Source organism: Silene latifolia, chromosome Y (genome assembly GCF_048544455.1).
Source record: "Silene latifolia isolate original U9 population chromosome Y, ASM4854445v1, whole genome shotgun sequence".
NCBI lineage: Eukaryota > Viridiplantae > Streptophyta > Magnoliopsida > Caryophyllales > Caryophyllaceae > Silene > Silene latifolia.
The window spans coordinates 383,906,876-383,978,964 of NC_133538.1; the positions used below are offsets into that span (position 1 = coordinate 383,906,876).

General features: G+C 38.1%; 2 protein-coding genes across 2 annotated transcripts; both read left to right on the plus strand.

Annotated features, from left to right (window-relative positions):
- The first annotated feature begins 27,542 nt into the window (after nt 1–27,542).
- LOC141631985 (protein FAR1-RELATED SEQUENCE 5-like) lies at nt 27,543–30,123 on the plus strand. The gene is made up of 6 exons (XM_074444586.1): nt 27,543–27,549; nt 28,024–28,410; nt 28,783–28,979; nt 29,074–29,211; nt 29,272–29,540; nt 29,694–30,123. The coding sequence occupies exons 1-6, from the start codon at nt 27,543–27,545 to the stop codon at nt 30,121–30,123; spliced, it is 1,428 nt and encodes a 475-aa protein (XP_074300687.1).
- Nucleotides 30,124–67,187: 37,064 nt separating this feature from the next.
- LOC141631986 (uncharacterized) lies at nt 67,188–68,898 on the plus strand. The gene is made up of 2 exons (XM_074444587.1): nt 67,188–67,808; nt 67,900–68,898. Exons 1-2 carry the CDS (start codon nt 67,188–67,190, stop codon nt 68,896–68,898), a joined length of 1,620 nt encoding a protein of 539 aa, XP_074300688.1.
- The last annotated feature ends 3,191 nt before the right edge of the window (nt 68,899–72,089 follow it).

Here is a 72,089-nt window from a genome sequence, read left to right on the forward strand (position 1 = left end):
TTCTTCCTTGATGAACAATTATATTCCTTGCGTCATGAAGCAATTCCGTGGTATGCTGATATGGTAAATTATTTAGTAACTACTTCTTTCCCATCCACATTGTCTAGGGCACAGAGAGAAAAAATAAAAACTGAATCAAAGCATTATTATTGGGATGACCCATATTTGTGGAAAAGATGTAGTGACCAAATTATTAGGAGATGTGTTGACGAGTCTGAAGTACAATCCATTCTAACTTTCTGTCATAGTTTGGAAACAGGAGGTCACTTTGGTCCTAAAAGAACAGCGCACAAGGTTCTATTGGCCCACACTACGTCAAGATGCTTTTACCTTTTGTAAATCTTGTGAACGCTGTCAGGAGACTGGTAATTTAACTAGAAGAACTGAGATGTCTCAACATGGAATTATTGTGTGTGAAATATTTGATATCTGGGGTATAGACTTTATGGGTCCCTTTCTTGTGTCGCATGGCTATGTTTATATTTTGCTTGCTATTGACTACGTTTCTAAGTGGTTGAAGTGAAGGCTACTAAGTGTGATGATGCTACGACTGTAGTGAAGTTTATAAAGAGTTGCATTTTAAATAGGTTTGGAATTCCTAAAGCACTCATTAGTGACCGTGGTACCCATTTCTGTAATCATATGATGGCAACATTACTTCATAAATACCATGTTTTTCATAGGATTGCTACTGCATACCACCCGCAAACCAACGGGCAGGCTGACGTGTCTAATAGGGAAATTAAGTCAATTTTAGAGAAGATGGTTAACCCAACTAGAAAGGACTGGAGCTTACGAGTTGATGATGCAGCCTGGGCATATAGAACTTGTAGATACCCGTATCCGTCGATATTGGAATTTATAGAGAACCCGACAAACACCCGATGATAATAGGACATATGTATTTATTAGTTGTCATTGTCATTATTTGGGTTCGTTTTACGATGTAGAATGAGCGTTCTCGACGAAGTATTTTATTAATTTAAATGATATTTAAATTAAAGTTTTTAAGGTGAATTCATTTTACTTTATTTTGAATTTATTTTCTCAAGTTTATTTTATTGAAAATAAAACTAATATTTGATTTGAAAAATCACTTTATGAGTGTATTTGATTTGAAAAATCATTTATTTTAGTGTGTTATTTGATTTGAAAAATCATTTATTTTAGTGTGTTATTTGATTTGAAAAATCGATTTCGAAAGTTGAAAACTCGTTTTATTCACACGATTTGTGAGCTCGTTTTATGCTTGATTTAGGCTCGATTTTCGACGCACTATCGACCCAACTTCCTCTCCCATAACCCGCGTTCGATTCTTAGCCAAAGCCTACCCCAAACCCTTTGTTTAACCCACCCAAATCTCGTTCCAAACATCCCCCCAACACAGCCCAATTCCTTCCTTTACCCTTGTTTGTATAGCCCATCGAAAGCCCTTCTAAATCGACTCAAACTTGGTCCAAACCCGCAACCCATCACCACCAGCTCGTGCTCCACATTACCCACAATAACCCAGCACCTAGAACACCACAAAACCCATCCAATTCCCGTCCCAAATACTCCCCAAACAGCCCGCAACACAAGCAGCCCCCCCTGTTTTGCGTGCTCAATCCCGAGCCCAAAACCCACTCCAAACACCACCAAAACCCGTGCCCATTAACCCTACACCATACCCTAGTATCCTACCCATATTAATTTAGCTTAACCACCAAGCAAACCCCCCATACAAACCCTAAAAACCCCCACGAATAGCTGATGGACAGCAGCTATGCGAAACAGGCCCGACTGCTTGTTGCCCTACTTCTACCCTTCGAAACTCCTTATAAATACCCCCCTTTTACCATACATTCATTCCTCTAAGTTCTCCATACAGACTACCATCATTCACAAGCATTAAACTCCAGAAACACACCCTAATTGCCTCTCAAAACCCTCGACAAAACCGAGACATCCAAACTGAAACAGTTTGTGTCTCTCTCGAAATACAATTCGTTTCCCCTTCAAATCTCCATTAAAATTCGAGTTTCTTGTTCCTAATTAACTACATAACATCCATCTACATCTTAGACAAATATTCACGAGCCAAATTGACCTTGAGAGTACACGAATCCCCTCGAAAAATAGAGTGTTTTCGCGGCTTTTCCTGTCTGTCCAGTTCTGTTTGTGCTCGTTTTTCATGCCCAATAATTCAAAACGAGCAGGGATTGTTTTAAGATATATGTTCTCCTCTCTTTCTAGTTTTCAAAACATCTTTTAAATCTAATTTTCACCGTGAAATGAGTGAGAAATTACAGTTTGAAAATTGCTGTCCAGATTTGCAAAACAACGTGTTATTGCTTTGTTCCTTCGTCGACGACGGCCTCTCGAGATAAAATCTATGATCGATTATGACCCAAAACGGTGTCAACGATACATGTAGGTTGAGGGTGCATCAAATCCTCCCCTTCTCCCTTTTATTTCGTTCTTTTTATGTTTGTTTTTTATTGTTTCGTTTTATTTTGTTTATCGTTTTTTATCGTTTGATATCGTTAAATATGAAACTAGTTTAGTCCGAGTATGAGTTAAAGTACCACCACGAACACCCGCGTTGACTTGAGATGGGAAAGAAATCCGCCACATCGGTCGGTCGTACACCCCGTCTCATTTACATATCCTCGTGTTCAAGGTAGGGAATTAATAAAACGAATTCTAACTTCGTTCCTCGCTTTTGATCCCTCGTTTGTTTCGACCAATTCGACCTACCCTAGGACCCGTCGCATGTTAGTTTGACCCCTGTTTGTTAACATATGATTCACTTAGACGACTTTAGATCGACTAAATAACCTAATTAGACATGTTAGGGTGCATCGACATAGCTTTAAAAATCGATTAACAAATCTATAACCTAATTGAACGCATCTCTCTTTTCAATTGATTTCTCTCTAGCATAGGAGTGCGTGATTAGCACCTTCCTATTAACACTCGATGAGTAGCGTTAATCTTGTAGCTTCGTGACCTAATTCGACCCCTTTAGGCCGTGTAGAATGCACGCTCGCACGATATTTTCTTGATCGATCAACGTCGTTTTTAACTTGTTTTCTAACTCGTTTCCTAACTCGTTTCACAATCATTTGATCTAACTAATGAACTTGACCTAGGAACTAGGATGGCCGTGGTTTGGCCGTGAGGGTGGACGATTTCTTTGTCCTTCTTGCTTCGTTTTTTGTACCAATTGTTCTTTGTTGTTTCATTGCTTGTAATTTATAATTTGTTCATCGAGTTGTAACTTTCAAGTTTGTTTTACTTTTATCGAGTCAAAAGCTTCTTCAAAAACCTTAGTCTTATTTGGTTAGATGGTTGTGCTCCAATTCGTGTAAGAGCGTAGTAAATCGCATGTTTAAAGCGACATGGCCCGATTTATGCTAATGCATGCTTTGGTGTGTGGCCAGATGTCTAATTCGATAAGATTAAGTGAAAGCACGCATCACGAGGAGTGACCCAAGGCCGTGAGTCATGTAAGCCATGGGCCACCCCCCTTGTGCACATTTCCCTAGGCCGAATTGGCCGTGTAATGTGTCGTGTACGGTTTTGTGTATAGCGTTGTATTTTAGATCGAGTTGTATCTTTAATTTATCGTTGTGTCGGCATGAAATGCCTGGGTTGTAATAGGATAGATCCCAACGGCTCCCCCATTCCCCTTAAGCCTTGTTTGCTTTGTATGTTGTTAGATCAATCAACCCACATACTAATTTATAACTTTGACAAAGTTAGTTTAGTTGCATCTAAATCGACATAGAAACTTCACATGTTAGTGTTTTGAAAACGATGTTTGCATATCATATATCGTAGTAGCTATGACCTTGTTTGAAATCCGACACTTGACTTAGTAGAGGCCGTTATTGACGGGCGGGGTTAGGTGTCCTTACGGGCTTCCTAACACGTACCCTCACCCCTTACTCAAGATCTATGGTTTGTGGATCCGTCTAAATACCATTGGATTACGAGAGTCATTCAAATCGAGTGATATAGGGTACAAGTCTTTATCTTTAATCACTCGTAGTCGATTGGCTTTATGCTTTTCGATGAAAGGTGTAAAGTTGACTTGAACGGTTCCAAGTTCCCATAAAACTTGGTGGCGACTCTAATTTGTCTTAATTCGATTCGAAGGAACCTCGAGTCGATAATGCCTAGTGTGGATCCCGCGGACGCAGTTCCCGCGGGCCTTGTCCACAGTTTGGCGACTCCGCTGGGGAAAAGAGGACTCGTTAAACTTTGTTTCTAGGGTCTTTTCCTCCGAGGTGAAACTTGAAAAGAAAGTATTGGAAAGTAAAACATTACTCATAGTGCTACGATTCATGCATAAACCCTTAAGGACTTTCCTGGGCCGTCCCAGCGTTTCTTTGTGATGCGTGGGGGGCGATGTCCCACTATGCCAGGAACTCGCACATTGCTTGCTTCCGCTCCGCCTCGTCGTGGTTCTTGATGGTGAGGATGCTCTTCTAGGTAATCTACCAAAAGGCCCTTGCTCTATAAGACCCAAAAAGGATGGAGGGCATAGACCTTCTTGTAGAAGACTTGCCGAGACTTAGAGATGTCTAGGAGCATACATCCTTATAACATGAGAATGACAATGTACGAAATGAATTTCCCGAGTCTTTTCAAAAAATTTCCGTATCGATTTCAAAACCGAACTTTTGAACAACTTACTGTCAAAATAGCATGATTTTCAAAACGCGGAATGCTGCCCAAATAGGACTAGATTTTTCGGCCCAAAAGGAGCTTTTATAGCCGGCATGCTGCCCATTTCAAATCTCATTTTCAAATCAATCCTTCGTTTTTCAAAATCAATTCAAAATGCCTCTCGAACCTTAACCAAGCATGAAATGCGTCGAGTCGTGTCCGGGTCCTGGCCGTGTTTGGCTAGGCATGTTTCGTTCTAAGAGTCTAGAACACGACCTTGTTGGGTCACCCAAGCTCACCTCTTGGACTTCGAGTCACGTGGGTCGACCAATTGGTCTAGGATAGTCCACAGAAACGTCCAAGCTAGGCCATTTAGGGCGTTTCACTTGAACCTATGGGCTATGCTAGTCCAATCACGGGTTTAGTCACACCGAGTCCAGTTTAGAATCGAGCTATGACAGCTTGAGTCATGTCGTTTTGTCGAGTCTAAAATGAGTCAAGGTCTAAATCCAACCGTGAGTTGAACCTTTTGTTTAATCAGTCTCAAGTCGAGTCTTTGTTTGAGTCAAGTTGGTGTCGTGTCCTTAAGTGTGCAGGGGCTCTTACATTCGAATATTGACTCAGTTCGGGGTTTTCTTGTAGAAAGGCCGCCAAAAACCCGACGTCAAGCAATGGAAGATGCTGTTAACAAACTCACTGAGGCCGTGAACCTCATGATGACCCGAATGGATGCAATCGAATCTAAGTTGGGTGAAGATTCCCCTCCATCTACCCCACCGCTGACTGATCTGGAGAAACGGTTCAAGTTCATCGAAGACCGTCTGAAACTCTCCCGTGGGGAAGAACATCCACTATGAAAATGCTAGGGCCTATGCCCCGATTCAGGATAAGTTGCCCACGAACATGGTACTCACCGACATCCCAAAGTTCAAGGGCACCAAGATCCAGATCCACCATGTTAAGGCCTATAAAGGGTACCTAGCACTCAAGGGAGTACCTGCCGACATGCTCTCCAAATTTTTGCCCAATCTCTGGATGAACACCCGAAGGCGTGGTTCTATAATCTTGACCTTAAGAACTTCCCCACTTTCGAAGATATTACGGTGGAGTTCTAAGCACTATGCTTGACAATGTTGAGATTCAAACCAACATAAGGACTTTGGAGGTAATGACACGAAGGAAAAAGAAGGCTTTCTTGAATTCCTCGCAAGATGGCGCGCTGAAAAGCGTGAAATTAGCCAAGAAGCCCGACGAAGTTGAAATGGTAGATAAGTTCGTAAAGAATCTACGACCTATTTACCGCAATGCTCTAAAATACCAGAATTTTGGCTCTTTCAAAGAATTGATAAGAATCGGGATAAAGGTAGAAGATGATGTCATAAGGGCGAGTGCCGAAAGCCGAAAGGGTACCAAGGGCGTCATCGTCTAAGGGCAAGGCCCAAGCGCGCCCATATTGATGAAGCCATCAATCTCTTAGAAGGGCAATCGAAGAAGTCGCAGTGCCAAACACCTAGGGCATTCACCGATATCGGATGCACTTATACATATGCTCTCCCAAGGCTCATAGCCCAAGGAAAGCTGAAGCCTATTGGTCCAACTCCGGACCCTCCTGCTGATCAACAAGGTAAATGGTATAAACCAAATGCCTACTGTGCCTTTCATCAAGGGAAAGGCCATGATACTGAAAGGTGTTATCGACTGAAGCACGAAATCCAAGACATGATTGAGAATGGAACACTCCCGATCCCAACTGTCAAACCCAATAACATCACCAATCCATTTGGCGATCATGCCAACTTTGTTTATGTCGAAGACAATGTTGATTATTCCCATCTTATCCGCCCATGTCACTTGAAAGGGGTGTTTATCGGGAACATATTTGTGGATTGCTTTGAATTCTTGCCAAACCCGAAGAATGAAATTCGAGTCGGGAGTCTTGCTCTAGAATGTACTCCTCTCATTAACGAAGTTAATAAAAGACAATTCGATTCACCAACCTTCATCACTGGCGTAGATCCTCAGAGGAATACCTCGTGATGGAGGCAGACGATCAAAGGGATCAAGGATCAGAGCCGAGCATATAAGCTGACAGCTGAACAAGAGAAAGCTCAAGACCAGATTTGAAAATTATGAGTCGGGATCTATTTTCTTATTTTAGTCGTGTCGTGTCTAGGACTTTCTTTTCCTGAAGTTGAGTCGTTTGTTCTGCGATGACCTAGGGTGTGTCCTAGGAATCGTTCCTTCGAGTCTGTTAAGCATTTGTCTTTCCAATAAAAGGTCGCAGTTTTGTTTCCCAATATGTCTTGTTTTCAATCCTCAACCATTCCGGACACATGATAAAATGCAAAACACAATCAAAGGCATCCCTGGGGTAGAAATATGTCCCGTTTCAAAATGTAAGGTACAATAGGATTCCGTGTTTGATTCCTTTACCTATTCCATGTCTGGCGGTAAAAAACCTCCATCTGAACCAGTGCTTTTGACAAGCTTTTAGATGATTCTAGGACGAACCCGGACTAGCTCCTTGTTTTCCATATCGATGACGGAAGGCAAGCCTTTTTCCCCAACAAAATCATCCCATCTCGAAGAGAGAAGAAACCAACTCGTTCTAACAAGGAATTGTTAGTTCTAACCCAAATTAGTTGGCGAAGCCCAGATTTCAGTGTGAATTCAATGGTAACAAACAGTATGGGTAGAAGAACATTTTCAGAAACAAAAAGAAGAAAGAAAAAAAAGGAAGAAAAAAAGAAGAAGGAAAAAAAAGAAAAAAAGAAAAGAAGAAGAAAAGAAAAAAAGAAAAGAAGAAAAGAAATGTCGAAATGTTGATCGGAGTTCAAAGGCGAAGCCAAAATGGTCAGGTAGTGCCATCAGTAGTCATCCATACCCCTAAGTCCTTCCTGAGGCATTTACGAGGAAATAGTTAGGGATTATGAGAATCAGTCTGCTTGTGTTAGTACACCCAAGCCTTTAGGATCCAGACATGGAAATTTGATCCCACATCGATTTCCAACCCATTTGCACTCACGTTTCATCAAACCCGAGACACCTCTTCCAACCACGATGTAAGCCATAACCCATTGGCCTTAGCACCAGAAAATGAACCTTCAGAATGACGGTCCACTATTCAAGCCTTTTGTTGCCAAGCTCCACATCCCAAAGAACCACAAACTTTTGTACCAACCCTAGACACGGGATTTAACGGTACCTTACAGCCTAGAATGGGATACGACATGATACCTTAGGTGAAACCTTCGAGTGTGTACACACAATCAATATGCCAAGTTTATGCACCTTGATCGAACTACGTCGGATTTGATTTCGCTCCACGCGAATACGTAGGCAGTCCTTCAGAATAAGGGATTCAATCCACCCATCATCCAAGTTGCCATCTTGTCGGTTTCTTACGGGTCTTAACCAAGTCCAAATGAAGCCACCTTTGTTTGAGTTGGTCTTAGTACTCGATGTAAGCTAGGATAAGGATATAGGTTCAGATGAATAGTATCAAGTCTCAAAATGAGCTTTATCAAATGGTTTAGGCAAAGATGCTGAGTCATATAGATGTGGGTTTGTGTTGGGAACAGAAAATATGAAAAACCCGCTGAAAAGAAAGAAGGCGTGGAAGAAAAAATAATAAAAGCCCGCTGAAAAGAAAGAAGGTGGTGGCAAGAAATGATGAAAACTCGCTGAAAAGAAAGGAGGCGAGGAGAAGAGTGACAGAATGTTCCCAACAAGAGTGATGTGTGATGTTCAACTGTTCTCATAAAATCAGTCTGTGTTTAGTGTCTAGGCGAAGCTAACGTTGTTGCTCCGTGAGTTTAATCCACCTTGTCAATGCCAAGTGATCTTGATTCCCATGTGCCCTCGGGAGCACGACCATGCCATACGATATCTCCGTCCCAAGTTCGACGACCTTGTGATTCCCATTTGCCATCTTTTGGCGCCGGAATGGCCAATTTATATTTCTACCCCCCAACAAGTCAATAATTGAATTAAAACCCGTGCACACTTACGGTTTTATTTTCCTTTTTTGTTTTACGGTAGCGGGCTACGCCCACGTTGTTTACGGGTCATACGGAGTGTCTGAGTCGTATTTCATGCTCACCCATCAAGGTTCGATTTCAAAAAATTTCAAAATTTCAAAATTCCAAAAACTTTTTGCGAATTATGGGATAGATGATCCAAGTAGTGGTACATTTCAAGTCAAGGTTCAAATCTCAAAGTTCAAAATCAAATTTTTGGTCGACGACCCAACATCCAAGTGATTCATTTCAAATTCAAAATTTGGGTCGATAGCCCAATTATTCAAAATTTTCAACATGTTCAAATTTCGGGTCGATGACCCAGTCTTTCAAACTCAAGTTTCGGGTCGATGGCTCAACATTCCAAGTGATGTCAAATTCAAACGTCGGGTCGATGACCCAATTATTCAAAATTTTCAAATTCAATTTTCGGGTCGATGACCCAACCTTTCAAAAGATCCAATTTCAAGATCGATGATCTACATGTGCTTAAGTGATGATTATTGCTCGTGCATTTTCTATGTTTCAAATATAGCAGGATATGCTTCAACTAGGGGCTCTAAAGTCTTCGACTTTAGAGCCATCACAAACTGGGGACTCTGAAGCCGTTGGCTTCAGAGACCATTATCAACATATAAAGGATGATATCCACCAAGAATTCAATTCAATACAATAGTATGAAATGGAAGAATTCCATAGCTGAAAGCAAATGATGAAAGTGGCGGCAACCTCCTCGGAAAGTCCCGTCCCATTTAGGCACCTGCTAGCAGATGATAAGCTTTGGGCAAGTGTCAACAGATGATGAATTTCGGACAGATGCCAGCAGATGATAAACTTTGGGCATGTGTCGGCGATTCTTAAACTACGACGCGGGTTTGATTCCGTCAGAAACGGATACGTAGGCGCCTAAGAATAAGGCTCAATCCATCATATATGCAACTTTATGGGTCGACGACCAACAATGACAATTTGACGCAACAGAAGCAAGAGTTAATCCCCGACGAAATTTCGGTATGATCTCTTCTTATGGTCAAGAGCTTACATACGCAAGTCTAATGGACTATAAACGACCCGCAGAATCCTCAGGTCGAGAGGGACCTGGGGTATACTTTGACTTTCGCCTTGTCCAAGCCTCAGTCAAAGTGGGGGCTCTGTAGATACCCGTATCCGTCGATATTGGAATTTATAGAGAACCCGACAAACACCCGATGATGATAGGACACATGTATTTATTAGTTGTCATTGTCATTATTTGGGTTCGTTTTACGATGTAGAATGAGCGTTCTCGACGAAGTATTTTATTAATTTAAATGATATTTAAATTAAAGTTTTTAAGGTGAATTCATTTTACTTTATTTTGAATTTATTTTCTCAAATTTATTTTATTGAAAATAAAATTAATATTTGATCTGAAAAATCACTTTATGAGTGTATTTGATTTGAAAAATCATTTATTTTAGTGTGTTATTTGATTTGAAAAATCATTTATTTTAGTATGTTATTTGATTTGAAAAATCGATTTCGAAAGTTGAAAACTCGTTTTAATCACACGATTTGTGAGCTCGTTTTATGCTTGATTTGAGCTCGATTTTCGACGCACTTTCGACCCAACTTCCTCTCCCATAACCCGCATTCGATTATTAGCCAAAGCCTACCCCAAACCCTTTGTTTAACCCACCCAAATCTCGTTCCAAACATCCCCCCAACACAGCCCAATTCCTTCCTTTACCCGTGTTTGTATAGCCCATCGAAAGCCCTTCTAAACCGACTCAAACTTGGTCCAAACCCGCAACCCATCACCACCAGCCCGTGCTCCATATTACCCACAATAACCCAGAACCTAGAACACCACAAAACCCATCCAATTCCCGTCCTAAATACTCCCCAAACAGCCCGCAACACAAGCAGCCCCCCCTGTTTTGCGTGCTCAATCCCGAGCCCAAAACCCACTCCAAACACCACCAAAACCCGTGCCTATTAACCCTAAACCATACCCTAGTATCCTACCCATATTACCTTAGCTTAACCACCAAGCAAACCCCCCATACAAACCCTAAAAACCCCCACGAATAGCTGATGGACAGCAGCTATGCGAAACAGGCCCGACTTCTTGTTGCCCTACTTCTACCCTTCGAAACTCCTTATAAATACCCCCCCTTCACCATACATTCATTCCTCTAAGTTCTCCATACAGACTACCATCATTCACAAGCATTAAACTCCAGAAACACACCCTAATTGCCTCTCAAAACCCTCGACAAAACCGAGACATCCAAACTGAAACAGTTTGTGTCTCTCTCGAAATACAATTCGTTTCCCCTTCAAATCTCCATTAAAATTCGAGTTTCTTGTTCCTAATTAACCACATAACATCCATCTACATCTTAGACAAAGATTCACGAGCCAAATTGACCTTGAGAGTACACGAATCCCCTCGAAAAACAGAGTGTCATACACTCTGTTTTCGCGGCTTTTCCTGTCTGTCCAGTTCTGTTTGTGCTCGTTTTTCGTGCCCAATAATTCAAAACGAGTAGGGATTGTTTTAATATCTATGTTCTCCTCTCCTTCTAGTTTTCAAAACATCTTTTAAATCTAATTTTCACCGTGAAACGAGTGAGAAATTGCAGTTTGAAAGTTGCTGTCCAGATTTGCAAAAAAACGTGTTATTGCTTTGTTCCTTCGTCGACGACGGCCTCTCGAGATAAAATCTACGATCGATTACGACCCAAGACGGTATCAACGATACATGTAGGTTGAGGGTGCATCAAATCCTCCTCTTCTCCCTTTTATTTCGTTCTTTTTATGTTTGTTTTTTATTGTTTCGTTTTATTTTGTTTATCGTTTTTTATCGTTTGATATCGTTAACTATGAAACTAGTTTAGTCCGAGTATGAGTTAAAGTACCACCAAGAACACCCGCGTTGACTTGAGATGGGAAAGAAATCCACCACATCGGTCGGTCGTACACCCCGTCACATTTACATATCCTCGTGTTCAAGGTAGGGCATTAATAAAACGAATTCTAACTTCGTTCCTCGCTTTTGATCCCTCGTTTGTTTCGACCAATTCGACCTACCCTAGGACCCGTCGCATGTTAGTTTGACCCCTGTTTGTTAACATATGATTCACTTAGACGACTTTAGATCGACTAAATAACCTAATTAGACATGTTAGGCTGCATCGACATAGCTTTAAAAATCGATTAACAAATCTATAACCTAATTGAACGCATCTCTCTTTTCACTTGATTTCTCGCTAGCATAGGAGTGCGTGATTAGCACCTTCCTATTAACACTCGATGAGTAGCGTTAATCTTGTAGCTTCGTGACCTAATTCGACCCCTTTAGGCCGTGTAGAATGCACGCTCGCACGATATTTTCTTGATCGATCAACGTCGTTTTTAACTTGTTTTCTAACTCGTTTAATAACTCGTTTCGCAATCATTTGATCTAACTAATGAACTTGACCTAGGAACTAGGATGGCCGTGGTTTGGCCGTGAGGGTGGACGATTTCTTTGTCCTTCTTGCTTCGTTTTTTGTACCAATTGTTCTTTGTTGTTTTATTGCTTGTAATTTATAATTTGTTCATCGAGTTGTAACTTTCAAGTTTGTTTTACTTTTATCGAGTCAAAAGCTTCTTCAAAAACCTTAGTCTTATTTGGTTAGATGGTTGTGCTCCAATTCGTGTAAGAGCGTAGTAAATCGCATGTTGTTTAAAGCGACATGGCCCGATTTATGCTAATGCATGATTTGGTGTGTGGCCCTATGTCTAATTCGATAAGATTAAGTGAAAGCACGCATCACGAGGAGTGACCCAAGGCCGTGAGTCATGTAAGCCGTGGGCCACCCCCTTGTGCACGTTTCCCTAGGCCGAATTGGCCGTGTAATGTGTCGTGTACGGTTTTGTGTATAGCGTTGTATTTTAGATCGAGTTGTATCTTTAATTTATCGTTGTGTCGGCATGAAATGCCTGGGTTGTAATAGGATAGATCCCAATGGCTCCCCCATTCCCCTTAAGCCTTGTTTGCTTTGTATGTTGTTAGATCAATCAACCCACATGCTAAATTACAACTTTGACAAAGTTAGTTTAGTTGCATCTAAATCGACATAGAAACTTCACATGTTAGGGTTTTGAAAACGATGTTTGCATATCATATATCGTAGTAGCTATGACCTTGTTTGAAATCCGACACTTGACTTAGTAGAGGCCGTTATTGACGGGCGGGGTTAGGTGTCCTTACGGGCTTCCTAACACGTACCCTCACCCCTTACTCACGATCTATGGTTTGTGGATCCGTCTAAATACCATTGGATTACGAGAGTCATTCAAATCGAGTGATATAGGGTACAAGTCTTTATCTTTAATCACTCGTAGTCGATTGGCTTTATGCTTTTCGATGAAAGGTGTAAAGTTGACTTGAACGGTTCCAAGTTCCCATAAAACTTGGTGGCGACTCTAATTTGTCTTAATTCGATTCGAAGGAACCTCGAGTCGATTATGCCTAGTGTGGATCCCGCGGACGCAGTTCCCGAGGGCCTTGTCCTCAGAACTGCTTATAAATCCCCTATTGGAATGTCACCCTATAGACTAGTTTTTGGGAAAGCATGTCATTTACCAGTAGAATTGGAACATAAGTCTGAATTGGCAGTGAAACAATGTAACTTAGACTACGACCTGGCTGGCCAACAACGGAAATTGCAGTTACAAGAGTTAGAGGACTGAGATTAGAGTCGTATGAGAATGATAGGAACTATAAGGAGAGGGCCAAGGTTTTTCATGATCAGAACATTGCTCGAAGGTCTTTTAGAGTCGGACAGAAGGTGTTATTGTTTAATGGTTGTTTAAAGTTATTTTCTGGAAAGCTCAGATCACGATGGTTGGGCCCTTATGTTATTACTAATATTTTCCCCCATGGAGCTGTTGAAATACGAAGTATTGATACTAACCAGACTTTTAAAGTGAATGGTCACAGGTTGAAACCCTTTTACGAAAGGAGTGAGGTGATGGTGCTGGAAGAAGTCTTACTCAAGGAACCATAGATCAAGTGGGGAACTATGTCGAGCCACGATATAAACCAAGGCGCTTCTTGGGAGGCAACCCAAGTTTACTTATTTATTGTTTTCATGTGTGTTTATTATATATGCTTTCGTTGAGTCGGCTTAAGTGCCTCCCCGAGTTTCGCTACCTTTGTAGGGGGGATGTTAATAGTGTCGGTAGCACAAAAAAAATTTTAAAAAATATAAAAATCCAAAAAGAAATTTTACTACTATTTCTACTGATTTTCTGGGTATTTTGCTTGCTTTCTGTTTCACTTGTCTTGGTCGAGTGTTTCATTTTTCAGGAATTGGGATGCATATAGCTGATTGGATTTCAACTTGATTAAAGAAGGCATTGCTGCCTTGCTGGAAGCCATAGTCCTACATTGATCGGTACTACTTGGAGGCTAAAAATCACTAATCGTCACCTTCCTTACCGGTCTGTACTTGTTGTACTGCTGCTACTGAAAGTTTACTTGGCTGACCAGGACAGAGCATTATCATAACCAAATATGGAGCATCTTGCTGTGAATGCTTCACATGAATCAGCTACGTTCTTCTTCCCTTTTCTTTTTCTTATATGCTGAATTTATATGCTGGAACATCGAGGGCGATGCCGAATTTAAGTGTGGGGGAGAGGTAAATTGTGCATTTTTGATGTTGAAATTGGAGTTGGCGGGTGGCCATTGGTCAGAATTAAAAATAATCTCTGCTTCTTATAAGACTAACTAGGATAAGGGAGTCGAAATGGTGGTACAACGATGATAAAACTGCTTTTATGCTTTTGTGTTCTCACCTTAGCCTTGAATTATCAGCACTTATCTTTTGTATACTCATTTGCATATCTACGAATGTGTGACCGATACTACTGAACGAATAGACTTGACTAAAATGTTGGCAAACTACTAAAATTTCTGAGATTTAAAGCCTTCAAAACCGATGACATTCATGATCGGTTTCCATTTATAGGATGAGAGTAGTAGTACTCCTTATGGGGCATGTGACATCAAATTGCATAAGCATGAAATTTGTCTCTTAACCTGTATGCATTTGGGTTTGTGGCGGTGACACATGTGGAGAGGTAACCTTTCCCTTTTATTATACCTTTGAACTTCACTTAGCCAAATTGACTTGTTTTGACCCATTCAATCAACTACATTCCTAAATAGCCTACCCTAGTCAAGCTAGTCTAGTTTATGTGTTTGGCAAGCTCTTTGTGGTCATTTTTTGGTATCATGCTATTATCTTGAAAAGGGAGTTGGTCAAAAAAAAATGGAAGGAAAAAGAAGAAGAAAAATACAGAAGGAGAACGGAAAGAATGAATGAAAAAAAGAAGAGTGAAAGAAGAAAAATAAGAAAAATCGATGTGAAAAAAGGGAAAAAAATGAGAATTGTTGCCAGAAGAAAAAAAATCCCTTATAATTAATCTTCTATTCTTGACAGTATATTCTACATATGAGGAGTTATCTTCGTTGTGCGCGAGTTTATGTCATGTATGGCGTTGTTTATCACTTTGTAAGTTGGGTTTCTTAGCGGAATACGTGTAATCTTGGTTACGGTCGGTACTAGCTTGACTTTTACCTCCACATATCCAAAATATTTGCCCCTTTTTCACCCAATTACCTTATCTCGGACCTCTTGTTAGTCCTCGGCATGTGTCTTGGTCCTCGTTTGGTTGGAATGCGTATGTATGGTTGTAGAGATCGATTTCATGTTAGATTGCATGCATGTTTTTATAAGTCGAGTTAGGTGAGTGACTTATATTTTCTCTCTTTCACATTATACTCACCTATTATTATAACAAGTGATGAGTAAGCCGCGAGAGTCCAACATGTATAAGTCTGGCAAGGTCGACGGTTCAGTAGTAGTGTCATTGTCCTATTCGTTTGCATCTGAGTTCGTATTTTTCCCGCTCTGGAATTTGTTTCCTTAGCATTGGTGTTGATTTGTTGCATAAATGCTATTTAAGTGAGTCAATAGTATGGTTAGCTATGAGTTGTATACCATTCCATTTATCCCTACTCTATCTTTTGGTCTTTGAGGTTAATACTTGATTTTAGCTCATGTTTTGTCATTGTCGAGGGCGACAATAAGCTAAGTGTGGGGGAATTTGATGAGCCCATAATTATATATGTTTTTATCCCATATCCATATATTGTTAGTATCGTCTTTCGCATTATTTGAGCTAAATTATTATATATTTGCTAATTTCGAGATTTAATTACTCCTATTATTATTTTAAATGCAAATGGGCTTATTTACTATATTTTGGTATAGCAAATTACAAGACGGAAGAGAACGGGTCGAATGATGCACTTAATGGATCAAAAGTATGACGTGCGGATGTGTAAAACGGACCAAGGAGCAAAATAAGAAGCGAAACAAAGATAATAAAGAAGCACGCAAGCAGGCATGTACGTAATTCTTAAATAACCACGCAGCCCAGCCCGTGTCTTAAGAAGTTGGGAGTGTTAGGGAATTTAAATAAGAACAGAAGAATGGATATGGACGGAGCTACTGGAAACATGAAAACTCTCGATCAATTCGGATTTTCATTCTTTCCGAGTTCTACCTACTGTCAAATTCTGTATGCTCAAAATTTATCCCGAATCTACCAAAAACATCGACCTTGGTCAAGTATAAATACCCGATTCCATATTCCTAATTGAAAAAAGCAAGTTTATACGAAATACCCAAATTACTAGTGAGCGAGATTGACGGCGATCGGAGATAGGAGCAGTCCATTGATTGAAGGGCTTCAATTCGAAGGAAGAAGGAGAAAGCACTTGCAGAGGCTTGCAACCGAACCAAGGAGGCATTCTTCGGCCTTAATTATTAAGTTCTCCACTCCTTTAGCTTGTTAATTTCAGTTTACTAGTTTTTCTTTTAAACCTTGGATGATTTAATCTTTCAGTTATAATAAAGTTTGATTTCAATTCTAGCATTATTGAGTTAGTAGTATTCATATTATACTCGTTCATATTGTTTCCATTTCATTCTGTTGGCTGCAATTATTTGCTTAATTTGCTTAGTAGTTTGAACCGTTAGCTAGTTGTGTTATTTAGCGCGGCGTTAAATCGTACAACGTAGTAGCAACTAATTTAATTTGGGACTGCAATGATGTCGCTAGATTGAATTAGGAGTATAATTTGGGCTGAATAATTAATTGGTTAGGGTTAATGATGTCTTTCCAGTACTTAATGCAGTTAACTAATTTGCGGAACTTTGCAACTTGCGTAGAATTGGTTAGCTAGAACTGGTAGTCGAGCGGCTCGCTCTTTTGGTTAAAACTAAGGATTGATAGGGAGGATTTAGCGGCTAAGTTCTCTACAGTTAACCTGTTATTGATTTAAATATTCGCTAGAGGAATCGACGAGTTAACTGTGTTATTAATTGAATCTGAGAAATATGTGCTTAAACGTCATGCTTGCTTCACTAGTGAGTAGTAGGACTGGTATTAGCTTATTATTCTCCAATCGAAACATTAAAAGAACCCCCCTCTTCGTACATAATGTTAATATTGTTAATAACTAACTCTTACTTGTAAATAACACACTTGCATATTGTCCGCTGAGTAGTTGTCTTTTGACATTGAATAAATAATCTCTCCGTGGGATCGACCCTTCCTTTTACTATACTACCTATATTTAATATGAAACTTGGAACAGAGTAAGATTTATAAATTATTAATTTGTATATGCTAAACAACACGTATCAAATGGCCCACGTCATTAACTAAAGTGGTGATCCGGTTGAAGCTGCGACGGAGGGTGACAGATTTTTGAAAGAATGAGGTGTTCTGATCGCCATCAACCAGCCAGTTAACGCGGGCTCTATCTTTCCAATAGTCATGCTCAGCGTCAAGGACATGGTCAAGGTCAGAAAGGAGTGAGTCATTCAGATTTTGGAGAAAGATAGAGTGGGGGTGGGTACACAAGTCCTTTTGGATGCCCAGTAAACTAGCGTTGAGGAGGTTTTTTTTTATAACTAGATTTCCAAAGGAGTCATGAGCCCAGAGTAAAAGGACATTACTAAGGGAGTAAAGTTTAGAGGTAACACAAGCAGCAGAGTTCAACCAAAAAACAGAGACAAGGGGGAGGAATCCAGGATCGGAGAGCCAAAAGGACTCGCACTTAAAGAGCCTGGGCTGGGTTTGGAAGGGGGGAGGATCTAAGAAGAATGGTGCAGTGGTCGGAGGAGAGTCTAGTAAGGTGCTGGTGAAGGGTGTTAAGGTGATGGTCCAGCCAGGGTTGGTTTACCCAAGTACGGTCAATGCACTCAAAGATGGGGTTGATCCGTCTTTTGTTGGTCCAAGTGAATTTCGGCCCCGAAAAACCAATATCGATCAAACTACAGCTATCCATGACGGTTTTGTACAGGTTGACACGATTAAGTTTAATCCCATTTCTACCCAATTTTTCCGTCGAGCAAGTCACTTCATTGAAGTCACCCATACAAATCCAAGGGGAGGTGATATTTTGAGATAGGGCAGTTAGGTCATTCCAGAGAAGTTTCCGTAATCTAAACTTAGGGATGGCATAAATTGCAGTAAGAAGGAAAAGAAAGTTATAGGAGGTTACCTGAACCGCCACAGTCATAAGTTGCACGCCTTTGCTAACCAAGGTGACCGCAGTGTCCCTCTCGTTCCAGAGAATAATGATGCCTTATGTAAACCCAACAGGGTCAAGAACCTCAAAGGAGACAAATGGCAGCCTTTGCAAAATGGTCAGGGAGTTCGGAGAGGTAACACGGGTTTCAGAAAGAATCACCATATCGGGTTTGTGAGCACCAATAAGGTAAGAAAGGTGGGTGCGAAAAGAAGGTCTAGCGATTACCAGACAATTCCAGTATAAACTATTTATGTCGATGGGTACCAGATAAGATTCAGGAGCTCAAGCAAAGCATCCGGGTCATCCCCGTCGTCCACTATGTCTAGCTCTCGGGTTAACCGAGCACTGAATATTTTCCTGCTTGTTCCAGACAGAGTCATCAGAATTTCCCTTCAATTTATCTCCGTCTTCAAGTCCCAGCTTATCATTAAACGTAACTCCCTCATCGGAATTGCGGTTCGAAACAGGACCACTGTGTTGGAGTAGCTCGCAGTACAGAGATCCACGGAGGTTATGGTCAACGGAAAGATTCTTCGCAATCGAGGAAGGATTGGGACCGGGTCAATGATGAACTCCAGAGACTCTGGGACAACGGTCAGGCGATGAGGGGAAGAAGTTGTCTGAAGGGACCACAGGAGAAAGCAGCGGAGAACTGGCGGGATTCTTTGGAGGTCGGAGAGATCGGGAAGGTGAGCTGGGGCCACACAACCGTGGCTTAGGTGGGGGTCTACCCGACAGATGTTCAGGCAGGAAGGGGGTGGTGACGACGGGTTGAGCAGAATGGCTCGGATAAGAGAGACGCTTACTTAAGGCGAGGCGAGGCGAGGTGATGTTTGAATATGAGAGTTTTTTTGTTTAGGAGGAGTTCCGGGAAGGTTAAGATAGGGAGTTGGAAGAAGACCTCTGGAGTCACATTTGGGTGGAAGACCACTACGTGGGTTGGCCGGGTCAGGTCCTGGTCGGAGGGTGGCTGTCGAAACAGGGGCAGAGGGCGCATGTAGGAGGAGGAGATGGTTGTGTGGGAAAGGATCATGTCGCGGTGGAGGGGCATTGTTAGTAGAAAGGTTATTTTTTTAGGTTTTTTCCGGTGAGGTTTTTTTTGGTGTGGTGGTATTTTTGTATAAGAGGGAGAAAAAGAGGAGGGAGGGATAAATGGGAAAAAGGACGGGGAGAGGTGATAGGTGTCAGAGGGAAAAGCAAAAAGTGGGGTTATAATAGAAGAAAAAAGAGTAGTCAAGGAAGGCTTAAAAGAGGGAAGGACACTGACAGTTGATGTGTTAAGGCAAGAGGGGGTAAAGCAAGTGGGACCTCAACAGTCTTTTTATAAGCGACCATAGTCCAATAATTTTCCTTAGAATTCACAAAAGTAGAAGGATTGACAGGGGTTGACAGTTTAACATGGTCTAAATTGGTGTTTGTTGACTTCTTTAATTGGCAAAGGTTTGAATTCAGGGGTGGGAGCTTTATTCAGACACAAACCTGTGCAATGGCTTTGGCACTTAACACAGAAGGGGGAAGCATCACCCAACTTGATTTCTTGACGGAATGGTCCAATCCAAACATAGTCCGGCAGCGGCTTGGTCTAGTTGAGATGAACTGAAATACGGTCAAATCGAGCATTGTTCCTGCTTAAACCATTAGAATCATATTTAATGAAACCTCCCATGGAATTTCCAATGGCGCGAAGGACATCCAGTCTGTGATATTCAAGTGGCAGCTTCGGCAAGATGATCCAAGTTGGAAGCGAGAGAATTTTAGCCTGAGATGCAAGAAAATTAGGGGTCCAAGATTGGACATGCAAGTAGTGACCGTGAATAAATCACGGACCGTTTGCCTTAATCGCCTCAAGATCGTCACTCTTCTCAATAGAACAGGCATAATAAACTTTCCCCAGGCCAATAAGCCGGAGCTGGTGGTTGATCTTCCAAATAGAGCGGAGGGAGGAGGAGAGGTGATTTGAATCAAAGGATTTCCCAGTGAGCTTCACAATTAGGGATTTTTCCCATTTCGATCTGATTGAAAGGAGGACTTACGGGGGAAGGTTGATGGAGGGCGCAGAAATCGGAACATCATAAGGTGGAGAAGGTTGGGTTTTGTTAGGTGGGGGATCAGGTTTTCTAGGAGGGAGTTTGTAAGGGCGGCGCGATAGGAAGTGGGCGGCGGTGGCGATGGAGTAGGAGAGGTAGTTGGGTGGATAAGACCAGAAAGCGAAGGCGTGCCAGAAGGACTCCGAGAGGTCGGAAGGAGGGGAACATTGCGCCGAAGCTTGGGCGCAGACTATGGTGGCTCAGGGTGTAGGTGGTTAGTGTTTTGATTAGGAGGTGGTTGAGTAGGTATTTTTGGGTTGAGTTTTTGTAGCTTATCCATAATTATCGCACTTTATCTCTCATCTCTCTAACGTCGAGTACATTTCTCTCCGCAAATTTTTATCACTTCACGCCCCATATCTTACTTACTATACATTTATCACCTCACGCCCCATATCTCATTCGGTCAAACAGTCAACTGACAAAAGTGGGTTCAGGTATTGCATATTTCACATGTAACTAACACAAACTGAATATGCACCCTGTGTTCTATACTCTACTTGCCACATTTGGCAATAGTATAACTTAAATTTTATTAAAACAAGCATTATTCAGTTTCCAGCACAAATTCCAACTGAAATATAGCAAAACATAACTGTATTTGTTTGACGACCTACTCCATCGCCTCTTATTTAACGCACGATAACATAAAATATCTATCGGAAATAAATGAACTGAAATAAATAGCACGGCTATGAAGGTCTTCGGTCGTCAGGTTTCAGGCTACTCGTGAGATTCTATTCCCGAAACGAAACCATCCGTACTTCCTAGGTCCTGGGTTTAACGATTCCTTCACAAAGACCACTTCATCATTAGGTTTGTTGGTAGGGTCAGGGTGACCTTGTTCCTCGGGTCCGTTCACCTCTTCGGATCCCCCATTGCTCCCTTCTAGGTTTACCTCTACGTCCCAACTAAACTCTATCACCTCAACTGACTCACTAAGGTCTTCTGAGGTTGTATCCTCAAGGTCAACATCATTATTAACTCGGTTACTCTGACCCTGCTCAAACTATTTTGAGGCATAGTAATTCTTCCACTAGTAATAAAGGTGTCCTAATCTGTCTTTCATATCTTGGTACTTCATATCTGCAGGATACCTAAGTTCACCTTAAAACTTGGGGTCTTCGTATAGGCGCTTGTCAGCTTCAGCATACCGTTTCATAAAATAACCCTTAGCTTTTCCTAGTGGGCCAGTCTCAGGGAAGGTGCTAACCAAAGAAAAATCCCTAAGGTAGGTCAGTCAAGTAATCCCTATCCCAAATTCTACCATAGTCTTCCATATGTGCTTCTAATTGTTGACAGTGCGCATCAAAGTTTGTTAGCGGGTGCATATAGGATTCTTCAGGGTGGTCGATCTCACGGGGATACATCCTAAGTAAAGGCACATTCGCTGATTAATTAGATTAAATTGAAACATGCATGTATACTTAGTCAATGAAATTCATGCATTTGTTAACTCAAGTATTTGTTATTCCGCTTCGTGCCCAACACTGTCATCACTTAATTTTCAGGTATAAGCACAAGTTTTATTATAATCAAAATTTATTAGCACACATCACATAGCATTATGTCAAAAGAAGTAGTAAATTACTACTTAACCTCGTTATTATCACACATATATTCATGTGCCTAATGATTCCAACACTTACGTTATGAGTACTGTAAATATTTGATAATCCCTTGAGACTAACGAGGTGGACCCGAGGAGGTGGCCTTGGAATTAGTGTCGGGCCTCGAATCAGCAACCGCGGCAGTGGGAGCAGTAAGGGCAGCAGCAGGCTCTTCACTACCAGATTTGCGATGTTGTTCGAGTTCCAGCATGCTACGTGCCGTCTCGAAGTTTGGAGAAGACTGATTGATGAAGGACGCGACAATGTCGTATTCCGTTGGTAGGCCACGGACCAACTGGATAACGAGACGACGGTTAGTAACCGGAGCATCAACATCTTTAAGCATACTGGCTATCTCGCGGAGGCGTTGACAGTAGGCCTCAAGCGAGGGCATATTGGCCAAACGAAGTGAATTAAATTCGGATTCGATGGCCGCAGCACGAGCACCCTTATTGTTATTGAAAATATTTTCAACTCGAACCCAAGCCGCACGGGCTGTGGATTCATCTTCAAGAACGCGGGGTAAAATCTCGTCGCTAAGAGTACCGTAGATCCATTGGAGGACATGAGCATCGACTTCACACCACGCTTCGTAAGAAGCGTCCGTCTCCTTGGATGCAACCGTCCCATCAATGAGAGACAAGACTTTGTACCCGCGAGCGTGAAGTTTGAATAGGCGAACCCACGACGCATATGTCACCTTCGTGCCGTCTAGAACACGAACTTTGTGCTGGATATTGGTTACGGTAAACACGGGATGCAAACCGGTTTTAGGAGGGGTAGTATCTTTTATCATGGTGATTGGTTTGTGCGTGAGGCAATTTGAAGACGGAGACTCTCTCGAAAAAGAGTAAAGCACAGGGCAAGACTCGTAAATAGATCGAAACCTATTTAGGCTGATACCATGTCAATATTTGATAATCCCTTGAATTAGGGTTGATGCCTCTTATTCATATATATATAGTGATCAATATACAATCTGTTGCTATGGATAGAAGATCATACAACTATACAAAGAGATATTCTAGGAGACTAAATAGTAACAAAATATTTACACAATATTTTCCTATTGACTAGCATATATACGGAATATATTCTAACAAGTACACACTTTTAGAACATGTTACCATAATCTGTGAACCCGTAATGCAACTTTACTAGCATTTTATAAGTAAGGTACACATTTGCGAGTATCACAACACAGGCTGTCACTTTAGGAAAAAAAATCACCATTAAATAACCACTTAGCCAAGTCATATGCCATCATACTTTTAGATACTACAAGGAGTTATTGAAACGAGAGAGATGGAACTAAGTCAAAATTGCGAATAAGCAATTTATAAGGATTTTCTTAAACCAATGGGTCCAATCAGAATGTTTACAACATATTGTCACATTTCAAGGCCAAATTGCAAAAATCTAACTTAAATAACGACATAGCCATTTCAATTAAGGCTTACGAATTCAGAAACGTCTAGGAGTCTACAAATAATGAGAGTTAAAATCACTTAAAAAGCATGTGTATGTATTAAATGGAGAATTTTTCAAGTTTGTGAGTCGAAACTAACGTTGTGCAGTAACATTCTGGCAACTGCACACTAAAATATTTATTATTCTTAAAGCGTAACTCGTATATGCATGAAACTAATGGCAAATGAAATATAACTCACTGGACTATCACATATAAAACTTTGATACATATATATCAAACAGGTATATAATGGCAGCCGAAACAATTAGAGGCCGAATTTGAGAAACAAGTAAAACTTTCAGCCTTTCCCTATTTTTGCAAACTTTTACGCTACCGCACTTGTTTTCCCAAACCACTTACCGAACAATTAACATCCCCAAGGCATGTAACTCGATATCTTACTTAAAATCTTTACGAAAGCTCCTTACACACATTCTATTTTAGTTCAGAAAGTTATCACACCACACAGTTCACATATTACTCAAGTTATATCTCAACTTTAATTACTACGTAACATACTTGTCACCACAGATTAAAATTTGTCACAAGATTCGATCACATTATTTTCAAGTTGGTCAAGTTTCCGTCGGTCACGTAGCGTATAGGACTATATTTTTCCTACAAATCCGTCACATCAAACACGTCCCATACCCATTATATCACGGCTATAGTTCAGAAACATGTCAACTGTCACATTATAGTTATTAACCTCAGTCACTGCTCATTCTCACCGTTTATTCATGGTGGCTCACACCTTATACTTCTCGTATTAAATCTTTTAGCACCACCAGCTTCATATAACGCGTGAAGCTCCAATACTCATACACAAAACATACAGTATAAGTCACATACGCATCCACGTTGTCTACCCAACCTTTACCCTTTTCGTAGTAACCGGTTCAAAACTGGAAGGGCTGGACCAAGGACGTCTCCCCAATCTCTTAAAAGAGCTCCTTACCAGCTTCTACCCGGGGTTCATTTTAATTTAGACACAACCTACGTTCATTAAATTCATTTTGTTCAGGCCTTAGGATCGTTCACTCTGATACCACTTTCACCCCATTTAAACAGAAGCCTTATCAACACATATCTAATTAAATGAGACTGTTACCATCTTAGTTTCATGAGATAATGATTATCAAATAAAACAAACCCAGTACTTTATTGTTAAAATTACTTCTCAAAGAAAACTGTCTTAACTCTTTACAGAACTCAAGTTAACTGAAGTATGAATTAGATTACAACTGACTACGAAAAATACAACATGAGTTAAGGTGATGACTGGATGTGGCAACTCTAGACTCGATGTCCATCTCGTCACGCGCCCCATCCAAGCACAGCAACCAAACAGCTACAACTGAACCTGCTTTTCATACTGCTCCTCATTCAAGCGAAAATCACTGAATGGATCAACACAGGCCACCCCGGAAATAGGTGACAATTTGACACAAGACACAACACGGTCAACTCATGCTATTATAATAAAATAACAAAGTGCGATAAATACAATACAATGCATTATTAATTGAATTCCCTAAAATGACCATGATAAAACAACACGCAACGTAATACAATAACTCAGGCTCGCGGCCTCTAGAATCGTGTAGCTCACGACTACACAACACGCACTACACCGCAGTGTCATACTCAACTCTGTTTCGCACACATCACACGCATACCACACAACCGCCATACTCGTTAACTGATTTCACAAGTAATCAGGACCACGACGCTTCTACTTCCCTGTGCGACCTACTGACTCTTCAGGTCCACAACTGCAACTATGCCTGGCCTACCAATATCACATTATGTCCACAACCACAGCTATGCCTTATCTCATAACAACGTTGCCCCGCATGCAATTAACAGTTTCACGATAAAAATGACAGAAATTCAGTGTATACCTCACTGCACCACATCACCTTAATATTTGATTCAACTTAAGACCGTCACAGTATGACAAAATACCCAATGGCTCAGTACAAGATCGTCATAATTAAATGATCATCACAATACTCAAAATAATGACCGCTTCAACATGATACACATAACAACACAAACAGTTAACTATTTAACATAAGTTAAGTAGGATAACCTTCCTCAGCAGCAGACAGTCTCAACTAATATCAAGTAAAGCTAGAATAAGGCTCCTTTACGAACTTTGCCCTATTATAATTATACAACATAAAATAAATACTGTCGCAACTAAAATTATGCAAACTAACTATGCCACACATGACCCAGGCCGAGACCCTAGGCCACGATCAGGCCTTAACAACCACGGTGAGGCCATGCTAGGCCACGCGGCCGACTCCTACCCGCGCCATTCTCGGCCATGCTAGGCCATGCCTTAATTAGGGCCGGCCACGGCTAGGCCGTGACCCCATGCCCCTGTCACACAACCACCCCAAACCCCCTTGATCCATCTCACACCCGATATCTTATAGCCAAAGCGTTAACATAAGACCGTCTCAACAAACCCATTATATCAATCATAGTTGAAATACCATCTAGCAACCTAGGGTTTAAGATAATCGTAGAAATCGCTAGAAATTAATATAAAATGAATTTATAAAAAACATAGGATTATAGCTACGATCAAAGGGATGAAAACTTGACGGAAAATCGCCATGAAAACCGTGCCCTAATGCTTCGTTCGTCCGCCTCTTCTCCTACGGTCCCCACCTCTCTATTTCTCTCTTAGGTTTTCTTTTTGCGTTTGGAATTATGAGAAAAAGTGGTATTGTAGTGTAGTTGAGTTTTTATATACTCCGAGTCAAAAGACAACTTAAGTAAAACCCGACTCACCGACTTACTCTCAGAACTCCAGCCCCTTGGTCTCAACCATCACTTGGCTAGTTCCCGACTCATTAACTCCATCTTATACGAATAATATAAAATATATATGTATAGCATCCGACTTAAAACGTAATAAAATTAATATATGGATAGTAATAATAATAATAATAATATATATATATATATATATATAGAATTAGGATCACATGAGTCCTACCTAATTATTTGAGTCCATGAGTCCATCTACAATATCACACATGAGTCATACCAATACTTCTTTATATCAAGCTATTAGTAAGGGTATTTTCGTAATTTCCTAAAGTTGTTATATAAACCCAATTATCAGCTCAAACTCACCATTTGAATTGATTTACTTTCTCTCTCTTCTCTCTCTCTTCCACAATCACACTTTTCATTCTCACGCCGTCAATTTTTCGCGCGTTGTTGTCTTCTTCGCTCTCGTTGTCATCTTCACCTGTGTTCATCATCATCCGTGATCGATTTCCAGCGATTTTCTTCATCATTCGTCTCAGTTGCTCATTCTCCTTCACTTTTTCTTCATCATTCGTCTTCATCTCTTTTTTTCCTCAATTTTAATATATTCAATGTCAGGTATTTCATCGTTTTTTGCTTCTTTAATTTTATGTTTAAATTTTTTCATTCTGTTTTCCTGTTTTATTGCATGATGTTTTATTGTTATTGTATCGTCGACTGAATTCGTTGTGTAATTACTGGTTTTTTGTTATAATTAATGTTATAATTCATCAACATCAGTCACGGATTCATCAATTCGTACTATTTTCTGAATTAAAATCATGTACTGATTATATACATTGTTCAACATGTAGTTTTTGCTATTTTGTTGTGTTAAAATTTAATCTCTGTTTTCTTCATCTTCTAATTGACGTATAAAAATGATGTACTCATTGTCTGTTTTGTTTATCATCAAGTTTATTTTGCATTCACTGCTTGTGTTTACTTCAAGTTTTAATCGTTATTTAACAGTTTCCTTTGTATCACTTTTTATTTAGTAGAGTATCATAATTAATTCTGAATAGTATCACATTTTATAGTTTCTGTTTGCCTGATTACTGCTCATTAGAATCAGTTTCCATTTCACAATATCACATTGAGTCCTTTACAGTATCATAGGCTGCAGTACATGACTCGCAACTACTTTTTTGTGCATTAGTATCACATGTTATGCTTTAGAATATCACATTGAGTTCTTTATAGTATCATAGGCTGCAGTATATGACTGGTAATTACTCTCTGTGCATTAGTATCACATGTTATGCTTCATAATATTACATTGAGTCCTTTACAGTATCATAGACTGCGGTACATGACTTGTAATCAGTTTCTGTGCATTTGTATCACATGTTATGCTCCAGAATATCACATGTATTCCTTCAAAGTATCACAGGCTGCAATACGGTTGCGTGTTTATTTTATATTCATAAGTATCACATTTTATGTTACACAATACCACATGCATTCCTTCACAATATCAAAGTTTTTTTTATAATCTAGTTATATTTGTTATATATGTATCACTGTTATGCTCCAGAATATCACATGTATTCTTTCACATTATCATAGGCTGCAATACGGTTGCGTATTTATTTTATATTCATCAGTATCACATTTTATGTTACACAATATCACATGCATTCCTTCACAATATCATAGTTTGTTATAATCTAGTTATATTTGTTATAATTTGTTTATTCAGCTTCTCTTGCTGTAGAAAATACTTTTATTTTCCCTGTGGTACCTATTCCTACACCACAACGCATAGATGTTGATGAGGTGCATGCTGGGAATCGTCTTTCTTTGATGGTGACCCCTGGAGGTTTTGAAGAGTGGGTCAGAAATATTGCAACTGAATTTACACCTACAATAGGACAAACTTTTGCTACGATAGAGGAGGGTATACAGTTTTATGAGATTTATGAAATAGCATGTGGTTTTGAACCAAGTAAATCTTCAACGAAAAGGTTTCGTAGTAGTGGAGATATTAGGACAAAATTGATTGTGTGTCACCGGGAAGGATTTAGGGATTCTAAGCCGACAATATTACCCATTACTAGTGAGGAGGAGGAGCCAATGGTCAAGGCCTGTAATCCGAAGTAGACTAAGGTTACTAGGATTGGTTGTAAAGCTAGGATTTTCTTTAAATTTGTTATTAAAGAAATTGACCAAGTTCAAGTGCCACTCTTTGTTGTTGATCAGTTTCATGCTGCCCATAACCACCGTCTTTCTCCACTCAAGTATAGAGAATTTCAGAAAAAATGTAGAAACCTTGCTTTGCAACATAAACAAACCATCGTTGATAATTGCAAGGTCAATATTAGCCCAACCTCTACTTTCAGGTCCGTCAAGGAATATGTTGACGGCTATGAAAATATTGGAGCTTCTTTGACTGACTTTAAGAATTTTGGAAGGAAAATCAAGTGATTTATAAGTCTCAAGGATGCTCAAATGTTTGTAGACCAGTTGGAAACCCTTTATGAAACCCAGGAAGATTTTTATTATGCCTATGATATTGATCAGAATAAGTGTTTGTTTCGTGTATTTTGGGCTGATGCAGCAGCACGTCGTAATTACGCTCTATACGGTGAGGCGGTGACTTTTGACCCAACCTATTCAACTAATAAGTACGACATGAACTTTGCTCCTTTTACTGGTGTTGATCATCACAAGAAGTCCGTCACTTTTGGCGCTTCGCTTATGTCTAGGGAGAATGACCAGAATTTTAAATGGATTTTCACAAAATTCTTAGATTGTATTGGGTGGGAAGGAACCGCATTGCTTTTTTACCGATCAATGTCCTGCTATGAAAATTGCGGTCCCTGCTACTTTTACGACTGCTGCCCACCGCTATTGCATGTGGCATATTATGAAGAAATTACCTGAAAAGGTAAGCACGACAGTGACCAAAGAGACTGACTTCGTCACTCGTCTGAATTCTGTTGTTTAGGATTCAGACTTAGAGCCTGCTGACTTTGAAGAGAGGTGGTGTTCGTTGATCAGTGAGTTTCAATTGGAAGATAATGCATGGTTGCAATATCTGTTTTCCAAGCGGCAACGTTGGATTCCGGCATATTATCGTGATATTCCTCTTGGTTGTCTATTAAGAACAATGCAACGCTCTGAGAGCGAAAACAGCTTCTTTAAGTGGTTTGAGAATCCTCATGGCACACTTGTTGAGTTTTGGATGCGCTTTCAAAGTGCTATGGATCAGCAACGGTACACCCAAAAATTTCTTGACAGAGATAGTGATCACTCCCTACCTTAAACCAAAACCCTTCTTAGCCTTAAGGTTCATGCATCGACTGTTTATACGCACACTCTCTTTTATGAATTCCAACAGCAGTGCGTTGATTCTCTAAACTCATGTAGTGCGGGTGATTCTTCAAGGGAGAGCAGTACAAGGTTCCTAGAAGTTGAAGATACTATCTTCAATAAGACTTACACTGTCGCATTTAATCCTTCAACGTTTGATGCAACATGTTCCTGCAAGCTGTTTGAGAGGAAGGGAGACATATGTAAACACATCATCTGGATTTTATCACGTAAAGGGATCAAAAAGATACCTGATAAGTATCTTCTCAGTAGGTGGACAAAGAACACTAAAAAAATGCCCTTGTATGATGCTCACGGTCAATTGTTAGATGATTTTACTTCGTCGGATGTCACTAAGCTTCAGATTTCGACTGCAGTCCGAATTCTACTCAACATTAACACTGCTCAAATCTCTGCTGAAAATCACATAAATGAACTGACTTCATTATCAAGACATTTAGACAAAATTTCAAGTCTCAGTGTTTGAAAAATTGACTAAACACCAAGAGTTGGAGATGCTCCTTGGGGTTAAGTCTTCTTCTGAGGTCCGTATACTACCTCCTGTTCAATCAAAAAACAAGGGTACTGGCAAGAGGTTGATGTCCAAGAAAGATCAGTCTGTTGCAAAGGCACAAAAGCCGAAAAGATTTTGCAATAATTATAAACAAATGGCACATCATGATAAACGGAATTGCCCTAATCCAGCTGTTGATACATCACAACACTCGTTTGATCATGAATCCGATGTAAGTAATTTGTCTTACAACTTTTATTATTTCAGTTTTACGTTTTCTATACCACAGTTGCTGAAGTGTGACCCTGATAAACAATATCACAGTCTACGCTAAAAAATATCACATTCCATGGTAAATAATATCAGTACCTTGTTAACCACTATCAGAATATACACTTGATTATAGACAATATCATCCCAATATTAAAAGGTGTCTACTTTGAAACAATATCACAATCATTTAATAACAATATCATACAACCCTTGAAACAATATCACAGTTTTCCAGAAGTTGATCAAAAAGAAGTTATACTTTGTCAAACTTACTACTAACGTTATGTCACTGTTTTTTGTCTGTTTGTTTTGCAGATTTCTTCACTTGTTGATAGTGATTAAGGGCTTCTGCATGCTGAGGAAGTTTATTTTACATCATCAACTTTTCACAATCGACTTTTCATTGTTTATACTATTCAATTTTTTCTTGTATGTCATTCCAAATGGCATCAATTTTGTATTCTTTCCATTTTGGGTATCAATGTTATAAAAACCGCATAATTACTAATGTCGTTTTGTTGCCATTATTAAATACTATCCCACCTCCTTTGAAGGTTTATCACACTTGATACAAAAACAATATCATCATAATAGTTAAACAATATCACAACATTACACTTGCTTGTATATGTATTTTATTATATTTTATTATATTGTAAAATACTTCTAAGGAATATCACATTTCAAGTGAAACAATATCACCAGTATTCATAAATATTACCACTACAATTCGATGTTTTTAGGAAACAATATTACAAAATTATGATTGAAATATCATAGTACATACTAGACAAGATCAACCAGTGAGTGCAATAATATCACAATTTTCAAACAATGTCAACATGTGTATTCAAAAATATCACAGTATGTACCCCAACAATATCAAACAACAAAAGGATTTTTATATCCTTAGCCACTGCTGTTGTTCCTGAGGATTAATATCACAACAACTAAAACATAATATCATACAACCCTTGAAACAATATCACAGTTTTCCAGAAGTTGAACAAAAAGAAGTTATACTTTGTCAAACCCTTGAAATATCACAGTACATACTAGACAATATCAACCAGTGAGTGCAATAATATCACAATTTTGTCTGCTGAATAATATCACAACTTATCCAACTAAAAAAGAATTTTCAAACCCTACCCCCTGATTTATTTTAGAGAATAAATACAACAATATCAATATGTTTACGGAACAATATCACAGTTTACTAAGAGTTGATCAAAAAAAAAGTTATATTCCTACCAGTGTCCCTAAAACAATATCACACAACTCTTGAACCAATATCACATGTCTGTCCATAATAATATCAACCATTGTACTTAATAATATCACAATGTGTACAAAAAAAGTTATCCAACTTAAAAGGGAATTTTAAATCCCTATCCGTTGATTTATTTTAGAGAATAAATACAACAATATCATCATGTTTATGGAACAATATCACACTGGGTACCAAAACAATATCAAAGAGAAAAAGATTTTAAGAACCTTGTCTGCTGTTGTTATTACTGAGAACTAATATCACAACAACTTAAGCAAAGTATCACCCAACTCCTGAAACAATATCACAGTTTACTAAGAGTTGATAAAAAAAAAGTTCTATTTCCTACCATTGTACCTACAACAATATCACACAACTCCTGGAACAATATCACATGTCTGTCCTACCAGCATTACATTCCTAGCCCTACTTTTGTCCTCTTCCTCTACCTCTCCCTCTTCCTCTATTATTAGGATTTGCGATTGTCTTGATCGTTTGTCTTTGGATTGTGGGTGTTTCGCATCATCTTCACCATCTTGTTTGGATTCGGTAGCCAAAAAACAAAATGCCATGTTATGGTTCTATGTGAAATTTTTACCTTTGTGTCTATTTCAAATAAAAGCGAAACGTAATGCTATGATTGTATATCGAAATGTAAAAGTCGGGTTTTTGGTTTTTACCTACCTTCGATTGGAGATTTGCGAAGAATGGGTATTTCTGTGTTAATTGTTGGCATTCTAGTAGCATCCTCCTTGGCTTTTGTTTGAACATTGGGCTTCTCTTTTGGCGGACCTTCTGCCTTTGTTATTTCCTGTTCCACAGTATTTTCCTTCTCAACAACATTATCCTTGGCTTTTATCTTATTGCCCTTGTCTTTTGCATCTTCGTTATTCTTCCTCTTTTCCTTCAATCTATTTAAAAGATCTCCCTTTCCCGCTGTAAATTCTTTAACTTTCCCAATCAGCGTTGTCCTCATGTTATTTATGTCAGGTAAAAGTAATGCCGCTGCTATTTCTACCCAGTAGTAGCGCCTATGCATTTTCGATCGCAAATCGACTTCAAACAATCGCCCCTCATAGCGAATCATGTGCATCATTAAGAAGTTTCCCGATTCAGTATTGTTTGCTTCTTTCTTTTGCCAATTGAAACTCGTGTTGACAACATCAAAATCTATTACGTTATGCGCTTTATCAACATTTTTCCCTGCTAGGAAATCACTCATGTGATAGGCCTACAATAATTAGTTATACTATTAGTCATTATTTTGTCAAACAATCATATTCATTTACTGTATACACTCAACCTATCCTAGCCACAATATCAGACAATCGTATGACATGTCACTAGCAAGAATATCAATAAACCATACCACCGAATCTGCAGCCTTGTATATTTCAGTCTGCTCCCAGTTGTCGTACTCTGTATTGTCTAACACTTCAATCGTCTCGGTTTTGAAATTTACACAAACACAGAAGTAGTGTTCTTGCAACACCATCGGAATAAAAACCAAATCTGCTTCCATGTTACATGGAACTGTGTTTCTTCTTATGAATTTGTCCCATTCTTCGAATATCTTTTCCCTCTTTGCTTCTTTGCCTTCAGTAACATCTACTATTGATTCCTGTAGTGTATATATATGTATATATATAAGTTAACAAATCCTTTACATTTAAGAGTTACTACATTTTAATCAAAACGTGAATATGTATAAACAATATCACTTTTACGTTTGCTATATCACAGTTCCTGAAGTGTGACCCTGATAAACAATATCACAGTGCATACTAAAAAAATATCACAGTCCATGGTAAATAATATCAGTACGGATGTGAACCAATATCAGAACATTATACTTGATTGTAGACAATATCATCCCAATACTAAAAAATATCACTTATTTAAAAGGTGTCTACTTTGAAACAATATCACAATCATTTAAAAACAATATCACTTGTCGCTGGCAACATTTATCAATTTTAAATCCCTATCTAATTTTAGCATCAATTAAACAATATCAATTTGTGTACGCAATAATATCACACTATGTACCCCAACAATATCACATTTTAAATAAGTTATATTTTTAATAAAAGCGTGCATATGTATAAATCAAAACAGAATGTCAGCTTACCATGTGTCGAATTCCAAAAAAAAATAAACTTGTTTCACAGGGTTCTGTGTGCTCAATGTGATTCAGAATTAGTGACCAACATTCAATCACATTGTTGTTGACATGTACACTTGGAAGCAACGACAATATATCCTGTCTTGCAAGGTATTGATCATCACTGAACTTAGCAACAACCTCACTGCTCAAAACATTAACACCAATGTTCAAAAATTGTCACATTAACTGTGACAGTGATAACCAATATCAAAATTAAACAATATCACATATTTAAAAGGTGATCCTGATAAAAAATATGACAGTCCATGCTAAATAATATCAGTGCCCTTCTGAACCACTATCAGAACATCATACTTGATTGTAGACAATATCACCCCGATACTAAAAAATTTCACTTATTTAAAAGGTGTCTAATTTGAAACAATATCACAATCATTTAAAAAAAATATCACATATCACTGGCAACATTTATAAATTTAAAAGCCCTACTTATTTTTCAATCAATTTAACAATATCATACCGTATGTAACAATATCACACTATGTACCACAACAATATCAAAATTAAGTGAACAAAAATCAGAACAATATCTTTCTTTATGTGACACTTGATTATATACAATATCATGCTTTTATACCAGTTTCTACTCTAAAACAATATCAAACCCATTAACGTACAATATCACATGACACTAGCAACAATATCACCTTTTGTAATTCTTTTGTCAAACTTAGATATCATTGCAAATATTACTGACCATTAATAAAAAAAGTTGCGTAAAAATATATGTTTTAAAGAACCTTTTATTTTTGATAGCGGGTCGTCCAATAGGCAATAGTCAATCACTTCTTTCCTCGTAGTCAACATGTTTGCACACAATGACGTGTTTAACTTCATAAATCTTGAGACGAACTCAAATTTAGGATCAGCCACACCACGCTTCAACGTGCATCCAAGGCCATCGGATTTCCCCCTTTACCGCTACCAACGACAATCGCGTAACCATCTTCTCCAAAGCTAGAAACGTTTTATATTACAAGATTTAATATATATTTTTATTTATAATAATAAAAAAAAATTCAATGTAGAAGTCGTGTTTTTAAAATATAACCTTTTATTTTTGATAGCGGGTCCGAACTTTATTTTTCCCACCTTTTTCTCTCTTGCTTTGTTTTTTCCTCTTTGTCTTTTTGTCAAAGAATTTAGTTAACAAAGATATACCTTTTGTGGCGAGTAAAGGTCGTAACTCTCTTCCGACCTGACTCCTATCTTTATTCAAATCACTCAATACGAGCGTTACCTTCGCCACCTCTCCCGTATAATCTGTCTCATGTTTGCATCGCTTAGTTCACAATCAAAAGGCTCACCAACAAAGAACATCATGTGAAACATCATGAATAGTCCACAGTCCAGGTTCAACTCTTTTGATTGCCAATGAAACTTCACATTATTCATTTCGTAGTCCTTCACCTTTAGCCCACTTTCAATACCTTTCACGTTGAGGTATTCACCATAAAGAGTCGCCTGTATATGATTAATGTAAACAACTTTTCAATTTCAAGCTTATCGAACAAAACCATTATACCATTAGTTCTTTGTTTTCAATATTGTACTTACAGCCATATGAGCCATGTGTACGTGCTCCTCGTCATGGAATTCATCAACTCTCTGTTGTCCAAATAGAACATTTTTTGCCTCTTCAAATCAACACAGATACAGACGTAGTGCTCTTCGTAGACCAAAGGTATGAACACCTTTAGATGAAAATAATATTATGAAACAATTTAACAAAAATCTGAATAAAAATATCACAGTACATACTAGACAATATCATTCTTAATAATATTTTTGTCCCTCGAAGTTTTTTTGTATGTTGTAAAATAATATCAACCAAAGTGTACCCAATAATATCGTAGTCCACCAAAACAATATCAAAGTTAACAGACTTTTAAATCCCTATCGACTGTTGTTATTTTTTAAGAAGCTATAAAACAATGTCAACCATTGTACATAATAATATCACACTGTCAAATATTAGGAAAAAAAAGTGATTCATTTTCATTTTTTGGGAGACAATATGACAATTAAGAAGTAACAATATCACACAATATTATGCACAATATCACAGTTGAATTTAAGAATTGTTTTTAAGAACAATATCAATAGTAACTGCTAACAATATCATACATTATACATAACAATATCACTGATAACAGTAGAAATGTCTCACCATATCTGAATTCAAATTCAGTGGCTCCTTAAAAAGAGCTGACCACGTGTCCCATGTGTCATATACTGTTTGCTTAAGTTTTGCCAATTCATCAATATTATCTTCATCGAATTTTAAGATTTTTTCTATATCACCCTGTTGTTCATAAGGGCATCTTATTACTCTCCATAAAACACATTCTACAATACCTAATTTAAAAGATGATAAATGTGTGTGTGTTTCCATACCGAGTGGGTAATGCCATAGAAAATTCTTGTCAATTTGTCGTTTTCCGTTTGAGCAATTTGGAACTCATTGAGCAATATTGCCCATGCTTCAATTACCACTCCTTCTATCTTCGTGTTAGGCAACAAGGACTCAATATCTTCCCTTTGTATACAATGGAAAGTTCCAAAGTTGCAGACAATTTCTCTATTCCATTTTGCAAAAATATTAGCATATTAGTTATTTTTTTTAAAGTACTAATATGGTGCAAATTAAGTCATGTCTTACATTTAAAAAATTGTTTAAAGAGTGACTTACAAATTGCTGAATGTATGGTCCGTAAGGAAGCAATAATCCATGACGTCCTTCCGATTCTTCAAGACAGTTCAAATAAATTGCCGCTTCAACATCGATTCGATACAAGGATATCATCTTTGACTGGCAAACCACATTGAAAAGTACACCTCAAATTGTGAGGTACCATATCGGTGAAGCGGTACTGCATCTGAGTGCAACAAATATTCACCGATATTTCCCTTCCTGCTTTGTATCTAAACCAAATTTTTTTACAATTTCTTTTAATTTAGTCACCACATTACTATCGTCATTCATTTTATCAACCACAAGTTCTGTTTCAACAGGCTCCTTATCAACCACAACATCTTTTTCAACTCCCTTCCCTGAATTGAACTGATTAACAGCCTCGTCCAATTGAGTCGCCACTTCGTGAACCTCATTGGCCTTCTCTTTCTCGGCCTCTTTTTCAACACAATGCTGATGTGTTGTATCATGATGAACGTCTTCATTTGTTTTGTCTTCAACAGTCATGTTACTCCAAAATCAACATTTGGAAGAACCTCCTCCAATTGAGTCACCACATTTGTAACCCGATTGTCCTTCTCCTTCTCTCGCTTTTTCCCCGTAGCAATATCAACCTCCTTATTGATAACCTCATCTTCAACATTCTCGTTATTTTTTCCAGCCTCTCTATCAATGTCCTCCTGATTTGTTGAACCATTATTACCCACCTTATTGTGTGCATCTTGGACTGTCTTCATAACTCCCAAACCTTCATTTGTTTCCAAATTAATGTTTTCATTCAACTGAGTCAACACATTTGTCTCTTCATTAATGGTTTCATTATCTGTTTTTATATAAAGATATCTTTGGCTCTAGGAGTTGTAACACGATTCATATCCTCACTAGCCCTTCCTCCTCCGAAAACAATATTGTCTACTATGTCATTCAAATTTGAATACATATCATAATCCTCATCATCTTTTTTTTCATCATCAGCACTATTCAAGTTTGTAACATCATTCATTTCTTCACCTTCTTCCTCGTGATCACTGCTGATTTGAAGATCTTGATCGGTACATCCTCCATATTTTTTGTTCAATTCCGCGTACTGAATTTTTAACATGTCAGTCAATACATCAAACGAGGGAAGCCCTTCTCTTGCTTTCGCCCTTTCATAAGACCTTGCTATCAACCTATCCATAAAGGCATGATATCCAATATCTTTCATGAAAGGCAAAGTTTGTGTATTGGGAGTATCTTGTTCTTGCTTCTCTGATGTATCACAGTTATCATTGTTTTCTTCACCAGCTTCTTTTTCATTTTCAACATCTTTACTACAGTCTTTTGTGGAAGCAGTTTGGGTAGAAATAGTTCTTTCATCTATTGAATTGCTGGGTTTCGTTTTGATGAACTTCTTCATGTTATGTACAAAACTTGAAAAGAACAACTCGTTGTCCCTCTTTATACGCAGATAAGCTTCATGAGCACTCTGCCAAATGACATAATAAAGATATTAAACAAGAGTATTAAATATTTAATCACTGCAATATCATAATTTATTGAAAAAATATCACCATTATTCTTTAATAATATCACAACATTACACTTGCTAGTAGATGTTACCTATTTGTGTGATATTGTTTTACAATATCACACTTTATGTGACACAATATCACTCTATTTGTCTTACTATGAATCAATATCATAAGCATTACAATTGGTTGCTATTATGAAAAAATATCACAAATAGCCACCATAAATATCACAGTTCGTAATGAACAATATCACAGTTTGATAAAATATCATTATCATTAACAAAATTTAGTCTCCTGGCGACTTTTTTAGATTATGGTAAAACAATATCAACTTGGGTAAACAAAAGTATCACAATGTGTTCAAAACAATATCAAAGTAAGAAGAAAAGGAATAGATGTAACTGCAAGGACAACAAAAAGACATTAGTACTTACATCCATTGCTCTTACTATCATAAGCATTACAATTGGTTGCTATTATGAAAAAATATCACAAATAGCCACCATAAATATCACAGTTCGTAATGAACAATATCACAGTTTGATAAAATATCATTATCATTAACAAAATTTAGTCTCCCTGGCAGTTTTTAGATTATGGTAAAACAATATCAACTTGGGTAAACAAAAGTATCACAATGTGTTCAAAACAATATCAAAGTAAGAAGAAAAGGAATAGATGTAACTGCAAGGACAACAAAAAGACATTAGTACTTACATCCATTGCTCTTGCTTTGATTTGTTTCTCAGTTTCAACTCCTTTAGGCAGCTTAATCATGATGTAGCCCTCTTTTGCTTCAGGTTCAGCTTCATCATCATCAATCTCAGAGGTTTGTGTAAGTCTCATCTCCGGTTCTTCTGAAAAATTAGACATCTCTTGTTAGCAACTGAAATTTTATCGTTATCAAAGACTCAAAGAAACATAATGTAACAGCTTGAGTACTTAATAATAAATATACATAGGAATGTTGTATTTTTCTCCTGACCTTGATGTGATAAACAGATTGGGTACTCAATTTTCGAAATTGGTGCATTCCCCAATATTGCTGTTTGTTTCTCATCTTCAACTCTTGATGCCAGACTCTGATCATCCCAATGTTGGATTAGCGGTAGAGTGTATTTCATAGCCTTGCCCTTAAAATTGAACCTATGGAAGTAGGCTAGCATAATCACTAGTGGCTAGCATAATCACTAGTAGGTAACCGGTGATATTCGACTTCTTTTTTTCTTTCCATCCCTTAATACTAGCAGTCATCTCTTCAAAGACATAATCACACCAATCATAGTCTCTAATTTTAGTCACATCCGCAACAGACTTAACAAGTTTTAAATCTAGGGTTTTATTTGTATTTGGCGCTAGGAAAATGGACATGCTATACAGAACAAACATTCTCTTAAACTCATCACCAGCCTTAGTACACGCCATCAATCTATCATGCACATCCTTCACATTAATTGGAGCAGAAGTACCTTTCACACCAAACTTCATCCTCCAATCATTTTTCATTTTGGTGTCAATCAGAGTAGTGGCATTCCCCCTTTTTGTGGTGGTTACTTTATCACCTGTCCTAGGTAGTAGAAACATGTCATGGACATCATGCTTTGACAGTAGAAAATCCAACTTTTTTGTTCTAAACATATTGCTAGAACAGTCATATGCTTTCAAGACCCGATTCAGGATTCCATGTGGTAGTTGAGTTACCTTTAACTTTAACAAACCTCCAAATCCAATATCCCTTACAGCGTTCTGTTGTTCTTCATTTAAGTTCTTAATCAACTCAGCCAACTTTTTTGGCCTGCACTAAGTCTGAAATTTTGTTCCCTTCTTTTTGTGTACCTTAGGCTGCTCAACTTCTTGAATTGCGACTTCTTTGTTCGTGTTTTGTTCTACCAGCTCCATAGTATTGTTTTCTTTGTTATTCTTTGTTTTCCTACGTTTATACTTCTTTAATGTTGTTTCTTCAACATTATGAATTGCTGCTATTGGCCTCTTTTCGCTAATGGTTATGTTAGGTTCATCTCAGAATCGCCAGTTCCATTTTCTTGCTAGTAACTATCTCGCATTTAAAATTTTATTAGTATCACATTCTCGTGCTTAATAGTATTAGATCATATAAACAACAAGATCAAGTTACAAAGATAGTATCACTACCAATTCTTAACATGTCACACCTCATGCTTACAAGATCACCGGTTAAAGAAATGTTTCTCAATTGACCTAAACTATCAAATTTAAATAGTATCACTACCTACTCTTAATAGTATCACACTTAATAGTATCAACAGAAAATGAGCCTTTCCTGATTAACAAGTCCAAATTTACTGGTTAACACTAGATTTTAGATTGAACAATAGCTAACCCTATTTTTCGCGATTGAAACAAACAAAACAACTAACAATCATTTACAACTAATAATCATCTACAACTATCAAATTTAAATAGTATCACTACCTACTCTTAATAGTATCAACAGAAAACGTGACATTCCTCATTAACAAGTCCAAATTTACTGGTTAACGCTAAATTTCACATTGAACAATAGCTAACCCTATTTTTCGCGATTAAAACAAACAAAACAACTAATAATCATCTACAACTACAATCGATCATAGTTTTTTGTTCAATGTATCCATGTTATCAACAAAATACTGTTTAAACTCATTAACAACTAAGACACTGTCTAAATTTACAACAACAACTTGAAAGTAAGCATTTAAACTCATTAAAAAGTCAAAAATTAGTGCTTAAATGCTATTTTTATCATATAATTGAACTAAATTACAGTAATTAAGAACAAAATCAATAAATATAATCAAATTAAAACTGCAAAAGATGAACAAAAATCGCAAAAATGTAATAGAAACTGATTAGAGCGTACCTCGACGATTTTTCAACCTAATTTCGAAATTCAACTGATATTATGCAAAGGATTGAATGACTAAATCTATATTATTGATATCAAGTTGATATCGTCTTTGAATTTTTAGATTTTTGCGGATTTTTAGTGAGATTTTTGAGGGAGTATTTGTTTTTGTGTGATTTTTAGAGAGAGAAACAGTTTTAAAAAAAGTGAACGATTTTGTTTTGTTTTAGAAGTTTAAGCGCCATTTTCCTGTCAATATTCAGCGTGATATTCTTCTGCCTTACGCGTGATATTGTGGATGGACTCATGGACTCAAATATTTAGGTGGACTCACCGGATCCCGCCTATATATATATATATATATATATATATATATATATATATATATATATATATATATATATATATATATATATATATATATATATATATATATATATATATATATATATATATATATATATATATATATATATATATATATATATATATATATATATATATATGGGCGGGTCAAAGTGCGAGCTAAAGTACGGTGCGAACCGTATGAACTAGTACATATCACTAGATTAGAGTAATCAACGACCAGGCCAACAGTAAAAGCTTTCTAACTTATACTTCAAACCAACCGACCTGGCATTAGTCTTTCCTATTTTCTTTCATCCCCTTCCAACCACCCACTACCCTTCCTCCACCTCCCCAGACCACCACCCTCCGACGGTGACCTACTCGAAGGGACTCCGATGCCAATCACTCAGACACCGATCACTCAAACCCAACTCTGACGCCGACGGTCTTGTTTTTCATCTTCTCCATTCTGTTTTTAATGTCTCCTCGTTTTATCATTCACGCATCGCCTTTGCTCCGGTGACTAATTCCTTTCTCCGACGACTCACACCAGCACACTATCGCCGAATTTCCATTGCATCTCCCTTTTCTGGTGAGTTAGTTATTTTCAACTACTAAAAACTTGTGATTTTAATTATAGATATGCTAAAAAGGTGGAAATTCAAAAAAACGTTGTAAAAATGCCCTAGTCGGAACATTTTATCTCGGAAAATGTCTTCCTCAGCCAAATTTGAGTCCACTAGTGGTGACGAAGGAGAATGACAACAATAATATGGTGTTTGTAGGTGGTTAATTATTGGGTTGTCGACCGGAGACGACAAGATTGACACAGGCAACGATGTTAGTGGGTCGGCGACTAGCATGTGTGGGTCTGAGTTTTAGGCTAATCTACGTATGGTGAGACTATTTGAGAAATTGCAACAGACGATGAAACTTATGCTTGTTATATAAAATGTAGTCGGCCAAATGTTAGTTCTGTGTACCTAGTTGTTAATATTTGTCCGATTCAGTAGCTTGTTGTGGGGGTATTAGTGTATCTAGACCGATTCAGTAGCTAGTTAATAATTTAAAAGGGTGTATGTGTGTATCTATCAATTTAAAGAAGTGTATGTAGGCCTAGTCGTGTAATCGTGTATGATAACTCGCAAGCAGATCATCCCACAAACATTAATACATTATCATCCATTACACATTTACACCAATTGCACTCTCCCAAGTTCTATTCTTTACTAACCCTTAACATCCAACGTAGTTCACCAAGTTCAGTATTATAATAAATAATTAGTTGTTTTAATTTTCTCTTTTTTCATAATAAGCTATGTCTATTACTTTAGATTGTGATTAGTTAGGATTTATGTTTAGTGATAAGATCATATTTCATCAGACTAGATAGTTATCACTATTGCTTTTTGAACAGTTTACATTGATTAGGAAGAATATTGGATGGCAAAAGGTAATTAGGATTTCAATATCCAAGTGGTACTTAAAAAGCTGTACAATACACTATTAATGCATTTCAATGCTTTATTAGCAGACCATACAGTACTACAAAATGCAACTACTCAGATACACATGTCTGATCCAGCGCAGACTTAACACCAACACCAAACTAGTGTTAGATGCGGCGTCATAATAGCGAATTTCAGCAGCGGGTGATTTAACTTCTATAATCAATTATGGGCCCGAATACGGGTGTCTTTTGGCATTGGTGACATTATCAGGGTAGGTAGTGAGGTCGGAGAAAGGACGACAAGGATTCGATATAGTGACTCATCGAAGATAGACCAAAGTCGGAGCTCCACGGGGCACCTACTACCACCACCAGCACGCATCAAATGTCATCGCCCTTACCGTCGTAGACCCATCGCTGACAATATCACTCCTCTCTCTCCATCGTTGCCCCCACCAAACACTCTCACCCAGATTTCTTGGCGACTTAGTTTTGCTGGCAAAAGCTCACCACCGGCGTCCGACTATATCAAAAGGAACCAATAACTTCACTGACCACTATAGCCCCTATTGACGACATTATCTTTGCAATTGTACCTTAGCGACGGAGATGGTCAGGCGACGATGAGAAGTGATGGCCGAAATGATGCCACCGGCGACGACGGAGGTACCGATGTCAGCTGGTTTTTGGATGAGGATGAAGTTATGGGTAGGACATGTGAGGGTAATGTTGTACTTATGGCTGAAGAATCTGGGTTGTCGAAATCGTCGCCGGCATACTGGGTGGTTACTGGTGGCGTCTGTTGGTGGTGGTGGATGGGGGGAGAGACAGGACAAGGGTTAGTGTTTGGGGTTGGGAATGTTGGGACTTGGGATAAGGGAAATGAAAAGTCAGCTTTGGTACTTCATTCAACTCCACTCTACCTATTTCACTTTTGTACACTATTCACAATTGTGTGTTCAATTTCGATTTTCTCTCGATACGTAAGTGGAAATATATTCATGTGGGATCTTGTTAGATTCTTCTTTACGAGTATATTAAAAATATCTAATTTTTATATTTTTTGCAAATACGTAGCTAACGATATATAACGCGTAAAACACGCGCTGGCAAATGTGAAAAAAGAAAGTGGTAGAGTAGAGTTGAATGGAGGAAGTATTTTTTTGGACTATTAAACATGTGTTCACAAGTTAGTTCGTACAGTTCGTATTGAAATAAGAGTTCGTACAGATCCTAATTATATATATATATATATATATATATATATATATATATATATATATATATATATATATATATATATATATATATATATATATATATATATATATAAATTAAGATCACATGAGTCCACCCTAACTTTTTGAGTCCCGTGAGTCCACTTATGTATCACACGCTCTACACAAAAATATCAAGATTTTTTATTAAGAACGAAAAAAAAATTATGGACATTTTTTTAAAAAAAAAAAAATATTTAAGCTATGATATTGTTTTGTATAACCTGTGATATTGTATCTGAGTTTGTGAGTCCAGTAAAAAAGTATCAGAAGTTATACAAAATAATATCACACCTTATAATAAACAATACCACTGGTTGTACTAAACAATATCACGGGTAATACTATACAATATCACACCACTGAACCTAACTCCGCGTTTCACCATCTTCCTTGTCAGTCATCGTGTCTACGATTGTAATCCACCATTGTAATCGCTCAGATTTATTCAACGACCCTGCAAATTTGTTTCTTTGGAAAAGAAAACTTATATTATACCAATATGACAACTTGGAAAACAAAGTTCATATACTTAGCATACTCGTACGATAGCGGTACTTTAAAATAAAACGTAACATGTAACATTGGACAGAATACAATTTCACGTTGAATCAAAAACTCTAAACGAACGAATTAAAGGCATCATTGTAGAAAATTGATGGATTCATTTCCTGATTTCAAGTTGAATGGATGTACGGATTACTTTTAAGTGCATCATTTATGCAAAATCGGTGTTTTGGTCGTCAAGCTTTTAAGTGCATTGTTTACAAATTAAAGGCATCATTATAGAAAATTGATGGATTCTTCTAGACTAAACTTTGCAAAATAGGGTTTAGTCTTGCTAGTAGGTGTGTTTTATGTATGCAGGCAGATGAGACCAAGCAACATCTTTTCTTCTACTGCTCTTATTCCTCTCAGGTATAACATGACATTTTTATTTGGCAGGGTATCATTCGTTGAGCTTTAAGTCTCAATCATGAAGTGAGAAGGCTAGTTGTTCAATTGGCTGGGCAAGATTTGGAGGAATACTTGGTCTAGAGTTGCTTTAGCAGTTGTGGTCTATTGATTATGGGTTGAACGGAATTCTAAGATTTTTACAGAAAATTTTACTGTTCATCGTTTATGTCACTCAAAATCAACAGTACTATAATCTCACACAAGTTGTCATCTTGTCCATCATTGTCATTCATTTTGAGTCCCATGATATCCAGTGCTCTTCTTCAAGTTCGGTTCATTAATGAAGACTCAAAGCTTAGTTTGGTTCTTGTTTATAAACACTACTATATTTAATTCGTGATATTCTTCTGTACAGCATGTGATATATAAGTGGACTCATGAGACTCAAAATATAGTTGGACTCACCGGATCTTGTCTATATATATATATATATATATATATATATATATATATATATATATATATATATATATATATATATATATATATATAGAGAGAGAGAGAGAGAGAGAGAAAGAGGCGGGATCTCGTGAGTTTGGTTCTTACGGTGAGTTGTGAGTTTCGAAAATCTCAGCCACTAGATCAAAGGAAACCAAGGGCTGAGATCAACTGACACGTCAGAAAAAAAAAAGAAAAAGGAAATTACAGAAAATACAAAAGCAGCTGAAAACTAAACTAACGACATCATTTACACGATATTCTTTCTCTCTCTACATCTCTCTTCAAAATCAAAACCTAAAGAAACACAAGGTATTGCACGCAGACAAATCTTCTGATCGAAAACCTAATACGATTACCGAAATCAAGCTTCAAACGAATTAAAGGTAAACGATTTTTCAAACTTAATGACGAATTCATTGGTTTTTATTATATTGAATTATTGATTCACATGCATGTTTTCTTATTAAAACAAAATAATTTAAAATTCGTTGATTTTAATTGAATTGAATCGTTGATTTTACTATTTTCAGGTATAAAAGATGGACAACGAGACTAATAACAATTCTAGCGAAGAAATTAACTCCACAGTAAATATGGAAACAGGTAATAATGATTGTTATCTGTTTCTCAGCTGTTGTTTATTATACTCGTATTGATTCTTATCTGTTTATCAGTTGTTGATTCTTATAGTGATGATACGTATTCAATCAATAGAGTATATTGATTCTTATCTGTTTCTCAGCTGTTATTCTGATATTATTGTATAATTGTCTGGCTTATATTAGAGTAGCATAAGAGTACTGTTATTCTGATATTATTGTATTATTATTGTAACAGTACAGTTATATGATGATATTATTGTACTGCTATTCTGATATTATTTTACTATTATTGTGATATTATTGTGCAGTAGCTTGAAAATATTTGGCTTATACGAAAGTAGCATAAGAATAACATATTTAGTATTATTGTGATGTTATTCCTTGTCGTCTGTTTCCCAGCTGCTGTTATCATACTGTTATTCTCATATTACTACAATGTTGATCATTCCCCCATGCTACTGTTATTATCATTTTATTGTCCTCTGACTGAACTAATTATAATCATTTACTGTCCCAAATGTTTCTAGTGTCTCTATTGTTGGGTAAAATGCAATTGTAAATATTGGTGATTCTTCAAATAACAATATATTCACCAGCCCAACTTGTTTAATTGAAGAAGACGATGAGTTTGTTCCAACTCTTCATTACAGCAGTACACCCAGGGGTACTGAACAGTGGGTAAGAACTGTTGGGAGTGATGTTACGCCTAAGCGTGGCATGTTCTATCTTACCTTGGACGATGAAATACAGTTTTATAACATATATGCATTGGCTTGTGGATTTGATGTGAGAAAGTACACAAATGCGCAAGTAAAGGGGGCGTCAACGTAAAATCACTAGTCTGTAACAGACAGGGGTATATATAGAGATATAAAAAGGAAACTCCGTCTTGAATCAAACAATCAGAAAGCTGGTAATTCGAGTACAACAAAGAAGAAAGAGTGAAAAACTAGACAATCAAAGAAGCATGCTCTGACAAGGTGTGGCTGCAAGGCACACATGAGGTTGAGAACCTGTCCAACAACAGACGCCAGACCGGCTGGATATATTGTGGACGTCTTTATAGACATTCACAATCACTCTCTTTAGTCTGTCAAAAATAGAGAATTCCAAAAGCTGTCAAGGGACGTCCATGATTACATTAAGAGGACCATTATTGAACATACTAAGTTAAACATAGGTCCAACATTAAGCTTCATAATTCTCAAGGAATACTCAAATGGTTATCAGAATATCGATGCCTCTTTGCTAGACTTCAAAAACTTCAAACGAAATATCAAGTGTTATAATGGGGATAAAGATGCCAAAATGTTCATTGGGCATTTCAAAATGCTTGCTGAAACAAAGGGGTTCTATTTTGCTTATGACGAGGATGAGAACAAATGTTTGACGAAGGTTATCTGGGCTGATAAGGAAGGCATAAACAACCACAAATTATATGAAGACACGATCACGTTTGACCCTACTTATGGGACAAACAAATATTTCATGGTGTTTACTCCGTTCATGGGAGTAGACCACAACAAGAAAACAGTGACATTTGCGGCTGGATAACTTGAATTTGAGAGTCAGGAATCATTTGAATGGATTTTTACAAAATTTCTGGAAGCAATGGGGCAGCAGCAACCGCAGTGTATACTAACCGACCAATGCCCGGGAATTAAAAAGGCATGCCCAAACGTTTTAAAGAATTCTGTGCACAAGTACTGCATGTGGCACATCATGCAAAAACTGCCTGAGAAGGTGGGAAGAGCAATCTGCAATAACACGGATTTTATGACAGACATAAATGTTGTTGTTTGGGATGTTGACTTAGAACCAGAAGAATTTGAACAAAACTGGCAAACCGTTATTGAAGCACATGGTATGCAAAACAACTGCTGGTTAAAGTACGTATTCTCAATCAGACAAAAGTGTATATCGGCTTACTTTCGCGATCTGCCTCTAGGTTGTTTGCTGAGGATAACCCAGAGATCTGAAAGTTCAAACAGCTATTTCAAACGGTTTGAAAGCTATTTTGGAACCCTTGTCGAGTTCTGGATGAGGTACAATTCTGCAATAGAACAACAAAGGCATTCACAAAGGCGGATGGGCACTGCCAACGATCATAGTATGCTCGAGAAAGTAGGACCAATGAAGGTAGAGATGCATGCATCACTTGAGTACAGACATCCTATCTTTACAGACTATCAGAAGGAAGTCAAACATGCGATATGCAACATGGGGGTCGGGGTTTGACAATAGTACGGATAGTGGAGTATCATGATGTTTATGATGGACTGAAGCAGAGAAACTTCCGAGTGGAATTTAACATCCAAACTAACAACAGCAAATATGCATATAAGCTGTTTGAGAGGCATGGCATTGTCTGTCGACATATACTGTGGGTGTGGAATGGTAGGCAGGTATACAAGATACCTGAGCCTTATGTCCTTGCTCGATGGATAAAGAAATCCCACAGATCAATTATCCAAGATCAAACTGGAAACGTCATAAAAGACATTGAGGAAGCTGACATCAAGAAAGCTAAGATGTCAAAGGTTTGGTCTGAGATTTATGCAACTGTCGGGGTGATGGACACTTATGCTACGGTTAAACAAATGAAGCAACTGCAGAAAACCCTGAAACAGTTCAGGTAGAACATCACAGGCCCAATTGAACCGAAAACTAAAAGCCAGGAAATCGAGGATTTTCTTGGCATCACAGCTTCAAATGATATTGACCTTCGACCGCCAAACAAGGCTAAGAATAAGGGAATTGGCAAAATATTGAGGTTGTCGAAAGAAAAGGCCAAGAGCAAGCCAGAAAAGAGGAAGCGAAGATGCGGTAACTGCAAGAAGTGGGTAAACCACAATAGTAGAACTTGTAATCTTCGTTTTGCTGAAAGTCCCCCTTCTGATGACGATGATGAAGAAGAATCAGAAACTGAAGAGGTATGAATCTGCACTATTATTCTCTTATTATTCTAATGTTATCCTGTTATTATGCTGTTATTCCCCTATTATTATGGTGTTACTCTGTTATTCTGCTGCTGTTCTGTTATTCTGCTGTTAATGTGTTGTTATTTTGCTCTAATTGTTACGTTACCACAATGACAAATAGTAAAGTAAAAATTGCAGGAATATGAATCGGATGCATGAACTGAGAAAGACACAAGAGACGCAAAAGACAAGGGCTATGATGAAGACCTCGCCTAAACGTCAAACGCTTTTACTATTTGTCATTGTTTGAATTATATTTTATCCTAAAATGTTACTATATAATAAAGTGAGACCTACATTATATGAGAATTATTACTAGTTAATTTACTTTTTTTTTTAAATCTTATCTGATGGTCTTCCACAAACCAACCATAAATAAAACTCCATTTAACACTACAATAATAGTTGAATAACAGATTAATATTATTAATTAAAGGCAGTTAAACTTTTCAGTTTTCACAACAGTTACCTAATCTAATCTAATTAGAAAAAACTGTTTGTATCTCACAAACACCTATAAATAGTTCCATTGGGAAAAAACGCAGACTGAACATTTCATTCCAAAAAACCTCTTTATCTCCTTTGCAAAAGGTACTTTCTTATCTTTCTATTTTTATTTTTCTTTGGTTACACTATATTGGATACTGCAGAAAGGTAATTTTCTTTCTTCTGGTTTGCTTTGCTTTTGGTTGAAATATTTTGAACATCTTTTTATAATGCAAAAAGGTTCATACTTCCCATGGTGCAGAATGAGTGACGTAACTGACGATAACCAAAGGTCTCCAACTAGGGAGGAACCGATGAAGCGAAACAGAAAATAGAGTCACTTTCAATAGAGTTGATCGATACACGAACAAATGTAGAGACAACAGAAAACCGTGAAGAGGCCTTAATAATAGAGCTCGAAAACGTTAGAGCACAATTGAAGGTTGTTGAACTTCACAATGAACGTATGCGTAGACAATTGAAGGAAAAGAAAAATAGGAACTACACAGCAGCCGACATGGATAATCAATTTATCGCTGGTGTGAATGCTTTGCAGAAGTCTTACGCAGAAGTTTATCCTTCAATCTCTGACAATTGGACACCAATTCTGAAAGCCATGGAACTTGTGGATGGATACAAAAACCCTTTTAAAGATGAGTCAGTGGAAGTTGAGAGCGCTGTGCAAGGACCTGCGCACAGGCGTCAGAGAACAGAATAAAGATATAAAAATCTATCCATGATGGTCCAGGGTTCCTACTTTAAAATATTTGTTTAAAATATTTTTTGCTTCAAAAATAATGTTTTTAATATCTTAGAACGTTGATGTTTATTGTGTAACTACTATGCTCCAAATTATTGTTTATGTGTAATGTTTAACTACTACTTGCAGAATAACATTGGAATAACAGAAGTCCTTATCAGAATAATAGTGCAATAACAGTAGAATAATGGTGGAATAACAATAGAATTACAGTAGAGTACGACCGCCATTTACAGTTGAATAGAAAATGGATAGTGTTTGAACAAAGTAAAAGTAATACGAAAACTGAATTAAATTAGAATAACACTGGAATAACAGTAGACTAATAGGGGGATAACAACAGAATAAACTATTTATTATGCGGAATAATAGTGCAATAACAGCAGAATAACGGTGGAATAACAATAGAATTACAGTTGAGAAAAAACCGCCATTTACAGTTGAATAGACATGGATAGTGTTTGTAGAAAGCAAAAGTAATAGGAAAGCTTAATTAAAGTAGAATAACAGTGGAATAAATGTAGACTAATAGTGCAATAACAGCAGAATAACTGCTCATTATGCGGAATAATACTGCAATAACAGCAGAGTAATGGTAGAATAACAGTGGACTAAAAGCAGTCTAAACGACTGCATTTACACTTGAATAAAAATGAATTGTTTTAACAAAATAATGTTAGACTAACAGTGGAATAATGCGGACTAACAGTGGAATAAACTAGTCCTTATGCAGAATAATACTACATTAACAGCAGAATAATGGTTGAATAACAGTGCAGTAAAAGCATTCTAGACTACTGCATTTAGAGTTGAATAAAAATGGATAGTGTTAACAAAATAAAACTAACATGAAAGCTGAATTAAAAGTAGAATAACAGCAGTATAAACTACTACTTATATAGAATAATAGTGTCATAACAGCACAGTAATGGTTTAACAAATAGCTGACACTAGTAAAGCACAACACCAGCTTCACAAAAGTGCGCTAAAATTAACTTTAGAAAAACGATAACACTACTTCAATACCAGATGCCAAAATACATATCAAATACTTAATCTGACTCTACTGGATACACAACAGTCAACGGTACAGCATTCACTACGGCGCCTGAATCTTCACTTGTACTAAAAGATTTGGGTTTCAACTTGTTCTTAGCTGACGCCAATCCCAAGGTCTTAGGCCTCTGATTCTCACAAGACTGCACCTTATAAAGGACTAACTGCCTATAGGCATTGATATCAGCCAAAATCAAAGAAGCCGATATTTCTACGCAATAGCTTCGACGAGCTACTTTGCTGTGAATATTGGACTCAAATACGATGCCACCATATTCAGCCATTGCATACAACAAAAAAAAGCCAGACTTGGTATCCAGCGGTTCCTTCTTTTTCCATCTAAATGGCACATCCACAACTTCAAAGTTGCGACAATCTTTAGCCTTCATAACATTATTAAACTCCAAAAACACATGCATATGGTCTGCCACAATCTCTGCTAGTCTTCTATAGTCGGATAAATTTTTGCCCTCATAAGACGTGTTGTCCAAAAAATCAATAGTTTCATTGATAAAGTTGATGCAGAAACAAGAGTAGTGATCATTTGCTCCTTCCATCATCCTCCTCATGAAGGCCTTCACTTCATTTTCTAATGCTTAAGGACTGCAGATGAATAACACTAAGTAAGAATTTTTTTTCAATGGAATGAAGGGAGAGCTGCAAAAAGATATTTTATCAGTCACAGGTTTTCAAGAAGGAGAAATGCCCTTTAGATACTTGGGAGTTCCTATTCAGCCTGGCAAAATCTCTAAAAAGGATTGTAGTAGCCTTGTGGAGAAAATGGTGACAAGAATCAGGAGCCTTGGAGCTAAAAAGCTTTCCTAAGCAGGTAGGGTTGTCCTCATCAACTCTGTTCTTAATACTCTCTATAACTATTGGGCTGCCATGTTTGTTATCCCCAAAGCTGCCATTAAGAGAGTTGAGGCCATATGTAGAAATTACCTATGGGATAGTTCTACTGAATATCACAGAGTCCCTGTGGGGTAATATCCGTATAAAACCCTTAAAATTTAGGACTATAACGCAAATTTTACATGTGATAATTGTCATAAAACAAAATTACAAGAGAAAACGATAAAGCATAAGAATTAACCTCGGTCCTAGAGAATTCGGCCTAAGATAGAAATCAACGTAGATTTCCTCCTAATCGATGCACCCAAGACCGTCTGAGACTATGCCCTTGTGATAGAATGTACTCTCTAATTGCCTTGCAATATTGAGAGAGTTTTATGTGAGTTTTGCTAGATGTGAGATCTGGGTTATTGAGAGAAAAATGTTCTCAAAAACCCTAATTTTTCTTTCAAAATGAATTAGGTTACAAAAGGAGAGAAAGCTCTCCTTTTGTTCTCTTGGTTCGGCCAAACCGAGTGCACCATGGGGAAGTGGGCTTTCACTTCCTCTTTATTTTAACTCGTGGTCCGACTCGAAAATGCTAAATGTATATGACGCGATTTTATTATAAATCGTCATCGGTTATCGGTTATTAAAATATCGTCTAGTAACATGAATTAGTCGATATAATAATACATGTCCGATAATGACAATATTGTATAATTAATATATTCAATATACATTAATCAAATATAATCGTTTATATTTAATTTACGAATTAACTGCTTAATTCGCCTTAGCCATTATTATTTAATCCGTATTAAATAAAATAGCTCAACATCGCGTTTGACTAATTATTAGTCAATAACTCCGACTAACTGCTTAGTCATATTAGGCATCAACATGACTGTATTTTCATACCGTCACATCTCTCAAACGTATCCTATAGGTGTGACTTTTAGGGACCAGTTGATCACCGCCATCTGTATGACAATAACGTCAAACTTATCTAGCAAGCCAACCGTTATTGATAAACGTGGACCAACTGATAAAAATACAAAAGTATACCCTTTGATCCTTTTAGAGATTTAAATGTTATTGCACTAACTGTAGAGGACACCAGCCCCAACAAGCTCCCACTTGTCCGTACAAGTGTATGTATAATAACGTTATCCGCACTAACTGGAGGACACGGCTCCAACAAACTCCCACTTGTCCGTACAAGTGTATGTGCGATAACCGATTCTCATATTCATTTAAAATTTCTCCCACTCAATGTAAAACAATTTGCAGATCCGGATCCGCAAAGGTCGTATTTTACAATCGATCTGTATCAAGAGTGGTTTCCCCGACTAGAGAGTAACTCAACTGATAAAACGAATTCGTATTCGAGCATGGCCATGCATTTCGATTCTGACTCCTCGAGTGGCCCTGAGAAATATCGAGTACCTGATAAAGGCTGAATATTTCCTTCAACTCGACTCCTTCCGATCTAAGCACAGCATGAAATGACCCAGAAAAAATCTACTTGGCCCCCTGTTACGGATGACCGTGAGAAAGAAACCAAAGTCACCCAAAATCTGTCTTAGTCTCAAGAGACAGTCGAGAGTCAAAAGAATCGACTCTTAGGATCACCATGGAGGTCCTATCCACGACCTGGCACCGAATGTTTGAAAACATTTAGGACTCCACGTCGATGTCACAATTGTGTCCTACGAGATATCCGTATAAATCGCCTCTGTGATTGGTCAGTCAACCTTTTGACTTATGGCTCGTTGAACCCACCATCAACCAAATTCACAAAATAATTGCCAGAGTTATCAGCTCACGTGGGCAATTAAGGACCAAAAATATAATGTTTGTTCAGTTCACTTTGTGGTGTTCAAAATTGTCGTACAAATCCACATGAAAAACAGAATATATAAATATGAAAACGATGATGTCGTATAGAGTACAAAAGAGAATGAATCTAATCCATAAAAGAGTACTACCACTCAGGAACACGTTTAATTCCCATGGAATTAACATGCCCTTCATGCTTATCTTGTCGTAATGGTTTAGTGAGAGGATCTGCTATATTATCATCTGTAGCAATCTTTTCTATCACTACTTCCTTTTGCTCCACGTAATCTCGGATTAGATGAGCTTTCCGTTGTTGTCTAGACTTGTTGCTAGACTTAGGCTCCTTAGCTTGGAAGATGGCACCTCTATTGTCGCAATAGATGGTGATCGGGTCATTTGAACTAGGCACTACAGATAGTCCTTGTAAGAATTAACGCATCCATATCGCTTCCTTTGCAGCTTCAGACGCGGCATAGTACTCGGACTCAGTCGTAGAATCTGCTGTAACACTTTGTTTGGAACTCTTCCAGCTGACCGTAGCGCCATTAAGAGTAAAAACGAATCTAGACTGAGATTTTGAGTCATCTCGATCCGTTTGGAAGCTAGCATCTGCGTAACCGGTTGCGCATAGCTTTTGATCGCCTCCATAAGTCAATGCCCAATCTTTAGTCCTCCGTAGGTACTTAAGAATGTTCTTGACAGCCATCCAATGTGATTCACCTGGATCTTTGTTGGAATCGACTTGTCATACTCAATGCATATGCCACGCCCGGACGTGTGCATATCATGGCATACATGATTGATCCTATAGCCGAGGCATAAGGAATCCGTGTCATGCCCTCTTTCTCTTCCGGTGTCACCGGTGCACGAGACTTGCTCAAATGCACCCCGGAGCCATAGGAAGAAAAAAACCCTTTTGGAGTTAGTCATGCTGAATCTCTCTAGGATCTTGTCTATGTAAGACTCTGACGAGAGATAACATCCGACGTGATCTATCTCGATAGATACGGATGCCCAAAATTCTTTGTGCCTCACCCAGATCTTTCATCTGGAAATGGTTCTTCAACCATACTTTTACCGAAGTTAAGAGAGGTATGTCATTCCCAATCAGGAGTATGTCATCGACATACAATATTAGGAAGACAATCTTGCTCCCACTCGACTTGATATATAGACATGGTTCCTCGACCGATCGAGTAAATCCATTTTCTTTTATCACTTGGTCGAAACGATGATTCCAACTCCTAGAAGCTTGCTTAAGTCCATAGATGGAACGCTTAAGCTTGCATACTTTCTTAGGATGTTCTGGATCGATGAAACCTTCGGGTTGTACCATGTACAACTCTTCCTCCAAAAAACCGTTTAAGAAGGCGGTTTTCACATCCATCTGCCAAATTTCATAGTCATGAAAAGCGGCAATCGCTAAGATAATCCGAATGGAACGCAGCATGACTACGGGTGCATAAATTTCATCGTAGTGCAAACCTAGCACTTGGGTGAAACCTTTAGCAACTAGTCGTGCTTTATAGATATCTTGTTGACCTTCCATAGAATGCTTTATCTTGTAAAGCCATTTGCATTGAAGGGGACGAACCTTAGCAGGTAAGTCAACAAGATCCCATACGTTGTTCTCATACATGGAGTCCATCTCGGATTGCATGGCCTCAAGCCATAGCTTTGAGTCGAATCGGTCATGGCACCTTTATAGGTTGCGGGTTCACTACTCGTTAAGAGTAGAATGTCATCTATGTCATGTTCCTCGACCATACCAATGTATCTGTCCGGAGGAATAGAGACTCTTCCCGACCTCCTAGGTTCCTCAGGACTATTAACCGCAGCCGGGATTGAAGGATTTGGTTCCTCCAATGGTTGCTCGGTATTTGGTTCTGGAATCTCCGACAGTTCGAAGGTTCTATCACTCTTGGCATTCTCGAGAAATTCCTTCTCTAAGAATGTCGCACTAGCCGCAACAAATACGCGTTGTTCGGTTGGCGAATAAAAGTAATGACCAAGTGTTCCTTTAGGATAACCTATAAAGTATGTCTTGACCGATCGCGGGCCGAGCTTATCCTCGTGTCTCCACTTGACATAAGCCTCGCAGCCCCAAACCCGTATAAATGACAAGTTAGGGACCGTTCCCTTCCATAGTTCATATGGAGTCTTGTCAACAGCTTTAGACGGACTTCGTTAAGTATTAGAGCAGCTGACAGAAGAGCATAACCCCATAATGAGTCAGGCGACACGGTGTGACTCATCATGCATCGAACCATATCAAGTAGTGTTCGATTTCTCCGTTCGGACACACCATTCAACTGAGGTGTTCCAGGTGGAGTTAACTGTATGACAATCCCACAGTCCTTAAGGTGTTGATCAAACTCGTGAGAAAGATACTCTCCACCACGGTCTGATCGTAGTGTTTTAATCTTTCTACCCAGTAGGTTTTGTACCCGGTTCTGGTATTCTTTAAATTTCTCAAAGGATTCACTTTTGTGCTTCATTAAGTAGACATAGCCATATCTACTTAAATCATCCGTGAAAGTGATGAAATACCTATAGCCTTCTCGTGCGGTGATTGACATAGGTCCACACACATCCGTATGTATGAGACCTAATAGGTCAGCAGCGCGCATTCCAACACCTTTGAAGCAAATTCGAGTCATCTTACCAATGAGACATGATTCACACGTGCCAAATGATTGAAAATCAAAGGCCGAGATAGCTCCATTCTTTATGAGCTGTTTTACGCGTTTCTCATTAATGTGTCCCATACGGCAGTGCCATAGGTATGTTTAATCTTTGTCACCAACCTTTAACTTCTTATTCATTACGTGTAATATTTCGGTGGTCTGATCTAAAACATAAATTCCGTTCATGGAGACTGCCTTGCCATAAATCATATCGTGTAATGAGAAAATGCAAGAATTATTCTCTATTACAAATGAAAAACCAAGTTTGTCAAGTGCAGAAACTGAAATAATGTTTTAAGAAAGACTGGGTACATAATAGCAGTTATATAAAAATAACTCAAATCCGCTAGGAAGATGGATCACGTATGTTCCCCTCGAGACGGCAGCCCACTGTGCTCCATTCCCGACACGCAGTCCACCTCACCCTTTACGAGGGGTTCGATGTTTGAGCCCCCCCCGCACATGATTACACAGATGAGAACCACAACCAGTATCTAGTACCCAAGTTCCGTAACTTGCGTGGTTAATCTCAATCATATGAATAAAAGTAGAAGAGGAAGAAGACATACCAACAGGTTTAACGCGACCTGCTTTTATGTCCTCATGGTAAACAGGACATGTACACCTCCAATGCCCAGTCTTGTGGCAATGATGGCATTCCATGTTATCGGTCTTGCTCTTTGTCGCGCCTGATGAGGTGCTCGACTCACCAGGCCCACTCTTACCTGATCCCGACTTCTTAAACTTCGGTTTACCTACTGCTAGGCCTGGCTGAACTTTGCCCTTTCCCTTGCCCTTGTTTGACACAACGAGAACATCCTGTTTCAGGCTCCCACTAAACTTCATGTCCTTCTCGGTGCATGCGAGAAGGGAGTGTAGTTCATGAGGACTTTTCTTCAAATCATTCATATAGTAATTCGCTCTAAAGAGCGCAAAACCATCGTGGAGTGAATGAAGCATGCGGTCAATCACGATGTTCTCGCCGATTTTACAATCAAGCGCCTCCGATCTCTCGACATTCTCAATCATGCTTTGAGAATGTGTGGGCTAACCGTTGGCCCCTTCGAGTCTCGCATCAAAGAAGCGAGTGGTATGCTCATAGGTCACGATTCTCGGTGCTTTCGAGAATTCCTTAGTGAGCGTGGTGAAAATCTTGTTTGCACCTTGGGCTATGAAGCGTTTCTGCCAATTGGGTTCCATTGCAAAAATGAGTACGTTCTTTACCGCACCCGCTTCCATGGCGAAATCGTTATACTTGTCGATCTCGTTAATTCCAGCCGTGGGACCTGGATTTGGCGGGATGGGCTCAGTCAGATATTTGAGCTTCCCGTCAGCAGCGGCAGCATTCCGTAATGCTGCCTCCCAGTCTGCGAAGTTTGATCCATCATTCTTCAGTCGAGTAGACTGATTCATCTGATTCATGAAGATCCGAAGCCAGGACTCTCGATCCAATGTGACACTTGGCATTGGGTCGTCAGCACGGCCAGCCATTATGTTATTAGCAGTTTAAATTATCGTGATCTACACTGAAAAAGAAAGGAAAAACAAAACGAAATAAGCAACTCATCGAGGTGATTTAAGTCTATTTAAAATTCATTTTAATCGTGTAGACTCATTGCACTTGCATAATCGATCTCCCTCAAGAATAATACAAGTGATCCCAAGACTCAATTTCCGTAAATTGATAAGCCAACTGTTTAGCTAGTTCTTTCGTTAGAACTCTTGGTCGATAGATTTCCGTAAATCCTATCTATAGTCCACCATAATCACAGGATTGTACGAGTGACCATAGTGTTGAGATAAAATAGGTCAATCAGTTCCAACTTACCCGACGTAGAAGGGGTCATATTATGCCTACCGACGAAGAAGGGATTCATTGGAGTTTGACCTATAAAGACTGTTCTCAATTTTTGTTTATACGAGGAAGATCCCATCAACTTAGTTTTAATTCATTTTAAGTGAACGAAAAAACTAGCATTACGTGAATGAATTAACTTAGGTGATGGCTTAAATAAAAACATGTGATATCTGTATATCAAAGAAAACTAACGCGTGACCTCTATATGAGTCAGTTTTCATGCAATTATTAGGTGGTTTGGTTTTAGGCGGAATATGATGCAATCTATCGTTACGATAAAATAAATAAAAGAATGCAAAACGTAAATAAAAATTCCTAGTGTGGCCTATCCTAGTAAAAAGAACATAATACAACTTTGGAATCCACCGTTGGACCCGAGAAGATTGTCTTGATGTTCCATCTTTTTCCATGCAGCGGGAGTGAGCATCCGGTCTCCATCTTTGGTCTTCTCAAAATTACAATTAAAATTTACAAAATATAAACCTATTTACATTCTAAATAAAAACTGTAATTACAAGGAAAAAAAAACCAAAACGGAGATACAAGATCTCAAAATACAACCAAGACCGTGTTCCATCATTACGGTAACACGTTCTACTAAGGCCACACTAAGTTACAACTGTTTGTAAAAATTAAATACGTAATAAAACATTCAAGGCATTCAAAATAACGAGAAATAAAATGCATCAACTAAAAAAAATTTATTCGTGACATAATTCTGTAATTATGTTAAATTTATCCAAACCACCTTTAATGATTAAAATTATGTGACAAAACCGCTTTAATCAACTTAATTTTAATCCATGATAATCCGTTACTTTAAATCGCTTTAAAACAACAAAATGGTACGTGAGTGAACCGTTTCACTAGCAAGCGAATGCATAAATTCGTATTATGCATATGTTATGGCCAAAAGAACAAATTTTTTTTTTTTTTTTTTATATTTGCTGCATATGCCGTGAGCAAAAAAAAAAACAAAACATAATTAATTTTTTTTTTCTTCTTCTCACGGCCAAACCGAGAGGTGCCCAAAAAAAAATTTTTTTTTTTTTTTTATAATTCAAAGGCTCACGCCGTGAGCAAAAACACGAAAAAAAAAATTTTAGGTTGCCTCATGCCGTGAGCAACATAGCCAAACACAAAATCGATATGACAAAACCCAATTGCAATTTGAACATAATCCGTATTAAAACAAAAATTACAATTGACAGGATCTTAACATATTGTTATAATTATCGTTTAAAACAACAATATGCAAAGAACAACTTGAAAACAAAACATCGTCTGATCAGACGGTAACTGTTTGTCGCAGTTTTCAAAAAAAATAAACAACCGTGTAAAAAAAAATAAAACAGCCGCAATATCATTTGGCCGCACGGTTTCCAATGCACAAATTTATCGATTCAAATTCGTTTGATGAAAATCACAAAGAAAAATTTACGTGGCCTCGCTCTGATACCACTTGTGGGGTAATATCCGTATAAAACCCTTAAAATTTAGGACTATAACGCAAATTTTACATGTGATAATTGTCATAAAACAAAATTACAAGAGAAAACGATAAAGCATAAGAATTAACCTCGGGTCCTAGAGAATTCGGCCTACGATAGAAATCAACGTAGATTTCCTCCTAATCGATGCACCCAAGACCGTCTGAGACTATGCCCTTGTGCTAGAATGTACTCTCTAATTGCCTTGCAATATTGAGAGAGTTTTGTGTGAGTTTTGCTAGATGTGAGATCTAGGTTATTGAGAGAAAAATGTTCTCAAAAACCCTAATTTTTCTTTCAAAATGAATTAGGTTACAAAAGGAGAGAAAGCTCTCCTTTTGTTCTCTTGGTTCGGCCAAACCGAGTGCACCATGGGGAAGTGGGCTTTCACTTCCTCTTTATTTTAACTCGTGGTCCGACTCGAAAATGCTAAATGTATATGACGCGATTTTATTATAAATCGTCATCGGTTATCGGTTATTAAAATATCGTCTAGTAACATGAATTAGTCGATATAATAATACATGTCCGATAATGACAATATTGTATAATTAATTTATTCAATATACATTAATCAAATATAATCGTTTATATTTAATTTACGAATTAACTGCTGAATTCGCCTTAGCCATTATTATTTAATCCGTATTAAATAAAATATCTCAACATCGCGTTTGACTAATTATTAGTCAATAACTCCGACTAACTGCTTAGTCATATTAGGCATCAACATGACTGTATTTTCATACCGTCACATCTCTCAAACGTATCCTATAGGTGTGACTTTTAGGGACCAGTTGATCACCGCCATCTGTATGACAATAACGTCAAACTTATCTAGCAAGCCAACCGTTATTGATAAACGTGGACCAACTGATAAAAATACAAAAGTATACCCTTTGATCCTTTTAGAGATTTAAATGTTATTGCACTAACTGTAGAGGACACCAGCCCCAACAGTCTCATTGGTTGGCTGGGATAGAGTAACTATGCCTAAAGCTGCAGGAGGATTAGGCATTAAGAAAGCCAGTGTCTGGAATATAGCTTCTGTTGGTAAACTGGTTAACTGGATTTACACGAAGTCTGATAGATTATGGATCAAATGGGTTGACAGTGTCTACCTCAAAGGGTCTTCCTGGCATGACTATACCCCAGCAAATGATTCTACTTGGACTTGGAAGAGTATTTGTAAGGTGAAGGAGAAGATTAAAGATGGCTTCATTGATAATGTTTGGACTCCTCACCGAGAAAGGCTACACGATTGGTAATGGCTATGATTGGCTTATGGGAAATTATACGAAACAACAATGGTCTACAATTGTATGGAATAACTGGAATATTCCTAAAGCTTCTTTCATATCATGGCTCATTATGCAAGAAGGTATTAACATCAAGTCGAAACTCTATGCCTATGGTTTCTGTCAGGATGACAGATGTATTTTGTGTGATACTCAGTCTGAAACAATTCCTCATCATTCACTTTGAGTGTGAGTTTAGCGAAAAAGTTCGAAGTGTGTTGAGGATTGGATTGGTCGATCAATGCCTACCATCAATGAACTACTGACTACAAATCGAAATAATTTGAAATGGAAAGCACTAGCTATGATTTTGACGACTTACAGATATCTAATCTGGGCTCAACGGAATCATGCGAGGATTGAACTGAATGTGTTGAGACCTCCAGTGGTTGTGGAGCGGATGAAGAAGATGGTCCAGCTACAACTCCGACGGAGGTGTATGAGTAAGGATGGAATGAGTGAAATGGAAATCCGGAATTGTCTGGGTTTCAATTGATAGTTCGATTTATCTGAGTTTGTTGTTGTTGTTGTTTTGATTCGATTTTATCCATATGATCTCGATGTAATTGGGGAAGTTTTTTGATACATATATAAATACATACTCACATTTCACCAAAAAAAAGAGTAGTGATCATTGTATAGAATAGGCCCAAACACAAGGTCAGAGTTGAGTCGACATCTTCCTTTGCAGGACTGTAAAAAAATATTCCAAAATTGCAACAACCTTTTACCTGAACCGTCAACAGGGCTTGAGGAATCAAAGTTTTCTAACAATGAAAAAAGAGCATCCTCCTAAAAAGAAAGCATAAACAACATAAAATAGTGCACAAGTGTTAAAAATATATCACTACTTATGAGTACATAAGTAGGTAATAACGCAAAATTGCAAAGGAAAAATCAAATACCATATAACGAAGTCCGAAGAACATTGAGCTTGGTTCTAAACGTTCCTCAAACTCCGACGAATTCAAAAGAGTCGACCAAACGTCGACTACTCTTGTTGACATCATAGCAGTTACATCTACTATGGAAACAATATCCCCCCTGTCCAAAAACATGCCGACCTCCTCGTTGTACACCACTAACATCTCACTGCATTCACAAAAATAACATATGATAAGAATAGTGGAATTACAGTGGTATAATAGTAGAATAACAGTTCAATAACAGCTGGATAACAAGGAAATTAACAGTGGAATTACTGATACTAGTTTGGCACTAGTACTTTGTCAAAATAACAGCATAATAACAGGAGATTAACAGACAATAACAGAATAATAACAGTGGAAAACAAAAAGAGTAACTAAACAGGAACACCACAATCAAAGAAATGAAAATGGACACGTACTCTTGTTTCAAGAGAGCATCTTCACGAAGAACAAAGTCCACCACTTGCTTCCGCACCTTTAGCATCTTAGAGAACTGTTTTTTGTTTTTCCGAAACAAATCCGACATGGCAACAAAACTACTGTCCTCTGGCCCGTAATTCATAGAGCAACCCAGCCCATCGTCTGACCTACCCTATTTACGGCTACCCAAAGCCGACTTTGGACTCATAGTGCTATCGACAGACATGCTTCCCACTTGACGACTGGCAGTAAGGGTGTTTGTAGAGAATTGACTGCTCTCGGGGACCGTAGAAGAAACGTCGGGCTCGACAACAGGCTGCGTCGTCTTAACCTTTTTACCAACAGTTTTCACCCTGCCAGCACAAGGACGTTTCTTACCGCTTTGAGAAACCCTCGCTTCTGTAAGCCCAATACGGCATTTCTCTTCAAGCATACTCAGGGTTTTCTTTCTCGTGCTATTCACCTCCTCCAAAGTTTTCAATACACCCCTCCTGGACTCGTTCGTATCAGACAGCACCAACAAGGCAGTGATCTCAGCGCGGTAAAGGGGTCTTGAATCAGGATTACCCAAGTCACAATAAAAAACACTTCCACGGTGAAAGAGAATCTGGAACATCATATATATACCGCAGTCCAAATTTTCAATCTCAGCGGTTTGGCAGGTAAAAGGGACATTGATAATTTTATAATCTTTAACCTCCCTGCCTGGGGCAACTCCATTTTTGACCAGGAAATCAGACATTAAACTCAGCCTCAAATAAGCAAGCAAAAGAAAACATAATTAGTAGCAATACTTAAATTAGGCAAACACCAAGAGAAAATTAGACACAATAAATGACTTACAACAGTTTAACAATACAGCAAGTGTACACACGGTTGTTGATGATCAGAGAACAACGCCTCTTGAAATACATTATCAAGATATTCAACCCTCTTGGCATTAAAGTTGATGCACAAACAGCTAAAGTGCTCATGCAAAAGCATTGGGATGAAAATCTGGGAAAATATTTCGCCAACAAAATTAATTAGAACAGTACAATAACAGTAGAATAATAGTAGAATAACAGTACAATAATAGCAGAATAACACAAGTACAGAAACATAACATATCAGAATTAAGATCACAATCTCTCTTGTTGTTCTTTACAAACTCAGTAAATGACAACATGACTTCCTCGCACAAATCACTTCTGGAAGCCTTCTCAAGTTTCGACGGCATACAAATTCGGCCCAGTGGACTCTAAAACAAAGTGGAGAAAAGAGTTGAAACATTATACAAAATGAAAAATAAAGTAAAAGATACAATAAGATAGAATAACTAACCGTTGCACCAATCCCAAAGAAAAATCGACTTGGACTTCCTCTTATACAAGTATCATTAAGAAAGAGGGACCACCAATCGATAATTCCAAGCATTATCATTGTGTTTGGAACCATGGATTCCATATCCTCTCTATTAAGATAACTGTGAAGACCCCAAGTGACAAGATTCTCACTTCAAAAAGAGGAAAAAGAGAAAGATAAGAGTCACAAAAATATATTTTTGCATAACAGAAAGCGGAATAATATTTAAAATAGAAAGCAGAATATTTTTTAAAATAAAAAGATTGTATTACGTTTGCTGAATATTATGATCATTCAAGAAACAGTAGTCTGCAACCTCTTTCCTCTTGGATAGCATTGGGTTGAAAACATGTCCCATTGTTATCATTGATTTTGACAGGACAACTAGGTGAGGATCCACTTCACCACAAAAATAGGTGCATCCAAAATTCTCAGGCACAACGGATAACATTAGCTCCTCATGTGAAGCAGAGTGCAGCAAATAACTTGTACCGATAATAGGAGCATTCAAACCATCAAGGCCATTGTCCTCTACGACACCCTCACCAAAAACAATACTGTCCTCCAACACAACCTCAGCATCATGTTTATTAGAATATCTATCTCAGACGCTGCCCCAAGCAACAAGTCTGCATGACAACACATCACCACTTTGGCTGCTTCCTCTTCTGCAGTGACAAATGCTTCACTGCCAATTTGAGTGGACTGTTGAGTGTCATTAGGCATTGGAATGCCAGCAGCGGTATCCTTCAACTCTGTCTCAGGCAAACAAGTATCAGTCTTTGGAATTTGAGTTGCTTGAACATCTATCGGTGTACACTCAACAGTATTAGGCACGCCATCTGGCGGATTATCAACAAGATAGTCTTCAACTTGAATGTTAACGTCCTCCACATCACTGTTAACATCCTCCACATCATTGTTAACGTCATCCACATCAACTACTTTCTCACCAACACCATGTGGCTCACCATAACGAAACTGAATGTCAGCGCAGATATCCGTCGTAAGAGCATCTAAACCGAGGGGTGACAATTGTGGAGTCCACACCCTTGCACGGTGTTGAATGACCGGACTTTGTTCAACACCCTCCTTTTCAACTATAGTCGGCTGCACATCCGAAAGCCCGACACAATCCTCATAAAATTGAGAAAACAGATTAAATGATGGAGGTATAATAATGACATCTTCATGTCTAGCTTTTTTTGAAACTAGTTCTTCAGGAACAGTTGATCGCGATAAATTTGCCGCTTGTACAACCAATACATGCTTAGCCCGTTCGTCCAACTCACGGATAACTTGATCCGTGAAGAAAGATGGGGTAGCAACCAAGTTCTCTGACCCTTCACAATGCACTTTTTCTGACTGTTCAGTCGTGCTTTCTTCAGCAGCTGGTCGGGTTACTTGGCTGGGTAACTTAGCAGTAGGTGTTTGACGCATAGCCTGCTGGTTCTTCTTCATCATCATCAACTTTATCACCTCTGCCCTTTCCAAGTATCAGCGACATAAAATCTGAGAGTCCCTCTCGTTAAGCAATATAAGTTCTTGGACATCCTGTCAAAATAAAATCCCAACATTTTATTTAAAACTGAATTACAAAATATAATAATAGTGCAGTAATAGTAGAGTAACAGCGGAATAATAGGACACTAACAGCAGAATAAATAACAGTGGATTAATAGTAGAATAACACTAGCATAACAGAGGAGTAATAAAATAGAAGAGGAATAACGGTACACTAACAGCAGAATAAATAACAGTGGAGTAATAGTAGAATAACAGTAGCATAACAGTGGAGTAACAATTTGAATGAAAAATAGAATAACAGTGTAATGACAGCAGAAAAACTGAAGAATAACAGTGGAATAATCGTAGAATAATAGCTGTCGGAGAACTAATACTTTAAGAGAATAACAGAATAAAAAAAAGGGTAAACATTTTAGAATGATTTAACAAAAAACAATCAAACAGGTACTTACGTCGACTGCTGCGGAATGTACTTGCTCATCTGTAAGAATATCAGCAGATAGATCCTGCACAAGACATCGACGTTGACTACGTTGACCAAAATCCTCGATGTTTGGACGTGACAATGGGAAAGCAACATCTGAACGCTCCCCAATTCCCAGAATACCAGCAGCTGCCTCACGCTACAACCTCTCACTGAAAGACTTTAAATCCCAATGTTTAATGAGCGGTAGCTCATGATTCAGCTGATCACCACTAAAGAAATAGCGGTGAAAATAGGTGACAGCTAGAATTACTAAACAACAGCGAATATTTTTCCTCCCGTTAAGGGATTCACGTACAGAAGTCACCAAGTCTGTATACACAAACTGACACCAGTTAAGTTCCTTGATCTTAGAAACATCATCGACAGTGCTTAGTAGCCTAAGATCCAACACAAACCCCGACACAGGAGCAACGAAACATGACATAGCAAACAGAACAAATGTCTTCTTAAACTCATCATCAGCCACCAAAGACGCTAAGAGCGTGTTCTGAACTTTATTAAGTGGTATTCCGCTTTTGTTATTGGTGATACCCTACTTCTTACACCAAGCACGCTTCAAAGCTTCTCCGTCAGCGTCTGCAGAACCCGGAAACCCTGTAATAACCAAACCCAATTTTGGTCCAGAGTTCGGTAAACCAAACACATCGTGCACATCATCTTCAGTAAACTCGTATTTCTCGGTTTCAGAGATTTCAAAAAACTTCCCACTTCTAAAAGCGTATATAATATCCAAGAACATGGTTTGCGGGACGGCAAAAAGTTTCAAATCAAGAAAACCCCCGAATCCAATTTCCCTAACAGCCTCCGTCTGTTCCTCGGTGAGGGATTCAATAACTTTGAGAAGTAAAGCAGGACGACATAAGCTAATAAAAGGATCGACACCGTACACAAAGGGGAAAAATATGCAATTTATTACAGATATATATTAAAACATTTAAGATAACAAAAGGAGCATCAGAATAACAGCAAAATAACAGAAGAGTAGCAAAATAAAACGAAAATTACAGACTGCGACAGTAGCATATTAAAACTAAAATAACAGCAAAATAAAAGTAGAATAACAGTGGTGAAGAGCATCAAAGGTGATTTCTCTCCTGCCTTATCTTATTGGTGAGGAGCAAGCTGCTTTTGTTAAGGGCAGGAATATCTTTGAGAACATTATGCTTTCACAATCTCTGATTAAAGGTTATGCAAGGAAGGCTCTCTCTCCAAGGTGTCTTATTAAAGTTGATATCAAGAAGGCTTTTGATTCTATTCAATGGGATTTTTTATCCCAAATGCTTACTAGTCTGGGTTTCCCTCCTATTTTTTCTAAATGGATTATGGGCTGTATCACCAACACTTGGTATTCTTTTAAGATCAATGGTGGTATTGCTGGTTTCTTCCCTGGCAAGAGTGGAATAAGGCAAGGTGATCCCTTATCTCCATATCTTTTTGTCCTCAGTATGGAGATTCTTTCCAGATACCTAAGAATTCTTTGTGATCAAAAGAATGTCTCCTACCATCCCAAATGTAGCAAGCTTAATCTCAATCACCTTATTTTTGCTGATGACTTGATGATCTTTGTTAGGGGAGATGTCCCCTCAATTGTGGCAGTTAAAGACTCCCTTGTAAAGTTTGCTTCCCTTTCTGGTCTCCATGCTAATGTGGACAAAACCAACATCTATTTTGGGGGTGTTTCACCTGAACTAGTTTCTGAAATCATCCATGCTACTGGCTTCTCTAAGGGGCAGTTTCCCTTCAAATACCTGGGTATTCCATTATCCACCTCCAGAATCTTTGTGAATATGTTTGATCCTCTTATAACTAAAATTCAGAAAAAAAGTTTTTCATTGGTCTTCCCATGCTTTGTCTTATGCTGGTAAACTTCAGCTAAAAAGCTCTGTGGTTTTTGGACTCGGCAATTATTGGGGTGCTAGTCTCCTTCTCCCTGGTGCTGTTACCAAACGAGTTGAACAACTCTGCAGACAATTTTTTTGGGGCATACCTGATTCTGGCAGAAAAATGGTCTTCAAGAGCTGGAAAAGTATTTGCTCTCCCTGGTCTGGTGGTGGGTTTAACATTAAGGATCTTTCTTCTTGGAATAGATCTCTTCTTGTCAAATGGCATGCTCTTCTTCTTGCTCCTGCTTCTAGTCTTTGGGCAAAATGGCAGCATGCTTATGTGTTGAAAGGAATTGATATCTGGTGTTTGCAATCTAAGGACTCTTTCTCTACTAGTATGAAGGGGATCCTGCTAGTACGAGATCTCCTTGTTGAGTCAGTTGGTTCTATTCAGACTGCTCAAGATCTAATTCAATCCTGGGTTCAGGGTTCTCATTTCCATCTTCATCTTGCTTATGATTTTTTTAGGGCTGCTCCTGCTCAAGGCAACTGGACTAAGGGTCTTTCTTATTCGTCCATTGCCCCTAGTCATCGAATTACTTGTTCTATGGCTGCTCAGGGTCAGCTTGCCACTCAGGATAATATTAAAAAGCGGGGTTATCAGTTTACAAACAGGTGCTACTTTTGTCTAGCTAGTGAAGACGATCATGACCATTTGTTTTTTTCATGTCCTTTCACTGCTCAGGTTTGGAGCTCTATCCTGAATTGGATGAGCCTCCCTCAGTTTTCTTCTTCTCTTCTTCATCTTCTTGCTGCCTGTCCATTTGGTAGCAGTAAACACAACTGGAAAACTCACTGTTTTTATACTTCTCTTCTTCTTCGCTTTGTTAATCAGCTATGGTGGGAACGAAACCAACGACTGTTTTGCCATAAGACTACTGATGCAGCTGGGATTCTACGCAAGATCAAGTGTTTAGTTTTGGCCAGACTGTCTATCAAGTTTTCTCAGTCCTTACTTAGTCCTGTACTCACTCACCTAGCTCCTTAGTTGTTTTCTTTTAGTGTGTTTTGTCTCTTTAGTTGTTTAGGCTGTCTAGTGGATAGTTTTTTGCAATTGTAGTTTCATTCCTTATTGAAATGAAATGAGAATTTTTTGCAAAAAAAAAAAAAAAAAAAGTAGAATAATAGTAGTACATACACTTGATTCTTTTCTGCGGCATCTCCCGCCTGAGGTTGGTTGCTACTTATCACAACTCCCTTCTCACCCTTAACTTTCACAGCCGACTTACTACTAGTTTTTGGTGGACTAGAGGACAACTTCACAACTTGGGTCTCAGCCTTTCGTTTGTTTTTTTTTCGTGGGTGGTTGACTTGTACATATTTTGCTTAACTACGAGTACTCCTTCTCTGAGAAGCAGTGCTCTTTGATGGAGATGTATCAGGGGATTTAGATGGAGACGGGCCCAAAGAATTTGATGATGACGGGTGAGTAGACTTTGATGAAGGTACGGATTTGATTTTTAACTTCATTTCAGCTGTACTATCGGAAAAATAAAAATCAGGATCACTTTCAATGATAAATAGATATTCAGCTGGACTTTTTAATAATGACGGCAGAATGAGAGTAGGGTAAATGTTATGAAATAACGAACACTAACAATTAGTCAAACTAATATTTGCCCAAAAATAACAAAGACATTAACATTAACGAAGGTTACAAACCTACCAAAGGATGTGACACACATAAAATGACTAGAATAACACTAGAGGTAGACCAATTATACAAAAAGTGCAGGAACATATGCCTAGGATAATAATAGAACCGTTATAATACAGCAGTAAGAACACAATACAACAAGAACACGGAAGCTTAAAGAAAAACACAAAGAGAATCAAAAGAAAGCCTCTTTGAATAAGGATTCGGAGACAGTTTCAAATTACATACAGACTACAGAAGCCTTGGTAAAACAAAATAACGTACTACATTACAAGTGAAAACAATTTCAATTTACATAATAGGCAAAATACATTCTTTCCTAAAAAGAACCAAAATGTGATTCAAAAAATACATGACATAACGTAAAAAGTCAGTCAAGGTCAACAACATTGACTGACTTATAATTAAATCGTAAGCAAGATCATAAGAAGAAGGATGGTCCCTGAGTGTATCAAAGTAATAGTGAATTAGCCTGATCCGATCAGTTGTAGGTGTGTAAAGCATCGACTCACGATCATGTATATACTGGCAAGCATGCAACACCCTCTTTCCTGTCTCATTTGCAATCTATAGCACTTGCATAATTTGGAAACTATTTTCGAACCCCTTAAAACAATCTTAAAACCTTCACTATGACTTGTTGTTAGAAGTTTCATATATTGGTCGTTAACACCGGGGGCACTTTTATGAAAAAGGAACATTTGTGACCATTTCTTACAAACAAGACACATATTGCTCTTGTCCAAAGTATTCTCTACATGTTGGAATACTCTTTCTATTAGGTCCTGGCTATTCAAAACTTCAGACATTGATTGATTACGACGAACTTCTACATTAACTTCAAAAGACTTATCAGTGTTATCGTCCAATAACCAACCCATTTTTTTTTACTTTTCAGTAGAAAAATCTGTAGCAAATAACAATCTATCTTCATTCTCTATATTTATTGCCCATCCCTAACAAACTAATTCCATTTGTGATGCTGAAACCTACAAACAAACAAACCCTAACAAGTGACAGGACGCAACAGAATAATAGAAACAGTACAAGCATAAATAAAACAGGAAAAACACTACAATGACAGGAAGAGTAACGCTACAATGCCCGCCATAGGACCAGAGTAACAGTGGAATAGCAGAAATACTGAAAAGTAAAGAAAACACAAAGAGACAGAAAACCCTATAAAGGACATAAAACAATTAAAACATGAGAAATAACTTGAGAACAAACTAAGCGCAAGAATAACAGTAGAATAACACAAAAGTAAAGTGTGTAGAGATAAAAAAACAATAGAAAACTGGATAAACGACTAGAACATGCAAATCACTTCAGGAAAAATCAGAAATTCAAAATGCAGGATAATATTACAATGAAGGAACTGCAAAAATGTAATAACGACATTAAAGTACTCGAGTAAGTAAACCTAGCAATAATTAAACTGAAAAACGGAAGTGAAAGCATAAAAAGTATGAAATAAAACTGAATAACATAATAGAAGAGGGAAATGGCATGAAATTACCTTCAATCGGAAGATAGATGATGAACGACAAAGAGAAAAGAGGCGAAAATATACACTTAGATGAAGAATAACACCAGAATAACAGAAGGGAGATAAACGGTTGCAGTTAAATTTATTACAGAGAGAAACAGTTGGAAGAAATAATGATTCACAGACGAAGAGAGAGGGAAAAAAAGAGAAAATAACTAAATGATCATGCTTTTATATGACAGCTAAGATTAGATCTTGGCCATTCATCTCTAATGTAATCTAGTGGCTGAGATTTTTCAAACTCCCAACTCACCATAAGAACCAAAACTCACAAGAACCTAACTATATATATATATATATATATATATATATATATATATATATATAGAGAAACAGGATCTCGTGCGAACTCAAAGTTCGGTGCGAACTTACGAACTGACTAAAAAAGCTAAACCATACAATAATCACGCGCGTTGTACTGTGCATCTTACCACTTTTCTCTCACTTCTGCTTCCTTACCTTTTCACTTTCTCATTCTCACATAAAGTCACCTCACGCCAAACCAACTGACGTCGACACCTCGGACCTCCGGCCACCCATTCGCAGGGCTTACTCCGACCACCCACACGTTGACGGCAGTAACAGCCTTCAATCTCCGACCAGCTGCGATGCCGCACCTGCTGGCCATACCACCACCACCATAATCAGAGCCATTTTTGCCTAAAATATACATAATTTGACTCGAAGTCGTCCAACAATGTCACTTGTGCATTTAATTCTTTGAAATCCTTCTTTGTTTTTCATAGGTTTATGATTTGATTACATTTCCGAAACTAACCAATCTAGGTGGGATGGTCGTCGAACGGTGTTGAGATTGGCGAGGCTGACTACGAATATGGATGCGAACTAGGGTGATTGGTGCGTTCGGTGCTGGTGGTTGATTAACGGTAGAGCAAGGAAGATGATGAAGTAACGAGGCGCACACGTCGGATCTGGGTTAGTTATAGTCGATTTAAGTTGAAGAAATGTGGTC

Bases quoted from the DNA above. Each gene is read 5' to 3' on its own strand.
- LOC141631986 (XM_074444587.1), top strand. From the start codon at position 67,188: ATGCTTTCACAATCTCTGATTAAAGGTTATGCAAGGAAGGCTCTCTCT. The intron at 67,809-67,899 runs GTGAATATGTTT...GGTAAACTTCAG, and splicing joins TATCCACCTCCAGAATCTTT to CTAAAAAGCTCTGTGGTTTT.
- LOC141631985 (XM_074444586.1), top strand. The intron at 28,411-28,782 runs GTAATCCGAAGT...AAATGTTTGTAG, and splicing joins GGAGCCAATGGTCAAGGCCT to ACCAGTTGGAAACCCTTTAT. The intron at 29,541-29,693 runs GTACACCCAAAA...AAACTCATGTAG, and splicing joins AGTGCTATGGATCAGCAACG to TGCGGGTGATTCTTCAAGGG.